General features: G+C 32.9%; 5 protein-coding genes and 1 pseudogene across 8 annotated transcripts; 3 read left to right on the top strand and 3 right to left on the bottom strand.

Moving 5' to 3' along the window:
* Positions 1 to 6,465: 6,465 nt before the first annotated feature.
* LOC113750738 (abscisic acid receptor PYL4-like) lies at positions 6,466 to 6,993 on the bottom strand. Its single transcript, XM_027294681.1, has one exon. It carries the CDS (start codon positions 6,991 to 6,993, stop codon positions 6,466 to 6,468), a length of 528 nt encoding a protein of 175 aa, XP_027150482.1.
* Positions 6,994 to 15,228: 8,235 nt separating this feature from the next.
* Positions 15,229 to 20,243, top strand: LOC113748645 (tRNA (guanine(37)-N1)-methyltransferase 2). Of its 4 annotated transcripts, XM_027292153.1 has the most exons (13): positions 15,229 to 15,317; positions 15,430 to 15,564; positions 15,647 to 15,744; positions 15,993 to 16,097; positions 16,355 to 16,417; positions 16,605 to 16,678; positions 17,221 to 17,368; positions 17,468 to 17,740; positions 17,813 to 17,920; positions 18,155 to 18,313; positions 18,803 to 18,909; positions 19,273 to 19,347; positions 19,452 to 20,243. In XM_027292153.1, the coding sequence occupies exons 2-13, from the start codon at positions 15,461 to 15,463 to the stop codon at positions 19,515 to 19,517; spliced, it is 1,380 nt and encodes a 459-aa protein (XP_027147954.1). In that variant the 5' UTR covers positions 15,229 to 15,317; positions 15,430 to 15,460; the 3' UTR covers positions 19,518 to 20,243. The 4 variants fall into 4 exon arrangements, with proteins under 4 accessions (XP_027147954.1, XP_027147951.1, XP_027147953.1 ...); XM_027292150.1 differs by having other exon boundaries at positions 17,221 to 17,740; XM_027292152.1 differs by having other exon boundaries at positions 15,249 to 15,317; positions 15,458 to 15,564; positions 17,221 to 17,740.
* Positions 20,244 to 25,652: 5,409 nt separating this feature from the next.
* LOC113750859 (TLC domain-containing protein 2) lies at positions 25,653 to 30,367 on the top strand. The gene is made up of 3 exons (XM_027294794.1): positions 25,653 to 26,056; positions 28,489 to 28,766; positions 29,799 to 30,367. Exons 1-3 carry the CDS (start codon positions 25,762 to 25,764, stop codon positions 30,108 to 30,110), a joined length of 885 nt encoding a protein of 294 aa, XP_027150595.1. The 5' UTR covers positions 25,653 to 25,761; the 3' UTR covers positions 30,111 to 30,367.
* A 3,421-nt stretch (positions 30,368 to 33,788) lies between these two features.
* LOC113749856 (filament-like plant protein) lies at positions 33,789 to 40,199 on the bottom strand. The gene is given in 6 exon segments (XM_027293723.1): positions 33,789 to 34,089; positions 34,091 to 34,464; positions 34,788 to 36,073; positions 36,421 to 36,622; positions 38,962 to 39,117; positions 39,854 to 40,199. Coding segments are annotated over 5 exon segments (2,061 nt in total). The 5' UTR covers positions 39,070 to 39,117; positions 39,854 to 40,199; the 3' UTR covers positions 33,789 to 33,998.
* A 5,362-nt stretch (positions 40,200 to 45,561) lies between these two features.
* LOC113749436 (2-methylene-furan-3-one reductase-like) lies at positions 45,562 to 52,403 on the bottom strand. The gene is made up of 4 exons (XM_027293179.1): positions 52,132 to 52,403; positions 51,728 to 52,051; positions 46,531 to 46,690; positions 45,562 to 46,070 (listed from the first exon to the last, which is right to left on the bottom strand). Exons 1-4 carry the CDS (start codon positions 52,348 to 52,350, stop codon positions 45,799 to 45,801), a joined length of 975 nt encoding a protein of 324 aa, XP_027148980.1. The 5' UTR covers positions 52,351 to 52,403; the 3' UTR covers positions 45,562 to 45,798.
* A 12,756-nt stretch (positions 52,404 to 65,159) lies between these two features.
* The window catches only part of LOC113750737, an 18,991-nt pseudogene continuing 12,061 nt past the window's right edge, over positions 65,160 to 72,089 (top strand).

Below are 72,089 nucleotides of genomic sequence, written 5' to 3'. Positions count from 1 at the left end.
AAGAGTAAATTTTAATATTCTTGGGAACTTGGCTGAAGATCCAATTTACCCACTTTGCAGAATGGGTAATCTTTTTAGGATCTCGATTATTTATTAAAAATTTAAATTCTACATATTTCAGTAGACTTAAAATTTATGGTGCTTTAATAGCTTATGGGTATTGGGTAAACTGACAGTGGATGACACTTCAGCCATTATTTGAGACCATAGGCTTATTCGTTGACTTTGTTGGAAGGGCTTTTAATTGGAATGTTGGGATTCATCACCTCAATTTCCTGTCATAAGATATTCTGGTCCCCCAGGGCTGAGCTGAAGCCCAGTACATATTGCATGTACTATTGTACACATACCCCACAGACCCAGGTTTGTTAGGCCATCCATGAAGGAGTTATTTAAGTTATTCACTGGTGAATTTTTTATGCATCTTTGTCTTGGAAGTGATGTCCTAAACCTTTGTGTCATATGTGGCTTTCTTCTGACATTTTACTCTCATCTTCCATTGCATGTGGTAGTTTCTTTTCCCGTCCTTGAATATATACCAATGTGAAAGTAAGAGTTCAACCTGTCTTCCCCTCTGTTAAATAACATTCATTGTTAAAAGCTTGTGTTCAAATTTTGTGTGAATGAGTTTGCTGCTTTTAGGACTATTAGTTAAAAGAGTTCAGGACATTTTTACTGATCAGCAGCTTGTGTAAGTCAGAAGCTATTTTAGTGTACTTCTAATGGATTTCAAAAGCCGGGGAAGTGCTTTGTTATTTGGGCATGGGTCTTAAGTTTGAAGCATGCTCTATGTTGTTGGAATATTGAGTTGCTGAATTTGTGCACTAAATAGGGCTCTAGGATACAATTGGTGCAGAAAATTAGAACATAAGTAGGGAAGAAGAAATTTAGAAACCGTTGCGTCCATGGGGATACTATTTTGTACCAGTTCTCCTTTTCAAACTGCCAACATAGAGATCTGATACATCACTCCTACAGTGGACAACCTTGCATATTCTCCAAATCTCATGTTATTTTCATATGCATCAATAACTATCTGTATTCTTCTACTTCCATCAGTTGCAGCTATAGAAGACTTTTATATCCTGATTGCTGATTGAAACCTGAAGAATTCCATGAGAACAGAAATATCTGCTACCAAATTGAACTATTGACTTTTAAAGATGAGAATCCCTCTGAATCCTCCTATGGAGATAATAGAATTATGTGTCAAATATAGATAATCTTTTCTTACTGGCTATTCTATGTAAACTGTTTTCTCTCGGAAAATAGTGGAGAAATGAAGTGAGTCTGGCTAGCTGGTGGTGATCTATCGTCATTCTTTACTTTTTCTTTTCATTAATTTTTTTTCAAAATTTGATTGACTTTTAGCACTTCTGAGCTTAGAACAATGCTTCTTTCTACAACTTTTTGCTAACCCGGTTCTATCTTGATAGCTGTATTAATTTATGAAATCTTGGTTAAAAGAGTGACAATTAGCACAAGGATAATCAGAAATTTATTGTACAACAGATGGTCCAGGGGCAGAATACTCGAGTTTGGGAGCAATTCTGACATAATTGTTTGATATGATTATTAGTAGAGAAATTGCAGTTTAATGAAATGTAATTCTTGAAGATAATAGCCTATGGCTTTTATATACTTATGCTACTGAACTTGTGCAGAATCAGCATGCATGATATTTCTTCACCATCTTTTCTTTTTTCTTTTTCTTTTTTTTTATAGATGATCTGATTGATTCATCCAATTTCATATATCTAAACTATCTCAATGGGAAACCTGCTTGCATCTAAAAGGTGTAAAGTGTAGAAATCAGCTTGGTGTCTTGTTACCTGTAATTGCAGTACATTTTCTTACATGCCTTGTTGTGTATGTAAAACTAAATAAGTTAATTCAAGTTGCGTTTATGTTCTGTGAGATGTTGACCAGTTGTACGATTAAATATGCTTTGCAGTATGTCAGATCTTTGAGTATTCTAAATGCTGAAGGTTCTGAAAGTTTGGATGAGAATATGTCAGCTAAGAAGAGGAGAATATCTGTAAGTACAGAGGAGGAACTTGGCAACAGTTTGGAGAGGAAAGATGCAGCTAATGACTTTGGAGAACCTGGTAATAGTTTAAGTCTGGTATTTTAGTTTATACACATGCTCGTACAGATAAATTAACATGTATGACGACCTGCAAATCTACAAAAAAAAATGAAGAGGGTGGGGATTTGTCTGTAAGAACAGGTAATACGAGTTGTATGCATGAAAAAATAAGAACAAGTTTATTAAAACAACTAGAGCCAGAATCTAATGGAAGATTCTGGAGTGTTTTTGTCAGTGGCTGTTTGGCTTCTTTACCTTTTGGTTCTGAGCCAGAGACTCCACAACTAGAGCAAATTTTGCACCATGGCATGTCCTGCTTGGCATGGTTATATTTTTCATGGCAATATTGAGTGTTGTAACTGGCTTAATTGAGAAATTCATCTTCACGGGCTTAAGAAGAGGGCAAGAAGCACTGATGGTCAACTCTCAGTGCAGGTTTGAAAATAAGCTACTAGGTAGTAGATCAAGTAGATGATTTGAACAACAAAATCTTGCCCCCTTCAATCTGCAATTTGGCTATGTCAAATCAGTAAACTGTCAAGTTAATTCTGAAAATTTCTTAAAGCTCTATAAAAATGCTGGTATACAATAATCAGTTTATGTACTGGTCAAGGAATGGCCCATAAGCTTGAGCCTATATATATATACATATATATATATATATATCTGTGAACATTTTTCAGTACTTGAGACCAATGAGCATTAAGACCTGATTCACAATATTTTCTTTTCCTGAATCACATTCTTCTCTTTGAATTCGGCCTAGTATACAATAGTTCACATACCCTGTTTGCATTATCATTCTTTAATCACATAAAACCATCATAATTGAGGAAAATTTGAAGTGTTGATTGAAAAGCAAAGAACTATATGGAGATTTTCACCAAAGATGCCGTTGTAACCACTTCTGCAGGCTATCATCAATAGCCAGGAGACCCCGCCACAAATTCCAATATCAATAACATTGCCAGAAAGACATACTTTCCACTCACAGAGTTTCTAATCTACACACAGGACTTCAAATCCATATGTGAGCCCACGAGTTCTATAAAAGCTTGTTCATTTAATTAAACTGTAACAATACAAAATTGCATTAGACTGATCCCATAGAATTATCCCTGCCAAGAATTGCAAAATTAGAAAGTAATCAGCATCACTTCGCTCTAACATATGTTCTGACTAAAATGGTGCTGCAAATCTACCTATAGCACACGAATTTGGGAAAGAAATTCAAGATATGAAAGCCACTCTACGGTCAGACTTCAGCCACACCAAATAGTACATCTTGTGTCTGAAATATCAGTAGCGTAACCTTTTTTCCGTATCATATTTTGCCGACATAAACTACACATGTATGAAAGATCAGCATGAGATAAAACAAAGTTCATTACCTTTGCAATAGCAAGTGAGCTTAAGAACATATTACAACACAATTCAGGTGACTGAATGAACAGAAGAGAACCAGCTTAAAAGTTCCTGTCAATTTCCAATGCCAAACGTACTAGTGCATGTTGATTACTCACAGTAAACCAGTTCATTGGCAGCTCTAACACACAACAGATTTATGTGAACAAGTATACAAACTCTAAAAAAGTAAAGTGCGGTTGTAAAACAAAGCAAAGTAAAAGAATGAAAGATATGTGATTGGATCATAACCCGGGATAGATGCTAAAATCCAGATCAACTATGAAATGAGGACCAGAAATTCAGCACTACCAAGAAGAATGAAACAAAAAAACTCGCATTCACCAACCTTTCATATATAATCTGCACAGAAGGATTTTGAGAACATACGCTAAGAGCTGCCTTCTAAAACATAAAAAAAATCCCTCCTCCTTCATCCGGACTTGGGACCGGCTGTGTGATGTATTGTGTCAACACAGGTGGAGTTAAAAAACTTCATGTCTCTAGTGCCAAGCATGATAAGCCATCTCTTCACGATCATAGACAAGTCACCTTGGACAATGAATACCCCCTATGCCATTGAATGCGAGGAAAAATTGACGAATACTCCCACTCAAAAACATGTAGAGCAGGCTGTATCAAATAGCAATATTTGGTTAATTCCTAGTCTTCAGCATGTGTGAGGGATGAAATGTCATCTAGCCTAGTAAAGGAAATTTGTTCGAGCATAGCAATTTGATATGAATTCAACACTAATTGGCCCATATGACAATTATATTAAAGAAAGATGGCGTGCTCACAGGAGTTGGGTTAAAAACGTCCACAAGACTCGTCTTAACTTTCCATCCACAACCAAGTTTTTTGGTTTAAAATCCCAATATACCTAAAAGTCGAAGGTTCAAGTGAGATCTAGGATTGCTCACCAGAACCAGGGCGTTAACAATGGTAACGACAGTGGTTGGTCTGCACTATAGTTGTGGTGGGGTTCCCCCCATTGTCCCTCGATGTGTGAGTGCAAGGACTTGGCTGCAGCTTGTTAATAGATTTTGTTTTTCGACTGCAAAGCTGTCCCTCTTATGGCAATTGCAATCCCAATTTTTTTCAAAAGCACCTTTTTTTTTGTGCTATTTTGTGCTATTTTTGCACTTATTCATTTTTAGGTCTCCTGAGAATCCAACTGGCTCACTCAGGAGATGTTTGGCATGGGAACCACAACTGCACCCTCACTTATTATTTGGTATAGCGAGACTCCCGACTTGGCTTACTCTGCAACAACCGAACAGGGAACCACAACAGATACATGGCACTAACCTGCCCCTGATTGCTTTATCGCCTCACCAACTTATTAAGTATATTAAGATGTCAACTCCAATCACTAGGCGCAGACTTCAAGTTTTAACTCATACTTCTTTCAGTTTCTAAACCAAGGCAGAAATGGAAAGAGGCCAATTAGTATTTCATTCACATCAAAAGCTACACCGTCACATTATCACACAATTACAGGGCTAGTTGCTATACGTGCAAAGGTGTGTGAAGTAGCTTTAGACAGATTCCCAAGTATAGCTAACTTTGATGCCTGAAAGTGGAAGTACCTATCATTTTCACCTCTGCTATTTAGGCACATTTATAGGGAACTCACTTAGACACACTAATAGGAACTCAATTGATCATCAGTAGCTATTAAAATGCACACAAACAGTTAAAAAGTTAAGAAGATAGCGTTTATAGGCAAGCTAAATGGGGCAAAAAAGAATCAAGTGCTGTTTAATTAACAAAAGGACAGAAATTTAATTATTGATCGTGTAGAGTATTTATGAGACATTAGAGTGGCAGATTTAAAATTATGCATTACCCTTTTTTTCTTTTGAAAACAATAACACCTCATGCATAGTTGATAGATACGTGTTAGGTAGAGCTAAGCGAATTTTCTATTTTTGGGGAAAAATAAGATATTCAATGCCTTTTTTTCATTTTTTAAATTTTTTCTTTTTTAAAAAAAAAAATTCTTTCCCTACTAATAAAAAAGTAAAGGAATAAAGAAACCAAAATCCTTTAGTTTTTTGGATTTTTTTTTCAATTTTTTGTTCTTTACTTGCAAATAAAAAAGTAAAAAGGAAACCATAATCATTTTTCAATTTTTTCTTTTTTTAAAAAAATGTTTTTTCTACTAAAAAAAGTAAACAAAAAAAAGAAACCAAAATATTTTTGTGCTTTTTTGGATTTTTTGATTTTTTTGGTCTTTTTTGTTTTTGTCAATGTTTTTTGTTCTTTGCTTGCAAATAAAAAAGGAAAAAAGAAACGAAAATCTTTTTTCACTTTTTTTGATTTTTCAAGTTTTTTTAAAATTCTTTTCCTACCAAAGAAAAGTAAACGAAAAAAAAAGAAGCCAAAATATTTTTGTGCTTTTTTGGATTTTTGGAATTTTTTTGTCTTTTTTGTTTTTTTAATGTTTTTTGTTCTTTGCATGCAAATAAAAAAAAAAAAAAACAGACGAAAATCTTTTTTCACTTTTTTGATTTTTCAATTTTTTTGAAAATTCTTTTCCTACCAAAGAAAAGTAAACAAAAAAAAAGAAGCCAAAATATTTTGTGCTTTTTTGGATTTTTTTTGTCTTTTTTTTCAATGTTTTTTGTTCTTTGCTTGCAAATAAAAAGAAAAAAAAAGAGACGAAAATCTTTTTTCACTTTTTGATTTTTCAATTTTTTTTGAAAATTCTTTTCCTACCAAAGAAAAGTAAACGAAAAAGAAGAAGCCAAATCTTTTTTGCTTTTTTGGATTTTTTCAATGTTTTTTTTGCAAATAAAAAAGAAAAAAAAAAGAGGAAACCAAAATCTTTTTTTCTTAATTTTTAAAATTTTTTTGTCTTTTTGGTTTTTTCATTGTTTTTTGAAATTTATGATTCTCTTCCTAGCTACTACTAGCCTAATTACTTAGCTAATAATTAGATAAACCAGTGAAAGAAATTGAGATTTTCAAACCTGTTGTTGCGCTTTGCCCGCCAAATCCTCAGCAACTTTGGACAGGGTCCGCAAATTCAGTTTCACGATCGTATCCACAAAGGCACACGTCTCTTCTTTCGTGTTCGCCTCGGCCGCATCAATCACGTAAGTCTCCACAACCACCGTCTCATCGCCGCCATTGGGGTATAGGCTCATGATCGAGCGATAGTTCGACAACCGGTGGTCGCCGCTGACAATGCTGAACCCGAAGATGCGCTGATCATGATCAAGAATCTCGAGCCGCTCGATGCTATAGGAGGCTGGAAGTCCTGACGCGACAACCACACGGCGTAAGCATCCGACTTGGTTCGCCATGCCATCTATGATTTTGCAGGATCTCACGAATGGCTTGTAGCGTTGAGGATTTTCAAAGTCGGAAACCAGAGCCCAAACGACGGAGGCAGGAGCTGTGATAGTTTGGAACAAAGTAGATGAACATTCATTCGGCTGCAAAACAGGGTTGTGGTGGCTGGAAACGGTTGTGGGAAGCTGAAAAACCATGGTTGTGGGAAGGGGCGTTGGAGGGTTGTTTATCAGTGAAAACGATGAGGGTTGTTTATCAGTGAAAAAGATGGAAGGAGTTTCTGTGAGGAAGTTGGAAGAATCGTAACGTGTATTTATATATAGGCGTAGGAGAAATTGCTCCAATTCCTAAGAGGAGAAAGGACTATTACCAAACTAAGGAAGGATTAGGATTATGATTTCCTATGTGGAAAAGGATTGGATATCAGGTTCAAAGACCCGTTAGAAGTTAGAACTGGCAGTGGCACAAGCTGGCTGGAGAACCATCCAAATTTGGGTTAATTGAATTACGCCATTAACTATTGGGTAAAATATAGAAAAGCCCCTTGAGATCAAGTAAACATATAGAAAATCCCCCTATAGTTTTTAAACATATACTCCAATACCTCACGGTTTGAAATTATTTTAAAAAGCGATGGAAATCGTTTGAATTAAGGGGTTTGAAATACACGCGTTTCTTTGCGAGTATTTGTACTAGAAACAAGCAAATTTTTAATTGATATACCTATTATACTCTTAGAGTTATAATACAAAAAAAAAATCTCCTGTGATTAATCAAACCTACAAAAAAAGCCTTTATGGTTTCAAATCATACAATACAATATCTCATGATTTTGAATTAATGTGAAAATCGGCAAAAGTCATTTAAATTAATGAGTTTGAGATCCCTTGACTTGAAAAATAATTTTTTTAATTCAAAATTTTAGTTGACATACCTATTAAATACCTTATAACTCATAAAATTTTCAAAAACAACCCAAAACTCCCAAAACAACTCACCTTTATTTCTATATATAAAATAAATAAATAAAAATTCTTAAATAAAACTCACCTTATTTCTATACATAAAATAAATAAATAAAACTTCCAAATACAGCTTATCTTATTCCTATGCACAAAATAAATAAATAAATAAAAACTACATGTAACCATAAGGGGCATTTTCCATAGATTGGCTTAATCACAGGGGATTTTTCCGTAAGTTTACTTAATAGGATGGTTATTAAAAGGTCTTTTATTGCTTATATGTATATTAGGGTAATTATGTCATTTTGTCTGCCTCAACTGGTTTTGACGATTTCCGTTGCTGTTTCAAATTATGTCAAACTATGAGAGGTCGAAATGTATGATTCGAAATCATAATGGACTTTTCCGTAGGTTAGCTTAACCACGAGGGACCTTTTTGTATTTTACCCTACTTTTAAAGATTGAACATTTTCATTTTTTTTTTCTTGTTTTGTTAGAAGCATATATGTTACAAGTTTGAACATAACAATTCAACATTTTGATTAGAGATCTTTTTTTGGGATAGTTTAAGTTATAAAAAATAATATATTTGTAGAAAAGAAGTCAATTTGCACTAGTATGCCAATATACTGGCTTTTTTGGATTGCCATTCTCTGGCCAAAAATCTCATGTTTTTTGGGAATATTTCTTTGATACATTTTTCAATGATCTTTTTACTTCATATAAATCACATCTAAAAAAGTGTTACAATATACGCTTCCAGAAAATGCAATCCAAACAATATACTTCCATGATCAATCGTAGTAGTATTGCAATTAGGAACCTTTTTTTGCAGTTAGAATAACAAAAACTAAAAAAGAAAAATAGAACCTAGACAACAAAATCGATTATATGACTTGACTCTCATGATTACTTGACATAATTCTAATCAAGGTGAAGATAACTTGTAGTATTTTGGGTAATTTTTTTCAATGGTCAAAAGGTTGTTTGGGTACAAAAGAATATGAGTACTAAACTATAGGTTTAAATTTAATTTCATTTAAATCAAAAAAGGGAAGGATTTAGGCTTGTCATTGGGCCATCTGAAGTGAAATGAGGTTTAACAAACTCAGATTTGGCTCATATAGTTAGTACCATTTTTGGGTTTCGAATTATGAGATTTGAAGTGATAAATATGAAACTCATACTTAACTTACAAAATATTCAGATTATAAGTTTAATTTTGACTTAACTCAACCTCACTTATAACTCCTTAACTTCCTTAATATAATTACTATAATTATTAAGTTTTAAACTAATTTGATATCTGCAGAACCACAACATTAAAACTATATAGGAACCAGTAACAGTTCATTAAAAAAGTATATAAAACCAAGAATTTTTCAACAATAATATATCCAATTAATTCAATGTACATAGAAAATAATAATAAAACACGATCAACAGTCAATACATCTTCAAAGGTTCTCAATTTGCTCATACTGAGATTTGTCCTTCTAAATCTTTGACATAATTTTGTATATTTAATATTCCTTATATATATATCAAAATATAATTATATTATATATAATTATATATAGATATATGCATATTAAAGGGTCAAGCCTATATCGGGTTTGACCCTAATAAGATCCAAACTCTACTCACATTTAATTCGGGACTAATATTTAGACCCAATTTTAACCCAACTCAATGAAAGGTCAGCATCATTAGACTTTTTCTTGGAGCCGAGTTCAAACTGACTCGGCCCCAGTAATAATCCTAGAAGGATTGCCACAAATTTTGATGCTAATTCATTTCCCTCTCAAAATGGGTAAGAAAAGGAATTTGGGGATCAGATGATTAGAGTGGGGGCTTGCTTGGTTGGATAGGTTAATTTGGTAATTTCGGTTATGACATGTGTTTTATTAGATATTAGGAATATGTGAATTTGCCAAAACTTATATGTCTTTAAGAATTTAAATCTTTCTATTACTACTTCTCAAAATTTTCCAAAGGGAGAAACACAAATTTGATTCTCAATGTTTGACTTGTAGATCAAACTGGTCTCTAATGTATAGCAAAACAAATATGGTCTCTAAATTTTCTGATTTTAACTTTACATTTTTAGTCCCTAATTTTTGAAGTTTCAATCAATATGGTCTCTTAAGTTTCTAGTTATTGTTAGGAGTTTTAAAAAGAAAAAAAAAAGGTGTGAATTGATTTAAAGATTTGACAAATGTCATCGAAAATCCCTATAAATTTCATAAAAACACTTTATATCGAGATAATAACATCGTTGAACTTAAAGAGTTTTATTATTATTTTTTTGAATAAGTTACAATCAAATGACAATATATACATAATATATAAAATAAAAAAGGAAAATTCTAGTATTAATATAAAATTTATTATCTTTCATGCCAGTTCTTGCATGGTTTGTGCATATAGGCCTTAAATTGTTATAGTTAGGAATTGTTATAAAAACTAGCAATCATAGATACTAATATGAAGTGCTTTTACTCATTATGGGATAATTATCAGTTAATTACTAATAGTATAAAACTATAATTACATATATAATACCAAATTTGAGACCAATTATACCAAAGGGAAGAAGTATATGAGACATTAGTGGCATGAATAAATGAGGTAAAAAAATAAAAAAAAAGTTTAATTAGAATTGCTAGTACCCATTTAAGACAATTGTGGTGTAATTCTTATCTTATTTTATCATAATATCCTCAATATCACTATTGAAAACTTAAGCGACTAAAATGATTAAAATTTCAAACATTAGGGTTCAAAAGTACAAAGTCAAAAATTGTTAAATAACAGTAATTAAATTTTGACCACTAGTCATTATTGAGTTTTCATCATTGTTGAATGTACCTACTACCAAAACTTTGAGAACCAAATTTATTTTGGTGGAAACATTAGAGATTTAGGTTCCATTTGATAAAGCTGAATCTGAATTCTGAGATCTGAATACTGAAACAATTAATTTACTGAATTTTAAGCACTGAAAGAAATATATGAATGTCTGAATTTTAATGTTGAAACTATTTATACTGTTTGATAAATATTTATAACTGAATGCTTAATAAGTTAAATTTAACAATTTTGCCCTTACATCTTTTCATCCAAAAAAGAAATAGAACCTATGATTTAATTAGTTTAAAATTTTTAGGTATGAAAATGACAATATTTATTTTTAAATCAAATTAATATAAAAGATGAAATATATTATATGATGAGTATGGAGAATATGTGAAAGTTATTAAAAAGCCAGAAAAGAGAAATAGAAAATCATTAGATAGAGAATATTAAATTGTTTAATTAGATAAGAATTTTGAATATAATTAATAAACAAGGGTAAATTTGGTAAATAAGATAAGGTAGTTGAAGTAATTCTATTGATTCTTATCAGAATTAAGCATTCAGTTAGGATTCTTGTGCTGAAAAAAATACACACAAGTTCAGCACTACAAATTCAGCAAATGGATTTTCATTTATCAAACACTCAAAACATCTAAATGTTTGAAAAAGTTCAGATTCAGCACTTTTTTATGTTATCAAACAGACCTTAAGGTTCCGTTTGATAAAACCGAATCTGAATTCTGAAGTCTGAATTCTGAATTCTGAAATCTGAATACTGAAACAATTAATTTGCTGAATTTTAAGCACTGAAAAAAATATATGAATGTCTGAATTTTAATGCTAAACCTATTTATACCGTTTGATAAATATTTATAGCTGAATGCTTAATAAGTTTAATTTGACAATTTTGCCCTTATATCCTTTCATTCAAAAAAGAAATAGAATCTATGATTTAATTAGTTTAAAATTGTTAGGTATGAAAATGACAATATTTATTTTTAAATCAAATTAATATAAAATATGAAGTATATTATATGAGGAGTATGGAGAATATGTGAAAGTGATTAAAAAGGGAGAAAAGAGAAACTAAAAATCGTTAGATAGAGAATATTATATTGTTTAATTAGATAAGAATTTTGAACATAATTAACAAATAAGGGTAGATTTGGTAGATAAGATAAGGTAGCTAAAGTAATTCTATTGATTGTCATCAGAATTAAGCATTCAGTTAGGATTCTTGTGCTGAAAAAAATACAAACAGGTTTAGCACTGCTTAACAAGTTCAACAAATAGATTTTCATTTATCAAACACATCAGTTTCAAGCACATTAACTACCTTTTTTTGACTTGAATTCACCCCTCACTTAATTTCCATTTTCTAACGGTTGAATCTATTGTGCTCTCCTTATTTTGAATTTAATAAGAAAAAAGAAAATACATAGAACACTTGGTATTTAGTCGTGTGATATCAATATGATATTCAGTCGCGTGATATCTATAAGTAATTCGGTGTACAGAGAATACATCGGTGCACATCTTTCTCATTCCCAATTGTTAGGTACAGGATCTGAACCTGATAATAATATAAAAGAAATTTTAAAAGTCCTCTCCTAACTAATAGACTAACCCTAGTGGTTTCCAACTATATACTCGTGCAAAACCATGAATCAATCCCTAGCTTAGTTTATTTTGGGAGTTCTAGAGAAAATAAATGTTTACTTGTCCGTGAACTTGCACGCTCGATTCTTGCGAACGCCGCAACCTCTTGCTTTGTGGTTTCTGATGGATTTGAACTCCTGGGAAACTCACAGATGTTTGGATAGATAATTTTTTCAAAAAAAATTTTCGCTTGCATTATAAACACATTTTTTAATTTATTTTTTTATATTCTCAACCATATTTTTATCTCACATACATCACATCATAAAAAGTGCTACAGTAATTATTCTAAATAATTATTTGGAATAATAATCTTTACATAAAATCTTTACTATGTTAATACAACAACGTTGTCAACTAAAACGAACTGTTGTCACCATATTGTTCGTTAAAAGAAAGTAATATCAAACTTGGAAATTGACGTGATATACATATCACCTCATAGAAAGAAGCCCTTGTGAAGTACAAACTAAGCTAATACGATAGTCAAGTAAAAATTGTAGGGTTAATTCCACTTTGACTTCAAAATGGGACACTTAAATCCCTAAACTTATAAATACCTCCCACTTAAGTCCCTAAACTTATGAAATGAGACACTTAAATCCCTAAACCCTTATAAAATGGGACACTTCAACCACCAACGGCATTCAGGATTTGTTAACAATTTTCCTTAAGTGGGAGGTATTTATAAGTTTAGGGACTTAAGTGTCCTATTTTGAAGTTTAGGGACTGAAGTGGATAATCGTCCAAAGTTTGGGGGGACAAAGTGGTATTAACCGAAAATTGTAGGACTCAAACTTTTAGTTCTAGCTATAATAACGTGCAAGATTATAAACTAAAGGCATTAAATCACCCACGAAATATGTGGGAGGGAAGAAAATGAATAACTCAACTTATAATACTATTACTATCTCAAAATAAAGAAGACAGTTTCGAAAAGATCAAAGATTAATCTCTAAACTCTCTTAAAGTCTCAATAACTCATAGGCTCTCTTAAATTTCTGAGGACTCTTTCAAGAAAAATTTCAATTAATGCTTGGACTCTCTTAAGAGAATACTTTACTTAATGCCCTATTTCTTAAGAACATACTTCAATTAATGCTCACCTATAATTAATGTCCTATTTATGATCTGCCATACTCTAACTAATTTTCTATTTATAATTTATCAGACTTGGTCAACACGAAACAATTCACACGAGATATTAGCTAATATAACACCAATTACTAAATTATAAAATTACTAAAACCCTAACTCCAATAAAATTACTAAATAAATAAATGCAATATTCTAGGCTTCGTTTATTTTGCCCACAAACCTTTTCATGCAGGAGCATGATAGTAAGAACTTGCGGAGACAGCCAATTGCAGTTCTTTATATCACATTTAGCAACTTCTAATTGATTAATTATTAGGGCCACATAGCAACTAATTCAATTCATGTATAAACCGAAACAGGTTCTGATTAACAAATATATGTAGAACAAAGAAAGAGCTTTCTTATTGGCAATTACGTACAAATATCTTACAACAAAAAAGATGGATCAAGTCCCAATTAAGAATTTATTATATGCTAAATGATTAATGACTATATCACTAGTTAAAGGTTGATCAATTCCAGACATGGCACATCTAGCTAGAGTCATACTGCAAGACTGACACCTTCCTAGGATAAATTAAGACTGCTAAGTCATTTACAGGCTTAAAAGGTTATTTTGACTATCCAACTTCTATCATCTACAGGCTTAAAAGGTTATTTACAGGCTTAAAAGGTTGCTTTGTGGGTTCCCCTTAGATTGTTCATCTGGGCCGTTCTTTGATGAACTTCCGGAGCGTTTAATCTAACTGTGTGCATGAGTTCTTGACTCGATGTGAGAAAAAAAGACTGTCCGACTTCTATCATCTTCACTTTGCTTCTGCTACTGATATTTAAACAATTTTAGCTGGGATCCCTCAACTCAATGTATTTGTTTTTTTTTTTTTTTGTTTGGGTAAAATTTATAACCTTCCATTGAAGTAGAAAATAAAAGTACAAAACTTGAGGAGCCCCTTAGTAATACAATGTAGACTTTCCAAAAGGAAACAAAAGTATCTAACTAGTGCAAAGTATAAGAAAGTACAAACAATTCTATGATTCAAACTCCATTCTATAGCTATCCTTCAATTGGCAAAAATTTACAACTCAATGTCTTTAGAACTACAATACCTAATTTATCTACTTGATTAACAAAAATCTTCTCCTTGATTGATTTACATTAGCAAGAAAGTACAATCTTGGTGAAGTGCCCTCCACAATTACAATTAAGTCATGCCATGATCAACCTACAAAACCAACACTACAAAATTGTAATAATGAGACCATTGTGTTGCTCGAGCAAACCTTGTGATCCTATACTACAAAGTTTAGAATTTCCAAGAAAATTTCTCCAGGCTTTCCCTATGTAAGAGTTGTATACAATTGGTCATATCATAATCCCCTTTGTCTTTTATAACAACTCTTTGACCTATTATTTCCCCTGAAAAAATAGCAAAATATCTACTCAACATCCAAATCAGGCAGCTAAGCAATAACTTATAAAAGGAATTCAAAATGTTTGATTTGATTATGGTATCCATATTATGTGTCAATTTCAATTTGGCACTTAAGAATTTCCGTCGAAAAATCCAGTAAATATTAGCCCCAAAAAAAAAACAAACAAAGGTGCCCTTTCGGAGCAAGACTTGGAATGGAGAGGTTTAAACTTGACAGGCCTCTGGATCCACCTAAAAAAAAAAGGAACAAAAGCTTCAGCCCACTTTTTCGGGGCCGCAGCACCCAAATTGAAGAAAACTCATATGGGTCAACTTTGGGCTCAAGAGCAGAATCCAGTCACTTTCTGGCTTTAAACCCTAGAATTTTAAAACCTATGGAAACGACACCGTTACGGAGTCAAGTATTCTTCTCCTTTCCCCAGAATTCAATCCCGTTAATCAAATTTTGTTTTCCGACTGTGAAACCCTAGCTTTTCAGAGCTCTAAACGACAGCGTTTGGGATTCAGGTATTCTTCTTCTTTTCCCCCAATTCAATCCCGCTATCAAATTTTCTTCAATAATTTTTCCCCTTATAGTCATCGGATACTTTTCTGTTTTCTCCTGCCCTTCTTGTTTCAGTAATTTGATCAAAAGCAGTTAAAATTAGGGCATGAAAATGGCGTTGGACGAGAGTAAATTTGACTTGCATTTGAAATTGTGGGCAATTCGAGTTCCTCGGGAGCATTGCAAGCTCGCCACTCGGGTTCTCAACGGGTAGAACAATTTTTATCATTTTAGTTTTGGGAAAAGAAATTGAAGGACAATAAATTTCTGGGTTTTTTTTTTTTTGGTCTAGATACATGCTTGATAGGCCCCGGGTTAAGCCAATAACTGAAGATCCAACCAGTGATAAAACCCGGTATTTGATACTCTCCGAAAATATCCAAAATCCTGGTAATTTTTTTTTGCTTTAATGATTCATTTTTTAGCACTTTAATATGTTATTCATGTTTTAATTCTTGTTGTGCTCATTATTATTATTTTTTTCGTTTTGGAAAATGTTGGTTTACTACAAATGTTGATGTTCTTCAATCCTGCTTTCTAGTTTTTTTAGATTGTTGTTACTTGTGTGTTTTTTCAAGCATGTTTTTTACTTATGTTGTTAAATCGTGCTAACTTTTTTTTTTTTTTAAATGGAACAGATTTGTCTGATATTCCTGATGAAAAACTTGCTGAATTGAAATCCCTGTTCGAAGTTGAAGTAGTTCCATATTCAGTTACACTTGGATATTCTTACTGGACAGCAGGTTACCATATTTTCCTTATATTTTTTTTCCCCGAGGAGTTCATCAAAGTTTTGGATGTTAGACACATGCAATATTCTGTGATACACTTTTTATATGTTGCAGACACATGCAATATTCCGTGATACACTTTTTATATTTTGCAGTGCGACAAATGTGCTATAGTTGCATTTAATTTTCTTAGTCCTTTTTTTCTTGGGAGAATGGTCTAATTTTTTTTTTACTAGTTTTCGTTTTCTTACAGAATGATTTTGTTTCAGATCATATACTGAAGCAGATTCTGCCTTCTGGAGTGGAAGCACCCTCATCATTTGAGACAATAGTTAAGTATCTTTTTGGTGGTGTAACTCCCTCCCTGGTGATCCTACATTATTTTTCTCTTCTTTTGTTGTATGGCACAAAAATGCCCTATATACGGTTCTTTCATTTCCTACTTTTTCTGATGTCTTAAGTTATTCGAATTATCAATCTCGCCTTGATGATTGACATTCATTATTTATCTGCTTGCAGGTCATGTTGCCCATCTGAATATAAGTGATGAGCTTCTTCCTTACAAGGATGTTATTGCAAAAGTCATCTATGATGTATGTTTGACTTCATTTATAACATCAATAGTGTTTCTTGGACAATCATGAATTTGAAAGACATTTACAAGCAATGGTGTGACTGAATGGCGGTAAACAAAGTACATCTGTTTTATGCCCTGGAGAAAAAGTGAAAGTTAACCAAAAGTCTTACTACTTCATGAAGCCAGAGCACCTTACAACTTAAAGTCAGAGCATGCTGGTTTTCTAGTTGTCACTTATTGGCACTTTCTTAACTTCCACTTTGCCCTCTACAATAAAGGATGTTATAATAAAACATCTCCTACAACCGCCATACAGAAAAAGGAATGATCAGAATTGTTAGAAATACAAGGCAAAGTTTTTGTAGGAGATTTAACAATTAACTCTTTTAAGTTGGTTTCTTTCATTTCGGATGTTATGAGCATCCAATTCCGACTCATATTAGCTGACACAGATTTCATGCAATAACTCATATACGTTGTTCAAGATCATCCTTTTAAACTGCATGCTTTTCTTTCTGACTTTTGTGTATTTATCTTAAAATTATTTTTTTATTTCAGAAAAATTATCCCAGAATCCAGACCGTTGTAAACAAGGTTGGAACCATCACCAATGAGTTTCGTGTGCCAAAATTTGAAGTACTTGCTGGCAAAGATGATATGGAAACTGAAGTCAAGCAATATGGAGCAATTTTCAAGCTTGATTATAGTTTAGTCTATTGGAACTCAAGACTAGAACATGAACATTTAAGGTTGATTTCACTGTTCCAGCCAGGGGAAATTATCTGTGATATGTTTGCTGGTATAGGTCCATTTGCTATTCCTGCAGCTCAGAAAGGTTGCCTAGTATATGCAAATGATTTGAACCCAGACAGTATACGATTTCTGAAGATAAATGCAAGAATCAACAAAGTTGATGATTTGGTTCACGCCTACAACATGGATGCTAGAAAGTTTATTGCTCAATTGATGACAGTGCCTTTGAGTAGTCTTGAATCTGATAATCATAAATTCGAATCATCTGGCAAAGATATGACATCCGGAGAAGGGCAAATTAAGCTTGAAGATAGAAATGTGACAGGTATTCTGTTTCATTTGCTTTTTACCTTCAGTTAAAGCCTGGTAATTTAATCTAATATGAAATTTGTTGCAGATGAGGTGAAAGACAAATTTGATGATAATTCATACAAGCTTGAGACTGTTGAGAACTTGTGTTCGCAGGCTAATGCTAATGTAATTACAGCAAAAAGGCGTTCTGAAGGTATGGTTGGATCAGTCAAAGGATACTTGTCAATTGAATGAAGATGAACTCTTTTTTTGAGAAAATAGATAAATAGCTATATTTTGAGACAATTTAGTGCTGTATGAACAATTCATTTGTACAATAATGTTTCAAGAGTGTCAAACCAAATGCTTAAACGCATTAGGGCTATCTTGTTGCTTGTGATGCTTCTTAAATGTTTACCTAAGTTTTGCTTTGCACTTTCTCTTGCAGATAATGGAACTGGTGATGGCGCTGATGTTGCTGTAATTGCTAGGACAAAACACGGTTCAAATAAACGCATAAAAAGCTCCGAATCGTTTACAATCAAGCCCTGGGAGCATGTTGATCATGTCATCATGAACTTGCCAGCCTCTGCTCTCCAATTTCTTGGTAATAAAATCTACTCCATGATGAAATTTAGAAGATATGAGAACACCAGCCCCATCATAGCCTACCTCTCAAAAGAAAAATAAAGGACAGAGAGAGAGAGTTGATATTTGGAACTATAAACTTTGGCAAGTTAATTAAGTGGAATCAGAGAGTCTCTGCTTTAATTAAATGCACCATAGAATTCAAATTGGCTGTACTGAAATCAATGCAGAAGTTTTCTGTGGCAAGGTGCTGTATATGCAGTGTGTCTGTCACCTGCAGCAACCAACTTTTAAGTACTTCAGATTAGCAAGATGGCTTTATTCTGGTTTTTTCTTTTCTTCACTAAACTAGTTGCTAAAATAACAGCCAATTATGTTTACCTGCTTGATTACAATGTGTCATCACTTTGTCAGAAATTGATGGACAAATGATTTTTCCTTTTGCTATTGTTGTTGTCTTGAGAGGAAAGAGATGGGATATCACTGGATGTTGTAATTTCATTTTCAGATGCATTTAGAGGGCTTATACAGAGGAGATATTGGAAGGCATCTTTACCTTTGATTCACTGTTATTGCTTCATGCGATCAAGTGAGACAATGGAGTACATTGTTTCAGTAAGTCTGTTTTTGCAATTAACATTCTCCCTCTATTCTTCTGCTGCTTATTTTCTGTTGGGGAAGACAGCTTATACAAGTGACAGCTTTCATGGTCTTTTATGTTTTTGACACCTCTTACGTTCTGTTTGAGATTCCATTTCCCTTGATGGAGTTTATATCTGGAAAATTGTAAAAAGAATTTCATAGGAACGCTTGCAAATTTGTTGGAGCATGCATTCTTTTCTGGAAAACATTTCTCAACTTGAGCATTACAAAGCTGAGTGGATCTAATTTTGCCTACCATTTTCATCTTGAAGTGCCTAATTGCATAAATTCGGCCAATTGGTATGTGATTGGATATGCTTTTTCCATCGTCTGTAGGAGGCAGAGTCTGCACTGAATGCTAGTATACAGAATCCAATATTTCACAAGGTTCGCGATGTCGCTCCAAATAAGGTACACATGGTTCTTGGGATTGGTCCTTGAATGTGGATATTACTCTTGTTCTCATGATGCGTGTGCACAAACTTCACATTTCAACTTTTCTTTTTATTTTGTAGGCTATGTACTGCTTAAGCTTTAGATTACCAGAGGAAGCTTATGTCGACATTCATGTTACTGGCTGATGTGACTGATTGACAATCAGGATCATGAACTTGAAGATGGATTTTGAGTTCCCTCTGCACCTTTTAATTGTCACTACTTTGACAGGCATGATTGTTAGCTGGCTTTGAAAATATTCTTTGAAGAGAGAGGGCTGCAGGAAAATCTAGGACCATTGCTCGCAGCACTCTTGCATCAAGCCTATTGACGGCTTTCAGTGGCAGACAATGGAAAAAGGTGATCAAGATATAGGTACTGGAGTTGCATGGGCATAAAATTTGTTGTGATTTTCCCGGTATCTTCTCTGTTAGTGATTGACTCAACGGGGACTCCCCCTTATTTCAAGATCTTTGAGGTGTCATGACATGGACATTGCTGGACGTAACTGCAGCTTGCTCCCAAGCATGAAATGCTTGTTTCATTGTTCTAGGTTTCTCAGTGACTGGAATGTTACATATTCTTCTGCAGATCTTTAGATGGGATAGATGAATGGGCTAGTATTACTTGTGAGGGGATAAACGAATGGGCTACTTCTTCTGGGTGTATTTACTTGTGAAATACGGAGAAGCGTACAAGGTGAAACTGCATTTGATGGGCAACTATCCCCCCTTTTCAAGCCTTTAAATTGATTGTCAACAGGATATTGATAGCACTTTCTGGTTCCACTCAAGGTTTCTGAGAGCCTTAAGGGCAAAACAAGGTGGTTCTGGATATGGATAAATTAAAGGTTTAGCTTAATTTTCTAGTTAGATCAAATTCTTGATTTATTCTATTTTCTCAATGCCCCAATTTTACTTTTAGGCTTCCGCCCCCCCCCCAACACACACACACACACACAAGAAAAAAAAGCTTTTAGGCTGCTTCAATCCCTTGTTTCTCCTTTACAATTCTTCTCGTCTGTAGCTCCTTGTTGAATAAAAGAACGAATCCAGTAGCAAGAAGAAAGGCTAAGAAAACTTGTGGCCACCTAGGAAATCAAATACCCAATTAGCATCTTGCCTGGATTGCCGCATCGTTATGAACCACGCTTTTGCTTGGAAAGAAAATAAAGTTGAATTTTTGACTAAAAGAACTTATTTGAAAGAGAGTTTGCATGTCAATAAACACGCAGATTTAGTTAGGGTTGAAAAACAAATCAAATTACTTGATATTCAAATCAAGTTCAGCTCACTTAAGAGCACGTTTGAGTTTTGATTCTCCAACTAATCGAATCAATGTTTGAACAACATTTTATGTTCCGTAAGCTTCCAAATTCCATTCAAACTTAATCTGATTAATAAAACTGAGTTTTGCAAAAGGTACAAGGTACTCGAACTTGACTCGATAAAAGCTCATTTGCTCTTGACTTGTTAATAATCAAACTAAATTTGAACAGAATTTCAAACTCGTCAAAATAATCAAATAAATTTGAACCCTAGAGTGCTCGGTTTGATTAGATTCGCTTACACCCCTATATTCAAGCTTATTACTTGGCTTCACTTCGAGTATCCCAAGTTTAAAGGTTAAATCTTTTCCTTCTCTAAAACATTGTGTTCCAATTGTTATCATAATGTATAATTAATTATATGAGAACATTATCTCTGTTGGGACAATATTTATCACTTATAAAGCGGTAGCTAAAAATTTATAGGCTAGAAGGACTGATCAATCATCGGTAAGTAAGAATTTATTTGTATGTTAGTTGAAAATTGATGACGAGTTAGTGTGATATTAATATCTAGACACGGTGATATTGATAATGTAATCGGCAAATAAAACTTATTGGCAGCATCCATTTAAGGCCAATCAATAATCGACATGACGGTTTATATTCACACATTTGTTGGCATGCACAAACATCTGCCAATATATGTAGATATGAAAGGGGAAAGGAAGCCGATTATGTTGTTAGCTAATTTATTACTCCCTCTGTCCCAATTTGATAGTACTGTTTCTTTTTTCGCACAGTTTAAGAAAAAGTAGTTAACTTTGTTGGAAAAGTAAATTTAGATTACTATTTTCCTAAAATACCCTCATATTAAATATGGTACAACTTTATGGGAACTTGAATTGATGGTAAAAAAAGAATCAACTCTCATTAAATGGGGTAGGTTTATAGTAACAACTACTTGCATTGAATAAGGGTATTTTAGGAAAATTAAAATACAACTACATTCTTCAATTGGAAAGTGGACTACAATTTGGGACAGATGAAAAAGGAATACAGGACTATCAAAATGGGACGGAGGGAGTAGAAGGCAGCATCCAGGCATCAATAGACATGACGGTTTATATTCACACATTTGTTGGCATGCACAAACATCTGCCAATATATGTAGATATGAAAGGGGAAAGGAAGCCGAAAGTTAGCTAATGACAAGCATTAGATCATGGTCCTAAAAGTCAAAGACGTGGGAGTTATAAATTCCTAAAGGTAAGGAAGTGGGTAATTCCCACTACTCGTATTTCAACTGATATGATGGCTAGTGTGACAGGAGTTTATCTTAGAGGTGGACTACTAAATGAGCAATGAACCCACGAAGTGAGGAAGTGGATCACCAAATCAGTCATGAAGTCATAAGATGGGGAAATGGGTTTATCAGTAAATACCATCACAAATAAAAGAGCATACTACTATATATACTTGGAGATTGCATCAGAACATTCGCCAAGTGTCCGGTCCGAGTTACTCTAAAAAATCGGGTGTATAAAAACTCGGTCAAAAATCGAGTTTGACCGGCAAACTGGATGAACCGGTTTGATGTCAAGCTTTTTTTTTTTTGAAAAGGTCAAAGCATTTTCAATATTATGTTTTGGCTCCTAGGTTTAATATATCTCAAATATTTCTTATTTTATAAATATTGTCCTAAAGTTTGGTGTTATTTTTCAATCAAATGCATAATTTTAATTCTAGACTTATTAATGTTCATTTAATAATATAAATTGTTACTTGATCAATCTAATTTCTTTGTATTTTCTTATTAAATTTATTTGAAACATCAAATATATATAAATATACATTTATTAATATTAACATGCTTTTAAGTATTTTACATACAATATTTTAATTCTTAAATAATTTTTATTTATGACGTCATCCGGTTCAACTCCGATCGAATTCGGTCGAACCCATTGACCCCTGAGCCCTGAGCCCAACTGAGTCGATGCTCGGTCCGAGTCTGAAAACATAGCTTGGCATTATGGTAAGTTGATGTCAAATCTTCATGTGGTATTATTACTATAATAGTTTTCATCCTTCAACCCTTCATGAGATCTATATTAGTCAAAAAAATCTTCAGAAATATGTTCTTAATCAATTTCTTCCACCTGCGAAGAACTCGCCCTCATGTTGTTTTGCAGAGTTGTATAGAGAGGTTTCTCAGATGGATGGTAAAGGACAAGATCCGCAACATTGAACGCACATGAGATGCCTCATGATTCCAACAAATCAATAACATAAACATTTGGATTAATCCTTTATAAAATCTTGTAAAGACCATATTTGCATGGTTGCAACTTATGATATTGACGAACTGGAAACCACTCTTTACGCAGGAAAATCATCACCTCATTGCCAACTTTGAATTCTGCAGCTCGACTATGTTTATCTGTAGCAGCTTTAATTTTTGCATTGGTGGATTCCAACTTTTGCTTGATTTCCTCCCATATAGCTTGCATATCATTCACCATATTTTCTGCCGCAGCACTATATCTTGGAATGTTAGAAAGTTTCGCCAAATCAATTGTATGTCTAGGAGCTTCACGTACACAATAGAGAACGACGATCTTTCAATTGAGATATGAACTACATTATTAAATGCAAACTTAGCTTGAGGAAGTGCATGTTCCCACTGTCATAACATTCTCCACAAATGCATCTCACCAAGTTGCTAAGAGTATGGTTGTCTATCTTTGTCTAACCATCTATTTAAGGGTGAGCCATACTACTGAAATCCAACGAAGTGTCAAACATTCTTCATAAGGTTAGCCAAAAGTGGCTCAAGAACTTGGCGTCTTTCTCAGGAGTGATAGATTTTAACACTAAATGCAAATGAACTATCTCTCGAAAGAATAGTCGAGCAATGTGAGAGGCATCTGAAATCTTTCGACATGAAATAAAGTGCACCATCTTGAAAATTTTGTCAACAATCACAGAATCTACGCCCTGTTGAGTTCTAGGCAGTCCAAGCACAAAATCCATTGATGCGTCTTCCCAAATAACTTCAGGGACAAGCAATGGAGTATACAACCCTGTGTTTTGAGGTTGTCTCTTTGCTGTTTGACAAGTGTAGCATTTGCGTATAGAGTTTCCTACATCATGCTTCAATTGAGGTTAGAAATATCTCTCTTAGAAAGTTGAAGTAGTCATATTAATGCCCAAGTGTCCACTTAGACCGCCTCTACGCAAATCACGAATCAATTGCTCACGCAAGAAAATACAAGGAATGTATACATGATTACCTTTGAAAAGATAACGTTATTATTTGAAAAATATTTTTTGTGATGCGATGTATGTGAGATAAAAAATAATTAAAAATATAAAAAGGTGAATTGAGAAATGTGTTTATGATGCAAGCAAAATATTATTAGGAATAATTTGGCAATCCAAACACACTCAACAACGATCGAATATATGAAAATCATCCTGTGTCGCCTTAGTCTTGCATGCAAACCACAATTCCTTGAAATCATCATTATCCGTATAGTCTTCTTTCAATGCATCAAATCCTATAATTTTGTGGTTCATAGTTACAAGCAAAGTAGCACGTCTGATCAAAGCATTAGCCACCTTATTCTACTGCCCGGCTTTGTACTTTAGAATGAATAGAAACTGCATGTTAAAGATAAACACTCCACAAGGCATGTATCTTACTCACATGCTTTTGACTGTTGATCAGTTGATGTGCTTTAAGGTTTGGAAGGAAAATAGGCCAAATTGTTACATGAACAATTTAAAGAAATAATCAAGAGTGTTTCATGAACAACCCTAAACAAGATTCAAAGAACCCTGAGAGATCGTGAGAAAACTCACAAAGAACTTGATAAAAAACCAAAGATTTTTTTTTTTTTTTGATAATTGAAGTGTGTTTCAATGCCTAATACAATGGCTTATCTATAGGCTTGACTACTAGAGAACTAAAAGGAATGTCTTGTTAATCAAGACCATCAATTAAACTTGGTCTTGCTAATCAAGACAATCAATTATTCTAATTATATCAATAATTTATTCTAATAAAATCATATCAAAATAAAATAAAATTCTATCAAATCTCATCATATCTTGGCATTATGGTAAGATGTCAAATTTTCATGTGGCATTATTGCCATAATAGCCTTCTTCCTTCCATCCTTCATGCGATCCATTTTGGTTAAAAAAAAAAAAAATCGTCTGAATTATGTTCTGCATCACAGCAACATATACATCTGCCATCACAGCATCTCTGCTGTCAATGACACCATCAGCCAACTTTATTACATCCAAAATTACCAAATTGTGCACGTAGCAAAAGAGAGAGAATCGTATTGTTGCTCAATGAATTGTCAACCGCGCTTTTCTTTTTAGTAAACTGGGCATGTGTATCAACGATTGTTAGATTGGAAATTTGTTCCCTAGAGTACTTTCATTTTGACACGTAAAAAAGAAATTATTTTCAAAACTTTAATTTAATAGTCCAAATTGATTAAAATCAAATCGAATTGTTCTTTCTCATATGTGTCCTAGGTACTATAAGTTTGATGGATCAGAGACAGATACAGTTGAAAATTTCGTATAATTGTACGATTATTATACTTTTTACACTATATATAACTTTATTTTAATAATAAATTTTATTCGAGTACATTATATCAATGCATAAAATACACCATCTTTATAAGCGTACACCCACATTAGACATGCAGTACACTAATCGCCCTTAATCGGACCTAAATTAGTGGCATCTACACCATTCCCAATTTTGACATGTATAAAAGAAAATCTATTTATATTTTTTCAAACTGCGTGTATTCATCTAATCCAACGATATCAGCTCAGACCTCATGGATCGCGACCCAGTTCTGCCTACCCATCCATACACGCATTGGACACATTGTGACACGTGGCCGGCCACATGCCCCGTTCGTGAATATGAAGGGTCCGAGGCTAATATTCCCTAAACGGAACATCATATATTCTTGGAGGATGATGACAGAGAAATCGCTCCATCTCCTCTTCTGCTTAGCTTTCTCTAGAAAAGAAGCAGACATAATCTCCCAATCCCGCAACCCAATTCTTTGAATATATTGTGCATGATTGTTCCTTTTGCCTTTATTTCTTGGTGGTTTATTTTTGTTTTGTTGAGGGAGATGGGAAGGAATCAAGAAAGCAAAGCAGGGGTGTTCTTCATGGCGACTTTAGTGATGTGGGCTGTCTCAGTTCTCTTTGAAATCGGGTTCAATAAGCGCTCTGAGCTGCTTCCAATCATTGGGGGCTTCTTGTTTTACCAATCTGCCAACTGGGTCATCCGCAATTACCTCTCTCGTGATCCTCTTTTTGTTAATACCTGTGTTTCTCTGCTCCATTCCTCCATTACCTCTGCTACAGGTCCCTTCTATATTCTCTGCCTATTTAGTGTCTTGCTCATTTTAGACTTGTTAGTTTGTTGTATTGGTGCATGCAGGTTTGGTTCTGCTCTTAAACTTGGATTGTTGTTGGTCTCTATTAATGATTTTCTGTTCGTCTTAATTTACTAGGTCATGGTCAAAAGTCAAACTTACTGGATGTTTGATAACTAGACATTCAGCTGTACAAAGCTTCGTCATATGTCTGTAACCTCAATAGAAGTTGCGAAACAAAAAATCTACTCCCCAAAAACTACAAAAATGTTATGGACAAAAATTTTTATTCTTTTTATTCTTTCTCCATTGGGTGACTTTTTATGAGTTGTATTCTCAGATCCTGCTGTTTTTCTCTCCTCCACAACCAACCCTCGCTGCTCTCTCTGCATGCCAGTCTTATGCTTACCTTGTATTTGTCATCTCGGCATTGCAAAACTTGCTGCTGTAATATTCTATGACAAGTGGGAAGCCACAGAAAATGAGGAATCAAGATGTTAACGTTTTACACTTTCACGAAGGTTATAATATAACGGTCCCATTCTGCAAATTTGGTCCTTGCTTTACAATTTTCCACTTTGTGCAACCTAGTTCACTTGCTCAATTACCGAGATACTCTACAAATGTGCGATGGGGCATATGTTAGTCTGAGTACAAAGTAGGTATGGTTTTTGAATTCTTGATTGTTTGCAATAATATAAATTAGATTGCAAACAGTTGTCAAAGTTTAGATCATCAAACAGATTTTACCTTCTTTTAGATTAATGAATAATTTCTCAAACAGAACACAAGGTATAGAAATCTCTAGATTGTCTTCTTAGTGCAATTTTACACTTAACAGTCTTCTGCTCTATTGTAGCTTTGTTAAAAATGGAAATGCAATATGTTTCTCCTTCTTCCTGGTTCTCCACCTTGCCAATCACTGCATAATACCATATATATACGTACACAATTAAACAATGGAAAACCTCGTTGATCCACTTCCAACTTGGAAATGTATATGGCTGATATTCAAGACTAAGGAATGTTCTTCCTGGACTGGCTTACACGTCTGAAAGTTTGAAATAAATGAGCATACGTTCAATTTTCTTCCAAGATTCAAAAGGGATAGGTCATGGACCGTTTCTTGATGATACAAGAATGGTTACTGTTAATTATTTTCCATATTTTACTAATTAAGTTGAAGCTTCTTGGAGCTTTGCTACAACTTTTATCATGACTTACTACAATTGAAAAGCCAGAGCATATGTGTTTTCAGTAGATGGTTTGATTTTGCTGTAGTGTATGTCACGAAACTAGGTTGTTGACATGCTTTGCTGCCACACTGCATTTTGTGTCTTTGGAAATTAACAAGAAGGCTCTTTGTATGCTGTACAATAGACATTATAAGCGAGCCACCTAAGTAATTTACATTAGTAGTTTAAGATTATACAAATGTATAAAATTTTAGGATATTATTAAGTTGACCATTCTTGATGTGACACTAGCAGGTAGAATACATGGAAACCCCAAGGTATGCCTAAAATTGTTAATCACTATGGCCTTTTACATAGGGTTTCTTGAGTTGGTCAACTTTATTTTCAGACTCATTTATGTTGGTCATCTTTCAAGGTCATTTATTAGCAGTTGGTGGAGAGAATGAGGAGGAGGAAGAAGGGAGAGTTTAGAAATGGAATTATAGAAGCAAAACTTAGAATCAGTAATAAAACTGATTTTTTGCCTTAGTTTGAGGGTCTTCCAGATATAATAGTTGGAGCAAACTTTTCAAATATTATTGAAAGGCTTATGCTTTAGGATTAATACTTTCTAAATTTTGGCGTTATCATTGCCAGTATCAAAGGTCAAAAAGTATGATATGCTTGACTGATGATAGCATTCAACTCTATCACTGGAAGTTTTTAAGTGTCTTTTCTTACCAGAAACAATTCATGGAAAGGGTTTGTGTAGTGTCATTGTTTAACGGTTTACTGTAATCATCAATTAAACAAGTATATATGCTCAATATGTCAAGGACAAAACAGACAGTTCCAATGGTATATTTCCAAGGTAACTACCCACTTACTTCTGAATATTTAGCACACTCGTGGACTGTAAAAGATGTCTCTTCCAAGAACTGGAGCAGTTGCTACAGAAGTCTTTCACTTTGTGCTGAAGTCTGAACTGGCTATATGTTGTTTCACATTTTTCTTCTTAATTGGCTAATGTGCCCTATAGCGTCTCAATCATGTTGCCAATTCCACCTTTTCCCCTTTAGACTCATCTCCCATCCCATTCCTGCAGCCCTACCGGCATTCTCCTCTATTCAAATTGAATGATGTATCTAAGTTCAGCTATGTTGATATATGTTTTTTTACATGATTGAGTGGGCTTACTTTATCTTTGATCCTTTCTGATATAGAATGGTGTCTCATCCATCTGCAGTGGTCATTATCATAATCAATCGGTGGATGACAAGTAGTACAAAAGACATGTTTGAGCATTCGCAGTTGGTTGAGACTACTTGGCCTGGAGCATATGCAGCTTTGTGCATCTCAAGTGGTTACTTTGCTTATGATCAGGGGGATATGTTACTTTATCATCTATACAGTGGTCCAATCCCTTCTATCTTATCTCATCATCTTATACTCCTGATTTGCTTTATTCTTGCCCTATATCGGAATGTTACAATCAACTATCTCATTCTCACCTTGATTTGTGAGGTAAAATTCTATATTGTCATGGGTTCATCCATGCTGAGCATTTTTTTTTAATCCTTCCATTAAATTTCAGCATCCTTTTTTACCTTTCTGAAGTATTCTTCAATAAAATTTAGTTAAGCCAGGGCTTGTGGTTAAGCCATTTTACTCCATGTGGAGCTTCAAGTAGTCATTTTGTTTATGGAGTAAAATGGGACAACAAATTGCAGGACTATCACAAAAGAATGGTGTTTCAAAGTATAGTTTGGCTAAATTGGTGGTTTGTCTTCTTGGATTTGTCATCACTGATTATTAAGATTAAAAGAATAATAATAAAAATAAAAACAAGAGAATTTGAGCTAAACATGGGCAAGTTTGGTAGGGATTTTTATTGAAGATATCGGAGGCCAATATGAAATTTTGTTGCTGGATCCCCTATCCCCATTGCTTTTATGTTCCCCCCCTCCAAATATTTTGATAGTTTAGATGAACAGTTTTTTATTTTTCTTGAACAGTGTCATTCAAGTTCTTATTTTTCATATTTTAGTTTTTGAGGGTGAGTATCACTCAAGTTTACAGTAATTTCCATATACTTGTCCTTGCACAATCATTAAGTGTTGTGGCAGAATTATCTAATTGTCATTGCCTGGCTTCTGCAGTTAATAGTGAAGTGTCAAGAGTTGTAAGATTGCGAGACATAAAATTAATTTCTCATTCAGATTAGAAGTCATACAACTAAATAACTTTTTTAATGGAAGGAGTGCCATAGATTTAACTGGACCTTCTTGGGATGTAAAGGGGGGAAAACGTCAAATTCAGCCCTGTAGCATCGAGGATTAGTTTTAGCATTAATATATGTTTTCTCTGCTCATTTTTCTTCTTCCTTTTCTTATATTCCTCTCTTTTTATTTCTCTTTCTACATGAGAGGGGTGAGGGGAAGAGTTGAAGCTTCTTTCTTTCATTTTTTTAGTTCCTGATCATTCATTTATTCCTGTATCATATGTTTATCTTGCCTTTACTCAACTCTTTCATAAATGATTGCTCGTATGATGCAGCTGCATTCAGTAATTTTGCACATGCGAAAGGTGCGGCGGATGACTGGTGTTCGTGATGCCCGCATCAAAGTTGTGAAAATAGAATGGGTTGTCAACCTGATTACCTTTGTTTTAGCAAGATTTTCGTCTCATGTTCTAATCACTGTGAAGCTAATCAGAGACGCTTCCAAGTTTGGCAAAGGTGTGGAACTTCCGCTTGCACTCTTCGGAATGGCTGGAATGAACTTGCTTAATGTATTTTTGGGCATTGATCTGTTTAAAGCATATCAAAGAGAGAGGAGAACTCGAAATGTATCTTCAAAATCATCATGAATGACTGACTTGAAGGCCAAAAGTTGCTGTTCTTGTTAACCAAATTACAGGTTAATTATTCTTTCTTTCTTTTTGTCTTGGCAAATGGGGTTTTGGGGTGGGATGGTTATATCTTATTGTAGGATTCATTAGTACGTACAATTGTACATGGCATGTTTTGTATACATACACATGAGAGGAAAAAAGCAGGGGAATTTTCGTTAAGAAACAGGTGAAGTGATGGTATCCAGTTGCTTTCAGTGGGATGCACTTTCATACATATTGCCCTTTGTTCTGCTTAACTACGAGTATTTGCCAAGAGCTGCTAAAAATAAGAACATAAAAATCTGATATAAAGCAAAAAATCTGTTTAAGGTGGACCTGTTTAATGATTACTGGCTTGGGTTGATCCCATCTTTAGTATGCCATCTACATTCTGATTTGCCAGCAGTGGACAAGTATGAAGGGTGGATGACCAAAATCAAAGTAAAAATGGTGAAGTGGTCAAAATTTTTATAGGTTGGCTAAAGCCTAAAACCAGGTTGCCATGCATAATTTAATTTTCTTGTCTTCCTAACATCAAAATTATCTCTAATTAAGGTTGCTTATGAGGCTTGATGATTATTTCACCCCTGCAGCTGCAAAATCGCAGAAAATTTGCAATTTAGACAACTTATGATTGTTAAAGTTAAAGGAGTATAACCATTGCGCAAACACCAAATGTCAAATGTCTACAATTGAAGATAATCTTGAACTGAAATGCGAAAATGGACATTAGAAAAGTTGAGCTAATAAGATGGTTAAGCTTGCTGGTCTTTGTGCATTATTCTGCAGTTACAAGTAGAGTTTTTAACGAGCCGAATACTTAGTGTTCAGGTTTTATTTGTATATTATACGAACAGGGTTTGAATTCGGTTTGAATATTAACGAATTATAAATATTGTTTGAATTCGATTCGTTTATTTGTATGAATATTCGAGTTCTAATTCAAGTTCGCCTTGTTAAACTATATGAGCCGAATTCTAATTTGATTTTGAAGATGATCTAATTATAGTTTTAATAAATAATTCATTATTAAGAATAAGTTTAATAGTATTTATTGATTTTTTTAAAAATAAATAATGCTAATTTATTTCTAATTACTTTTTTAGTAAAATAATATATATATTAAATACTATTAAATGTATTTATTTTTATAATTATATATGTGTTCACGAACTATTCGAATAATTCGCGAACAAGTTTGTGTTCAGTTTGATTATTAAACGATCTTAATATTGTGTTCAAACTCGATTTGTTTAAACGATTGAGCATTTTTTAAATGATTAGATATTTTTCGAACTTGAACAAGTCGAACATGAATATGTTCACAAACAGTTCGGTTTGTTAAAAGTTTTGGTTGCAAGCATGAATTTGTTTGAATTTGTTTATTGCTGAAACCCTTTTCTCTATATTACTAAAGCACACAAACCAGCTCGGGGTGGTGGCGCAGTTGGCTAGCGCGTAGGTCTCATAGCATCTGAGTAATCCTGAGGTCGAGAGTTCGAGCCTCTCTCACCCCATTTCTTTTCTTTTGCCCTAACATTCAATATATTATTAAAATCCGCACACCATGACAAGTTGGGGTGGTGGCGCAGTTGGCTAGCGCGTAGGTCTCATAGCTTCTGAGTAATCCTGAGGTCGAGAGTTCGAGCCTCTCTCACCCCATTTCTTTTCTTTTGCCCTAACATTCAGTATCAACCACATTGTTACAAATCCTTATTATGGTATTTAGGGTTAAATGCAAAAAACCCCCACAAACTATATACCCAGTTGCAATTTACCCCATAAATTATAATAATAGACATTTTGCCCCCTTAAATGGTAATCCTGAGGTCGAGAGTTCGAGCCTCTCTCACCCCATTTCTTTTCTTTTGCCCTAACATTCAGTATCAACCACATTGTTACAAATCCTTATTATGGTATTTAGGGTTAAATGCAAAAAACCCCCACAAACTATATACCCAGTTGCAATTTACCCCATAAATTATAATAATAGACATTTTGCCCCCTTAAATGATATGTTTGAACAATACTACTCCTACTATCTTAAATCCTTTCTCTTTTTTTTTTTTTTCTCTATTAGCTTTTTTCCTTTTATTTTCTTTTTGTTCTCCTTCTCTCTTGGAACTAGCCAACATCTCTCTTCGATGTGAAAAGACTTACATCAAAAATTTTAATATTTTTTAAACTGCTTTTTTAATTTGTTTATTTGTTAAATTTATTCTTAATAATTTGTCATAAACTCTTTGTTATTACAAAATATATGTAGCTTATATTGTAAAGTGTATTAATCTAGTAATTTAACAATTTAAGTACCTATAAACTAATTAAGAGTTCATAGTTACTCAATTACTTATAATAAAAGTAACATATTATATATCACATAAAAAAGAAAAGTTAGCAATTGTTATTTGTAGTGAAATAAAAAATAAGAATAAACAACAATAGTAGTTCATCTTTTTTGTTATTGGTACTACTAATAATTGATTAATCAATTTCTCTATTTTGTTATTATATATTTGAAAAGTTCAATTTCTTAAATGACATTGACTTCAACATTTGGAAAAAAAATCTTGTATTCCATATTTTTTTTAATGAAATATTGACATACGAAATTCAGAAATAAACAAATTTTGACTAATCTAGTCTACTTATTTAAACAATGTTTAAAGAAAAAAAAGGAAGAATTTAAAAAGAAAATGATAGGGAAAAAAGAAAAATAACAATGCTTAAAATAAAAGGGGTAGATTTGTCCAAACATATCATTCAAGGGGGCAAAATGCCTATTATTATAATTTAGGAGGTAAACTGCAACTCGGTATATAGTTTGTGAGGGTTTTTTGCATTTAACCCTGGTATTTATGATAAGAAATGCTATACGGAAAATAGTACTGATTTTCTTAAATTGCATAATCTGTAGTCAAGGAAACACCAATTAGAAAGTATTTCTTATTTGGGAGAAGTAGTATTAGTATACCATAAAGAGAAATAGAGAAAGAATTTATTCTAGAATTTAGAAGATTTTGTGGGCTTTTTTTTCCTTTGTCAAAAAATCATACAGCTAAGAACTCAAAAAAAAAAAAAATCATGCAGCTAATATCAAGTTAATGTGGTTGACATTTCAAGAATTCAATTGATTAGTCCAGCAAACAACAAAAACAGAAGGCCAATTATACAACTGTAAGGAAATATTCATGCTACAAATACTTGGTTTGTAAAGCATTCCTTGATATATACCTTTTTGATAAATAATACTATAACACATTTTTCACATTCGGAATATGAAACAAATAAGAACCTAATTATGTGCTTTTTTAATGCTTAAGTAGATCGAATTATAGAATAGAAAAAGATATTGATCAACCTTCCTCTTTTTTTTTTTTTAACAAGAGAGTGGTAGGATTTAAACGATGAAGAAAAAGTAAAGTTTGAATTCAAAATCTCTAGTTTATAAAACGTTAATTTTAACTACTAGATCAAGATATTTTCAACGAATTTTTTATAAAGTTACAATCAAGAAGGATATAATGTGAATATATTATTTTAAAAATAGTTCTTACGAGTTCCTCATTATGACACAATTGAGCCTCCAAGTTCAATGACCCCTAAATTAACCAAAAGCAAATTAAAAAAAAAACTACATAAAATTAAGTGGTATCCATTGAAGAATTTTGTTTATTCAGCTTAGGCAAATAATGCTGAACAGCAAATTTTTGCTCAACTTGAAGATCAATATAAAGACAAAACAAAGATCAAGCAGAACAGATCAAGAAACAAATGTGAATGATCATAAACCAAGAGCAAGTTGAATGCTTCATCACCAAGCCAGTCAGATGCCAATTAAACAGCATTTAATCGGCTATCCTTCTAAACAAAGAAACCTACATACGCCTCTAAATGGCAAAATTCTTCCCTCCCTAAGTTCTTCTTGTATCTATCCTTGATGATTTTCAAGTTGTATTCCGCTCTTACTTCGAGAGAAAAGCCGGACAAAACCATTACGGTTTCTGGCAGAGGTACTATTAGCAGATGAAGTTGATGATGATGAAGATGCTGGTGATTCCCCTTCAATCCCATTCGTTGAGAGGCTAGAAGTATATGCTGGTGTTCTGGAAGGATCTGATTCATATTTAGGCACAAATGCATCATTTGCACGCGCCTTCCACTCTGCAGCGGACCCAGGAACCATTGCTTTGTTCCCAGAAAAACCTGGCAGGTTTGAAGTGTCTGTTAAGAAATCTTCCAACGTAGCTAGCGACTGAAGCTGCTTTCCAAGGGATGCAATTGTTTGCTGGCATTCTGCAAGTTTATCAGCTGCTACTGCTAGGTCCTCCTGCCATAGACAAGTTGTGCTCAAATGCTTACTATCACACATTTTAATCTAAATGCACTCAAGAGAGTGCAACAGCTAATGATATACCAGTAACATTTAACGAAATTGGTTTACAAAATTGACATGACAGATTAGTTGAATTTCTTAGTTTCAAATGTGCCAAACTACCATAATGCAAACAAGTTGCTGAATAAAGCCTACCACATCATTCCTTTAAAAAGGCCTTGCCAATCTTTTCATCTTTGTGATAGTTTTCTTTGCAAGATATGGTTTTCACATGAATATTGATGAAAACAGAATGCTATATGCAATATCTGGCCAACCTGCTTTATTTTTAACTCGCTGTTTGAATTTGCTGCTTGCTGAAGCTCAATTTCTTGCGATTTTTTGATAAGCTCATTCTCTAACTCCTGATATTTCATTGCCATTTTGGCTGAAGAACTACGTTCCTTCTGGACTTCAGCCTTTAAAGAATCAACATTTGCTGACAGGGTCCGTGCTTCTACTTCCATACCTATAAGCTGAAACTCAAGCAACTCCTTGGCCTCGTTCACAACACAAAGCTCTTTCTGCAAATCTTCAAGCCTGCTTTCAGCCTCATGAAGTTCTGCTCGTGATGCCCTAAGGGAATCCTCACTTTCAGTCAAAGCATGCTGTAGTTCAGTTTTCTCTTCTTCAATCTTCTTCAGTCTCTCCTCAAGTTCAGCTACCCTATTTACCATGGTTTCAAGCTCAGGTTTTACCGAGTTCTCTATAGCACTAGACTTGCTTGCCATGGGTTCCGATTCAAGTGAAGGAAATTTGCTCTGAGCGTCAGGCAATGCAACAAGTCGTTCCATTTCAAGAAAATCATCCATCATATCAATCTCCACTGAGGAGGCTAGAGAATCTTTAGCCAATTCCTTTTCATTTTTAAATTGATCTAGCTCAGCAATGAGAGCTGACGCCCATGAATCTGAGCGGTTTCGCTCCCACTCATTTGGCTCTAATTTCTTGTGAGTATTGTCTATTGTATTGACACGGTCGCCACTGTCAGGTTGACTGTCGGTAACAGACTCCGCACAAACAGAGGAAGCAGTAGACCTGTGATCATAACTTGATGATGATTTGCGAGCAACAGTTTGCAGCCTTCTACACTCAGCCTCAAGCTTGACAACCTTCTTTATGCTTTCTAGTTGCTGCTTGCTAGCTGTTTCTGCAGCTTGGGTGCTCAAGTCCCTCTCAATAGTCCTAATTTCTAATTCTTCAGAACGAGAAAGAAGCTCAAACTTGAGAATTGAGTTTTCTTTCTCCAAAGATTCAAGCTTAAGTTGAATGTTTGGATCTGCAGATGCAGGATAACGAGCTAGTGTATATTCTACATTAGTCTTTAGCTGGTGTAGCTGGTTCTCAAGTTCAATTTTAACAGATTCCAATTCACTAGTTTTTTGTGCCACAGCATCATTAATTCTTGCCTCCTGCTCATCTCTTGCTTGCCTCAATTCCCTGACACATTCCTTGAGAGCAGAATCAAGATGACTCGCCCGAACTTCCAAAGCCAAGTTCTGCTGGACGGCTGCCTCAAGTTGTTGCTTTAAAACTGTCACTTCATTTTCCGCCTTTTCCCAGCCTGGCAGTTAGGTACATGGTAATCAGAGAGCACAACAAACACAAGTTCAGATATGGAAAGTTAAGATGAAAATGCACCAACTGATTCAATCAGATTGCAGTTATGGAGAATCTAATATAGGCGTAATTGTTAAACAAATGGTAATTGGTACACAAGCATGATCTGCACTGATTGATTCAATCAGACTGCAGTCACGAAGAATTATGAAAAGAGAACTCACTGTTCACTTTGTTTTACAGATAGTAACCCATTTCCATGAAAAGATAGTAGGACAACTTCACAAACTCCTAAAAAGTGAATAACAAGCAAAGAGGGAGAAAGACGAAGTATAAACTTTTAATTGGTACCTGCAACAGCTTCTTCAGCAACTTTGGCGTGCTGCTTGACTAAGTCTTCTTTGACACTGACATTGACAAGGGCAGCTGATAATTTTGCTGTCAGATTCTTAACAGTATCTGTAACTTCTTCATCAGCAAGTACAACTTTTGAAGTGACTTCTGGTGATTGAGTCCTATCATTTGGAGAATCCTTCACTTCCTCCTGCTCAATCTAAGCAGAATCAAAAGCAAAACAATGCCTCTTAAGAATCCCTATTTGGGCATCCCATAAATGCAAGCCAAAGCAATGCTCTAAGTATCCTTATATGGCCATCCCATAAATGCAAGCTTTTTGTTTATCAAGAAGTGCTGAAAATCAACAACAATCAGATAGAGGCCATGCAAGATTGTTCGGTTGAATTATGTAATTGTTAACACCATCTAGCATATCCATCTTTTTGTTTGAATATGTCCATTTTTTCTTTGGTCTACCAGATGTTTTTCAGGTTGAGGGTTGTCACTTTTTTGTATTTAGTAATTGGTTATTCTTTCAAAAGAAGGTTAATAATGTAGGCAACATTAGAGGTCAATGAATTTCAAGACAGAACTTAACAAATAAACCTACACATCAAACATATTGCACGATAAATGTCTAGCTCATTATGCACAAAAGCTTTTTCTTTAAGAACCTGGATATCCCCAAATTAGAAAAATAGCCAGTACACCATCTTAATAAATTAACCTAACGGGACAGCTGTGGATATCCAAAAATAAAAGCAGGGAAAACTGGTTTGCGCTGATCTTATACCTCATACACATGATAATTCAGGGACATTTTATAAAATCAATGAGAAACCTGAGGTAAAGACTTTCAAAAGACCAATATATGTCTTGCTTCTTATACCTACAGCTGCCACTGCCACCATATATCAAACAGATGAAATGGCAAGTTTCCAAATGAAGTTTAAAGCCAGGAAAAAAGACAAAAATCTGATCGTTGCACCATGAGATGAGGTAACAGTTATAACTGCAAGTACGAAAATGTGTAACTCATGGTAAGCTTATCCCAAGCCTAACCTCATCCGAGTCGAATCCTTCTCAAGCTGTAGTGTAAAAATGATGTGCAATATAAAGCAGGATTCAACATGTTGTTCTAAAAAACACAATAAACCCTCACTAAGTGTAGGGAGGCATAACCTATGGTTCATTTTTCTTTTTTAAAATTTAAGTAGAACTTGTTTCAGTTACAAAAGTGTAATTTTGATAGCTGGCAGGATTCAAGATGCCGATCAAAATAGACAAGGATTTCTGAGATTGCCATTTCTCCATAAATTTATAGGTTCACAACCTAGATATTTTTTAAAGCCAGAATGTTCATTCCAAACAGAACAAGATTATATTTCTACTGATAAGTGACATAGACAACCACGAGTTTTATGAATCCCATAGTTGGTAACCCAGTTAATTAAGGAAAGTACAAGAAGGCAACAATTTGGAAGTTGAGGAATAGCATAGATATATGAGAATCATGAACATAACTGTTCTTGTTCAGAACCATTGAATCCATAATTAATTGGCCATTCAAATTTGATTCTACCTTATGCCTCCACTAGCTCGTTGTCTATGTAGTTATTTAGAACTTTGGCCAGTAGTACCAATTAGTAAATTTGTTTATCATCTAATCCTAAATTTTCAGCTTGGTGAAACCAAAGGAGAAAAGAGTGCCTTGTGGAAAAGTAATGCAGAGCATCAGGACATACTTTCCCCAAAAAAAGAAGTTTTCTATCACACAAATGTCATAGAAAACTTATTTGGAGTATTTAGAGAAACGGTTAAGACTCCCAGCAATGTTAACCGAAAGTTAAAGCAAAGCAAAAAAAAACCTCCTCAAAAATACCACAAACATGTGAAGATTCGAAGTCGGTGAACTACAGATGGATTATTCAGGGCAAAGTATATATGCATGCAAGATGCTACAGGGGAATTAAAAAGAAAAAACAGTTCTTTAAATACTTGCTGCACAAGAACAAATCCACCGAGTTGCTAACCCATGCTTGAGTTGCAGTTAGTCTTGAAGAACAAAAGGAATTTCAATAGACATTTGTAGTTTCACTTGATTATCAAGAAAAAGAAACTAAGAGTTCATCTTTAGGTTCCAATCATTGAAATGCCTAAATGACTTCCTGAACTACTACTGTGTTGAAGTACTTTAGCAGGAATGGTAAAAGTTGACAACTTGAATATCTCCAGGAGTCAATTCAATTAGTATTTCATAAGACATCACTAGGGCAAGTTTGGCACCAGTCATTGATCCGTCATGCATCGTAAGTACTAAAAATTTTTCCCTTCTCTGCAGTGAATAGATTGATTCGTCCGATACCCTTCAACATACATCACACTGCATTTACGAGTGCAACACAACCAACTAATCCAAACGACTCGAAATGCAAACAAGAAACAGAACAACCTTAAAACAAGCAATGATTTTCACCTATTCTGCACGTTACATCCACTAAACTTGTTCAAAACAATAAGCAAGAATTTTTGTTCATGATGGCTTAGTTAACATACCTGCTGCTCATCTGAGTATCTCTCTGAAAGTGATGATCCCGAGCTATCAGTTTCACCAGGGCTCCTCTCTGAAGGTTTTTTCTTCCACAACCATTTTCTTTTTTCCATTTTGAAGAGCAACTAAATCTCGCATCAAGCTCAAAGGAGTTTCTGCATCTGCACATCAACCCAATAAATAATTCAAACACCAACCTAGACAAAATTAGAAATGCACATCCATAAACATGTTCAAGTTAATTAGGAAAGCTAGCAAACTAATCGTCTAACCATAATCTGAGATTTAAAATAACCTCCCACAGAGCTAATAAATCTACAAATTCTTCCTAACACACTCTTAACGTTAAAGCTGACTTGGCTTCAAATTTTCCCACCTTGGCTTGAAATCCACTCCACTCAGTTTTCCAAGTCCAACAACAAAATACAACTTTTTCACACTCAATTTCTAACCAAAAGCAAATTTTCTTAAAAAACTTACTCTAATACTGAAAAGACTCCTCTTTTCTTCCAACTTGACAAAAAGGGAATAAAGACTCCTCTTTCCCTTGAATAACCAAAGACCCATTACTCCAATAAGAAAGTTCCAACTACCTATCTCATTAAAAAGGTTAAAATCTCATTTTTTTAAAAAAAACTCCATTCAAGAACTTAAAATTCAAGATGTCAATAAAACAGTGGCTGGAAACAGAGATTAAAAGTCAGCTGAAATCCCATTTCAAGAAATTCAAAAATAAAGAATCCCTTCAACTAAAAGTACGAATAACTGGGCTTAATCCACACAAAACTACAATGCACAGCATTACTAAATTTTAAGGGGTCAAACAAAAGAAAAAAGGGTACATTTTCTAGCATAGAGAAATTAAGCCAAAAAAAAACAAACAAAAACCCATTTTACCTTTTGAATTGAAGAGACTCCCACAAGAGCAAAACAAGATTGGATAAACTTGTAAAAGCAAAGACAGGTTTTTTTGGGCTACTTCAGACTTCAGATTGGAAGGCCATTTTCATATTTTAGTACTCAAGAAACAGTTCAGCCAAAGATCTGAGGAATGTCAGTGAAAATTCAGACAAGAACCCATAAATAATCTAGGCAAGGTCTAGTCAGATAGGAAGTTTCTTTATCTATTGATTTATTTTAGTACTAATTTTTTTTTAACATTATTTGAAGCCTGAGAAATTTCAAATAGAATATGGACCAGAAGCATGTGATGAGTGACTGGTGAACGTGATGTTTTTGGAAAGCGAAGAATGAGAGAGATTTCAACAAAAGTCTTGTACTGGAGTTGAAAGAAGAATGAGAGAGATTTGATAGGGTGGAGCGTAGTACTACCACTTTTCAGCTTTATTTTAGTGGGCTTTTTTGGTTTTATTAGGCAAATTTTTAATTCCAGATATTTTGAAATTAAGCTTTTGCTTTATTCCCGCCCATTGATGAGGTGGGCTCACTTGAATTTAATTTTGTTAAAAACAGAATCAAGGTAGAAATAAACGATCATTTGACCTACAGAGTTTAGCTAGCTCAACCATTTTTTTCGCACATTTTAAGACATTTATTTCTACGATTAAGAGTATATGCATTGATAATATAATGATTTTTTTTACACTAATAATTTTGAATATACATTATATGTGCATGATTTGAATTTTAAATTTGAATTTATATTATGTGGCATGAATTAGACCTATTAGTGCAAAAAAAAAATTTATACATTGACAGTGTATAAAAAAGTTATCCTTATTTCTATTGAGCTTTTTTTTTATAAAAAACTTTTATTTAGGTGTATAACGTTGAGAGAACTTACTGTCATAAGTTCAGAATAAATTATGTTGACTCCCCGAAATATGCGTTATTTTCTATTTACCTTTGCCAAATTACTTTTGCGATTAACAGTCCTTTTGGGAGATTGATGATTATATTAAATACTGCCTCCGATTCTCTTTTAATTAATTAAAATGTCTTCTTTTTCTTTTTTCCCTTATTGCATTCAGAATTCTTTTGATAACATATAAATTCTGACAATGACAATATTAAGATGAGGGAGAGAAATTTTCCGCTCAATTTGAGTGCTTCATGAATTTGTTTACAAAGGGGGAGCGAGAGAAATCTGAAATTGGTTGTGTTTGGATTGCATTTTCCGTGATTTTTCATGAAAAAATTACTGTAGCGATTTGATGTATGTGAGAGAAAAAGGTAATAGGAAAATGTGATCACGGAAAACGACGTAATTTTTCGACGAAAACCGACAATCCAAACAATTGCAACTTAGATATATAATGTTAGTAATTACTCATAAAAAGGGTTTCCAAGTAAAAAGGTGTTAATTGACCAACTGAATCGATATGGACACTTACGAATTACACTTGAAAACATGATAATCAAGATATATATATATATATTATTAATTGCATTTTGATCAAGAAAAAAGTCTAATGATTTTGGCGCTTCTTAATTAGTTTCAGCCACTTTTCTCGTTAATTTCATTGACCAAAATGACACAATTAGCCAAGTTTTAGATTTTAAACAACTTACTGCAATAAATAATTGGGTATAGCCGTATAGGAATAGAATAGCTTTAAAGTAACCGTTATCTTTATTATAGTTGTAAAAGAACATGTCCTCTTATATATAACTTACAAAAGTAATTTTTAATTAATTTTTTCTATAAAAACAAATTACTTTACTAGGAAACAATTTATATATTCTTTGGAATGTATTAACAGCCAAATAGAAAAAAGTATTCATTTTATTGCTTTTGATACCTTAAGAAAAGCTTAACAATCATATTGTACATATCAAAAAAATTTTTGGATGATGTTTTTATAAAAAAAAATGAAACATCAATTTGATTGTTTTATCATTAATCATGAATTGAATAAAAAGATTAATACATTTCAAAAATTCAAAATAAGACATTATACAATACAATAAGCACTTATCCAAGTGTGCATCCAGGCAACATACTTAGGGTCTATTTGGGGTTGTGGTGCTTTATTAAAAAAGTGCATTGTGAGGACAAAAGTACTTTTAATGTGTTTGGTGAGCTTAATTTTTTGAATTTAGAAGTAGAGCCTTTGCCATTAAAATACTATTAGCACAAGCTCAAAATTGGCAATTTTAAGCCAACTTTTGCATTTCAAAAAAATAAAAAATTAATTTTAACAAATTTATTATAATTTTTGAATTAAATGAAGAGATAAATATGTTTTAAAAAATTCAAAATTGCATAATATTAAATAGAATAAGTACTTATACAAGTATGCACCTAAACAATATGATTAAACACTTCATATGTACTTTGACCAAAAATTCTACTAATTGAAATGTTTTTTTGATAAGCCACCTCAATCTCAAATGGATCCTTAAGCACCTTATAAGAGCTTTAACTAAAAAATCTACTACATAAAAGTACTTTTTGTTAAGTCGCTGCAACCCCAAATGGGTACTTAAGTAATGAGTTTCTTAGTGCTTTTTGCATAGGAAAAAAAAAAGTCCCTTTATTCGTGTTTATTTATTTTTCAAATGAAAAGCTACCAAAAGCTCTCGAACTCGCCATTATGCTTCTAGCTAATGTTTTCCTTCCCACAGTCCAGCCAGCAGAAGTGTCTCAGCCAAAATATGGCAATGCATTTAACGGTATTAATAAACAACGGGAAAGTATATTGAGGGATAATTTTACAGTAAATTAGATTTTAATCCGTACATGTAATGCACTGGGAAACAATTTATTAATCCCCCAACTCCGAGGAGAACGGGCCCCACCGATCCTCAGGAAATTACGCCGGATTGCTGAGCTCAGGATCAAACTCAGGCCATCTCACCCTAATGAGGGCTACACGACCACCCGAGCAACCCGTCGGGGGCAAACAAAGAGTAGGATTCATATTTTATCTTATCAATTTACACTGTAGTCGCATACAATAACCATGTCCAATATGCACTTCAAAGAAGACAATGCTTTGGATTGCTATTTTTAGGATTTTTTTTTTTTTAGAAAAATGTAATGTAATGATTTGATATATGTGAAATAAAAAGGTGATTGAAAAATATGTTCACGGAAAACGTAAATTTTTTTTGAGAGAAAATCACAATCCAAACAATAGTCGTTCTGAGGATTGATATTTCCCTTTCTTTTGGAGCATGTGGTTCTTGCCTTAGAAGGCTTAGATGCCAGAACCTGTGTGCTGTGCATTGTAACCCAAGAAAATGTCTTGTCCATTCTCTGCACATTCCATGTAACGTGTTTATACAATACAAAAAACGATTTTTGACCGATTGATATATGCCACGCAGAGAAAACCTCTCTTTTGGGTTTTTATTTGTTTTTGTTCTGGTGCCACGACAAAATTCTATGTGAAGTTTCAAGAGTTTTTCCAGATTCCACATTTTTTTTTGGAGCAGTAATATTCCAAATGTTGCCAGCTATAGAAACACTAGGTAAGGCCGACTTGTTTATGGGTATAGTTAGAAAATACAAATAAGACTATCAAGCTGCAGTGGTCCATCAAGAGACAGAGAAAAAGACTAACCAGTTTCTTTTACTTTCTGAAGTTATTAGTTTCTTTTATAAGGCTAGAGTTGCAAGCAAAATGTGATCCCAACTCGTTAATTGACCCAAAAACCTGTTTAATCAATGAGACAAACTATAAATGTCCACTTCATGCGATCTATTATTTGTTAAGAAAAATAAACAAGACAATAGAAGAGTACAAAAACTTCACTAACAAATTCCTCAAAAGAAAGGGGATTTGTTGATGATTTTTGAGGCGTGTACAAATACTATCCTTAAGGTGCTTATTGCACCCATTATAGTTGGTAGTTTGCTTCTGGGTTAGGGTAATATACCTCTAAGATACAACAAGAATGAAGAACTTTTGACAGCAAAACCACGAGATCTTTTATTAAGAAAGGATCAAAATGACTAAATTAGTTTGTTTTATTAAAAACTTGTCATTTATATAGGAAAGACAATCCAAAAGATATCAAAACCAAATGGTCACAATTTTCTCATTTCAATGATCATCAAGAGGCTGCTTTAGTCTCCTTTAATGGGCAAAAACATGCCAAAACCATTTCCTCACTATAATAATCATCAAGAGACTGCAATTAGTCTTCTTCAATTGAAAAAAACATGCTAAAACCGTTTCCTCACTATAATGGTCATCAAGAGGCTACATTAGGCATTTTTCTTTTATCCAATATTTTGAATTTAACAAACTTTATTTCTATTTCAATTCACAAACTATTCCAACATTATTGTCATGCAATCCCTCCAAGACCAAGCTACATCTATACTATACTAAAAAGACAAGAAAGAAAGCCTTTTTTTTTTTGTAGCAAGGATAATATTTGTATGAGCTACTCGAACCTAGTTTAAGGGGAGGGGGTGCCGACGGAAACCCGTCGGAGGAAGCCACTTGAAGTGACAACCACAATTAAGTGACAATTATATGGTGAGAGGCATGAATTGAACCCTTGACCTCCCAAAAGGTCAAGTCTTGGTAGCCACAATTAAAGTCTTGGTGGTACTTGGGATGTTGGCCATAGGAGAGAAAGCCAAGGCAGTCTAGAATTCTTAGGTGGTGTTTGGTAAGAGGGTTTTAGGATGGAGAATTGGAATAAACCCCTTAATTATTGTTTGGATTACTACTATCGGAATTGGTATTTTGGAATCATATTTAAAAATTTGGAATTCCCCAATTCCCTAGTAACATGAAGGGTTTTGGACAAAATCCAAATCTGATTCCCATTTAGAAAAGGGGCTTGTCCCGCCACCCATTAAAAAAGTTAATATTTAATTATATACATATATATAATTATATATTTATATTATAATATTTTTATAATTGTATTTAATTATATATAATATTTAATTTAATTAGTTACAAACTTATTATAATGATATTATTATTTATATGTATTATATAATGTATATTAGTATCTGTAATATAATTGATATTTTGAATTATACTAATAATTATACATATTTATCAATAGAAATTATTAATTAGTTATACTAAATTTACTAATATATTTATATTAATACATTTAATTAGTGAAAATTTCTTATATCCCATTTCGAAAGAGCCAACGAACCAAACATCAACTAAAGTAATGATATACATTTCTGGTACTGAACCAAACAGATGTATTGCAATAACAGATTCAATTCCAAACCTAGGATGAATGATCCCAAATCCAAATCCGATTCCAAGGTGAGAACGAAATGTTGGGAATATTTTATAACGAACTAGCAAATATTGTGACAAGAATTGGCTTCAAATCGTGATAGAATATCACTTTCCTTTAAGCTTTATTTGTCTTGTATAATGTGCAATAATCTTGGACAAATATCCTTTAAGATAAGATGAAGTTTGTTTGTCTTAGACTTTTGCACAAAGTAAGACAAACCCTCTTGAACTAAGGAGTCCTTTTTGAGAGAATTCAAAATCGTAGGAATCACTTTCTACTTGACCTCTTTACATAGGAGAGATTGTTTAAGAAACAAATGAATTTTAATAAATACTTGTATAAATACATTCAAGGTATTGTGTACAAATTCATGTATATCATATGATTCTATGATCAAAGACATGAATCTATCATTACATTCAACGAACCCCACATACATTAATATAAATTATGAATGAATATACATTTATCACAATGTATGTACATCTTAGAATTATTTGATTCATAATACAATACATGTATGTACATCTTAGAATCATTTGATTCGTGATACAATACATGTATGTACATCATAAAATTTCCAAAACCAAACGCCACCTTAGTAGTAAAAGTTTATGATGCGTCCAGGGATTCGGGGCAATGATTAGTGATCAGGGAATTGGATATATGACCACCTTGCCGGTACCTCTGCCAGTTTGAAGATGGGAAAATGCTTCAATGGTGTGAGAGAATGGGAATGGGCTTTTAGGGTCAATCACCGGCTTCAGTTTCTCCTCCTCTATGAAAGGTTTGAGTGTGTTTAAGACAGTGCCAGTTGAAGTGACATCAAATACGAAGGCAGGGGGAACCACTGGCCTGCCCCCCACGATTGTCACCACGCTTCCGCCTTCTTTTACTGCCTTGTTACCCCTGCCACTCTCGCCTGCTCATTTTCACACATTTGCGAAGCTAATTAGGTAAATTTTTCGTGCGCGGTCATGTATACATTAGCGGATTTAGATACATAGTACATATGAAAAATTTGATGTTTAAATCTAAATTAAAATAACGTGACATGCATCTAGGTCCATAAATGCATACACTGACAATGTAAGAAATTTTATCCAAATTAATTACTAGCAATTATCAAGAAAGCTAGTTCAGCAAAACTTTTTGGATTAACTTTTTATGTATTAACAGTGTAATGATTTTATTTTTTTACACTAACAATTTTTCATGTATGCTACATGTGTATAATTTGAATTCATGATATGCAGTATGATTTAAACATGTTAGCGTGAAAAACAAAATTATACATTGACAATGTATAAAAAAGTTATACAAACTTTTTGCCTAGCAGGAAACAGAGAGCAAGAGATTGATGGCTTAGGATTCATTCTTACCAACGGTATCATATACCACATCAAATTTCTCTGGCAAATCTTCATACTTGTCCCTTTTGTAGTCTATTGCCAAATCAGCACCTAAGGTTTTAAGCAACTCCAGTTTCCCAGCGCAAGAAGTAGCTGCCACTTTGGATGCACCAAAGACATGCTTTGCCAGCTGCCTCAGATCAAAAATCGTTTCAGCCATGCATGAATTTAGGTAGTATGATTTATCTTCATGTTCTAATCAAAGGTCAATTTTCAGAATTACTTTTAATTTATCTAATCCAGAAGCCAAACCTAAAATTGCTATGATGGTTCAGCCAAATCCGAAATTTTGACTGATACATATAGCAATTAAATATTGCTGGCTTTTCGTCTCTGCCAAGGATGATTTACTACAGTACTGCTAAATGTTTTAAAAGTAAAAAATGTTGGACAGGTTGGAGGTGTTTTGTCTCCACCCAAGTAGGCCAAAAGCTCCCCGGCTTGAGGCATAAGTCCTACGTATTTTTAATTTTTACCATTTAAAAATACATAAAATACTAAAAAAATATTGCAAAAAATAAGAGAAATATTATTTACCATAAAAAATGCACAATTATGAAAACTACAAAAAATTTTCTTGTTGCAATATATGGTAGTAATAATAGTATGGCACATATAGTAAAAATTCAATAAAATAGTAGTCTTGGGCATCTTAAAACGGTTGTATCTGACAAATTTTAGACTGTAGTCTTGTATCTGACAAGAGACAATAATGATATTACTTTGAAACTTGGATTTTTTTTTTTCTTATGATATGTATTACAATCTAAAAGTGGTAAAATTCATAAGAAATCTAGTTTTGGGGTTAAATAAGAAATGCAGATAACATGTGAGCCAAATTTTATAACTGAGCCAAAATAGGAGGACTTGAATACTAAATGTTCTTTAAGAGTAGCTCCCCATCTCTACACTTGGTGCAGCTACAAATCGTCCTCCTTTTTCCCCCAAATCTTAAACACATCTTAAATCGTCAAAAAGTCTTTACTCTCGCTCCCTTATTATTTTCCACTTTATGGTTTTTTATCATCTCCCATCTATCACTAATGCTAAATACTAATTCGGACTCAAATAACTCGTTTATACTTCATTTTCCTCACTTTCTTCTATAAACTAATGGCTCCGTTTGGATTAGCTGTTTTTGGAGGTGTTTTTTAAAAACTTTTACTGTAGTTTTGTATATGAAAAACTTTTACTGTAAATGTTTTTGGATTGTTTTTAGAGGTATTTTTAAAATATATTTTTAATATTTTTATAATTTAGAATTTTATTGAGATTCTTTTTAAACATATACTGGCTTTGTTTCTATATATTAATGTTTATTTATTTATATATATAATATTTTATTTCAATTTTGTTTTTTAATATGTATATTATTATATATTTAATATACATATACAAATATATATATTAATATACATATTATAAAACAAAATTGATATGTATATATTATATATTTATATATATATTTATATAAATATATTTTAAACAAATATTAATATTTATATATAAATACATATATTTATTTCAATTGATATAATATATATAACATACATATTAATATGCATAATTTAAATTACATATTAATATTAATATAATTTATATATATAATATAATATACATAATTGAAATATACATATTAATATATATTAATATACATATTATAAAACAAAGTTGAAATACATATATTTACATATTTATATAAATATATTTATTATATATTTATATAAATAGATATAGATATATATTTATTTATTTATATTTAAATATATAAATATAAATATATTTTAAACAAAATATTTATATTTATATATAAAAATATAATATTTATTTCAATTGATATAATATATATATTATACATATTAATATACATAATTGAAATATATTAATTTTACTTTAATTTATATATATCTTATATTCATAATTGAAATATAAATATCAAAATATACATATTAATATATATATTAATTTACATATTATAAAAATATTTGAAATAAATATATTTATAAATTTATATAAGTATATATAATTAAATATATTTATATATTAAAATAAATAAATATAAATATATTTATAAATATATGTAAATATATTTAATTATATATATATATTGTATTAATATTTATATATAAGTATATATTTATTAAACAAAACTCGGACCGTTAATTGAACCAGTGAGGTGTTCGGGTCGAGATTCAATCGGTGGGACCGGTTCAACCTTGGTTCAATGAATTTTCTAATAAATAATTTATTTAGATATATATGCACAAAATAAGACATGCATTGGACTAATTTAAGACTTTACATAATGAAAAATTTAATATTTTCAAAGAAGTTGGATTTTCACAAATAATTTTTTTAAATTATAAGTTGAAACAAATAAATTTCATCTCAATCTTAATTGAATTTACCAAAAAAAATAATGTTAAATCCAGCTCAAAAATACCACAATATTTTGAAATTATACAAAATTCATTGTGAGTTTAAATTTTAATTCAAGTTTTTGATATTTAGATATTGCAACTTGAAAAAAAAGAAGTTTTGAGTTTGGAGGAAGTCAAGAAAATAGAAAATAAAAATACAAACTTGAAAAGAGCCAAAAAATGAGAAGAAAGTGAGTGAATGTGGCATTTAATAATTAGTTTTTAAGATTAAAGAAAACATATATATTTTTTAATGTTTTCAATTTAATAGACAAAAACAAAAAAACCGCCAATTCAACGATTCAATTCAGTTCGCACGGTTTGAACGGTTCAATCCGGTTTTTAAGTATAATCAACCCAAAGCATGAACCGGACTGGAGTCAAGGCCGGTTCGCTGTCCGACCGGTCAACACAGCTGGTCCGATCCGATTTTTAAAACACTGCTATAAACTCGTTTAAATTGCTATTTTTTGAAATTTTTATAGAAAAATACATTATAACAATTTAAAGTATGTAAGATAAAAAAAAGGGTAAAATATAGAAAAATCTCTTGAGGTTAAGTGAATATACAGAAAAATCCCATGTAGTTTCAAAACATACACTATAATGTCTCATGATTTGAACTAATTTAAAAAAGCAATAGAAATCTTCTGAATTAATGGGTTTGAAATACATGCGCTTTTTTTGCGAGTATTTGTACTAGAAACAAATAAATTTTTAGTTGATATACCTATTATACCCTTAGAATTGTAATGCAGAAAAGCCTTTTATGGTTAAGCAAACCTATAGAAAATGTCCTTTATGATTTCAAATCATATAATCCAATATCTCATGGTTTGAACTAATGTGAAATTGACAAAAATCATTTAAATTAATGAGTTTGAGGCTGCTTGACATGGAAAATACTAATTTTTCAATTCCATTTTTTAGCTGATATACCTATTAAACCCCTTAGAACTCATAAAATTTTCAAAAACAACCCAAAACTCTCAAATACAACTCATCTTATTTCTATATATAAAATAAATAAATAAAAATTCCAAATAAAACTCACCTTATTTCTATATATAAAATAAATAAATAAATACTTCCAAATACAACTTACCTTATTCCTATGCATAAAATAAATAAATAAATAAAAGCAACATGTAACCATAGGGGATGTTCAGTAGATTGGCTTAATCACAGAGGATTTTTTCGTAAGTTTGCTTAATAGGATAGTTATTAGAAGGTCTTTTATTACTTATATATATTAGGGTAATTGTGTCATTTCATCCGTTTTCATTAGTTTTGATGATTTCCATTACTGTTTCAAATTAGTTTAAATCATGAAGGACCGAAAATGTATGATTTGAAACTATAAGGGACTTTTTTGTAGGTTAGTTCAACCATAGGGGACACTTTTACACTTTACCCTAAAAAAAAAAAAAAAAGGATTATTATCACTTACCCCCTTAACGTTTGGTGTAACTATCAAATTCCCCCTTAACGTTATCTTTTAGTCACTTTACCCCAAAGACTAACGGTCAAACTTAACGGAGTTTGTTAATTAAAGTGAAAAGACATATTTAACCCTTAAAATTATTATCACTTTACCCCCATAAAATATAGTCTCATTATCAATTTACCCCCTAGAGTTATTTTTTAGACAATTTATCCTACCATTAAATCAACTTAGCAAGTTAAAAAACTTTAGAAGAAAATACCCTCCTCTTTGCATAATAAAAATAATAAAAAATTTAAAGTGACTCTTCTCCTTTTTAGTATTAAGAAAAAAAGTCAAAGTATTAATTTCTTTCTTCTTGGCAATCTTATTTTGAAAAAAAATTGAAAGATGGAGAGGGGGAGGGGGAGAGAGAGAGCTCAATTCTTTTTTTAAAAATTACAAATAAGAAAGAATTAAATACTTTTATTATTTTAAAATTATTTTACTTTTTTGTTTACCACCAAATTCCAATTCTAATCCTGACAACCTTAAAGTAATACAATAATGTTAGACTTTTCTTTATTTTCTTTTTTTTGCAAAATCTAATTTTTTGTCTCCTTCTTTCCTATCTCTTTTTCTTTTCTTAGTATTAATAAGTGTGAAAAAAAGAAATTTGAGAAAATCCTTTTATTTTTATGTTTTTCGATCTCTCAAAGTGAAAAAAAGGAAGAATAACCATTCCAACTTTTTTATTTTTAATTATATATAAAAAGGATAAATATATTTAAAATTTTTTGACCATACTAGTTAGATTAATGATGAGATAAAATGCCTAGAAAATAATGTTAGAAACTAAAGTGATTGTATCACTATAATCCAAACGAATAAAGTGATAATAACAATGTAGTAATGCTATAAAATAAAAGGGTATTTTTGTCCAAAACTTCTTAACATGTTGAGTTGAATTACTTATGAGAATAAAGTGACTAAAAGATAACGTTAGGGGGTAAACTGATAGTAGTAATATAGTTTAAGGGGGTAAAATGATAATAACCCTAAAAAATATGCTGAGCGTTTGCCTGGTCGCAGCATAAGCGAACTCCTTACTTACACCCCACCGTTGCCCCGCGGCTATACAACTAATACAAGTGCGCCCCGCTGCTTTACAAATGCGCCCCGCCATGAGGACGTCTCATCTTCATTGGTCAAAACAGAGACTCCTTCAACTTCGTGTTGATCACTAATTCTTTGGAACTAATCAACTAGAGCTGATTTTTAAAGTATTGGAATTTAAGGGGAAAAACCAAACACAAAAATGTACCTGAATGACCAAAGATCCGACTCCACCAGCACCGCCCAGAACGAGAATGGATTGACCAGCTGAAAACCCTGCGCGTTCAAGGCCCCCGTACGCTGTTTCAACGGCAAGAGGAAGACTAGCTGTCTCAGCAAAACTCAAATTCTTGGGCTTCAAAGCTACTACCTTCTCCTCCACTGCAGCGTACTCTGACAGTGACCCAGATCCCTTTGGGTTATTCAAAGCATGCTCGTGAATGCCTCCATATACTTCATCCCCGACATTGAATTCCTTTACTTTGCTTCCAACTTTAACCACCACGCCCGCGACATCATATCCCGCAACAGTCTGCCCGATGAACAAAACAGCAGTAAGGGCTATCTAGCAACTAAAACAAACAAAAATTTTACTGAAAAAAAGAGGCTTACGGGCACAGGAGAATCAGTGGCCTTAAATAAACCAGCCATCATTTTGATGTCGACTGGATTCAGGGATGCAGCAGCTACTTTGATCAAAACCTGTTCATCATTTACTTCAGGAACATCAACCTCGGATTCCAATCTAAGGACATCCTCGGGTTTCCCATACTGGCCATAGACCCATGCCTTCATTTTAGAGGGGATGCTAACTGGAGTACTGGTTGCCATGGGTGAATAATTTGGCTGGGATCTACTATTTCTTTCTTTCTTTGTGTATGGGATTGTAATTGCCGCAAAGTATATCCTTATCCTTAATATCCTTACAATATATAAGAGGCACTTCTTCTTTACTTTGCAAAGCTACTTTCATCTGTGCTTCCAAGGACATTGCCGTCATTTTCTACTCTATATGGTGCCACTCATATTTTTTGTTGTCTTATAAATGTGTGTAAGAACCAGAGAATTTTTTAGTTGATATTACATTTCTATCCTTTGTGCATTCATTGTTCCTTCGTGTGAGATTCTTTTTCTATGGTTCTTTGACAGTTATCAAGTGGCCTCTTTAGTCAATTACCTTGACAAGATTCTGTTAAATCAACAAACCGAAAGTTCAGCCTCCAATTTAACATTTCCTCCTCAAAGATGCCTTTCTTATGGATAATGAGATTTTAGGTTGAGGCTACCATTGGAAAGTAGATTTTGTTGTATATTTCAAAAGATTTGTTACTACACATGTTATTTTAAAACTCATGGTCATGCTTTGACAATTTCATACTCTATCAAGTTATTTCTATCGGATAAGAAAAAGTTGTTGGCATGCACATGGGTTTAAACCGAAACGTGGAGCATTATGTTATCCCACAACTTTCAATCAAACAAAGTTAAAGCTTGGAATTGGTTTGTTTGACTCTTTCCAAAGGCTCTGACGTTTAAAGCTTGTAACGTTCCTTGAAGTTTGTTTAACTATTTCCAAAGGCTTTGAAATTGCACGTGTCCTGATTTTTCTAAACAAACAAAGAGATAATATCTATCCTTTACTAACGATTAAAACCATTACAGAGGCTATAAATAGAGGCCTCGAGCAGATTCATTTTGCAGGCACTACACACACTCTAATTCTCACTTCTACTCTCTGCTCTCTCTTCTCCTCTCTCTCTCTCTCTCTTACTGCTGGACTAAAATTAGCTGGTTCTAATTCCCTCTTGATAGAAGAGGAAGGCTTGTGTAATCCTGGGGAAACATTTCATACCCCTGAAATAGTTTCTTAGGACAGTGTTCTTCAAACACGACTCAAGCTTGTTCAATTTATTTGTATTTTCGTGTTAACACGGTTCGCCATTTTTGCTACAGATTTTCTGTACCCACTTGCATGTATCTGCTGTTTCCAATGGCATATTCAGCAGAGTCATATGCGTGTATTGACCTCAGTATGAAGATACATACACACGTGCTATTCTTCATGAATTAGCTTTGTTCTGCTTTCTTTCACCTCAGATTCGTTTGCTTCATTTGCATTTTCACTACAGGTACTCATCTTTTTCCTTTTTCTCTTTGTTACAGACATGTTCAGATTTTACTCTTGCTTCGCTCTCTATTACATTATTTCGTTATTTGTTCAATGAATACCTACTGATCAGTTGTTTACCTCTTCGTTTCCATGCTTTGCTGCTGCATGCTTCTGTTCACTATGCGTTTATGGTTTGCATGCATGTGTTTTTGACGTTATTTTTCTTTTTTTGCAGCAACTGCTTAATACTTTTGGAGATCTTTTGTTCAGTAATATTTTCTCTGCCATATTTGGTTACTTTCACTGCAATTTGCTGCATTTGCATGGTTGCATCAAGTTTCATTTGTATTCCTATCCATGTTTTCCCAATGACCATCAACTAAAGTTCTGCTTGTCTCATTTTTAGCTCTATGATGTTTATGTGTTTATAGCTTTCTTTTTTATTTATCATCTGCCAGTTTTAGCCAGTAATATTAAAGTACTTGTGGTCTCTGGGAATTTTACTTATAAAGCAAGCATATTTAGCTATACCATAGGATGAGTAGTTATAGTGATAATCATAAGTTAGCTGCGCAAAAAGCTATCCGTAATCAGAAGTTAAGGGAGAAATATGCTATGTTATCGCCTAAGGAGAAAGAATTGCACCGTCTCAAGCAGAGAGAGGCCTATCGAAAGAGAAAAGCCAAAAAGAATGTCGCTAATTCATGTCATGAAAAGAAACCAATACCAAAGGTGTGATTCAGCTCTACCACGACATGCAAGTTACTCCTAATAGAGGTGCAGATGCTATTTGTTGTACTCACTTATTCGAATTTAGTATTAATCTCAATTTCATTTGTATGAATGATGATTATTCAATGTGATTGTTTTTCCCTTAGAAATAGTGGATAACGAACCTAGCAAATGCTCTGAAGAATCCATTAATGCTCAGAATATATCAGCTAGCACCAATGTTGATGACCAATTGCAGGGTGTGATGCCTTTATGTACTCGCAAGTGTATTATTAAGTGTAGTTAAAGTAGATTTTAATGCTATTGCATTGGTACTTCATTTTTGCTATTGTTTCAGAATTTTCTCTCTCTTTCGATACACAACAACTTGCTCATAACCAATCTTCCCAAGAAACTATGCAGCACAACTGCACTCCAATTTACAGCAAATGAAGGTTAATTTATTCAGTTATTTACTCATTTCATCCTGCATTTTATACCTTCTATGGTCACTTTACAGCTGTACTTAGCCATTCTATAATAATCTCATCATTGATTATAGACTTATGAATTTGTAGTTACTGCAACCACTGCTCAGCAGCCTAAACTGCAATGTGTCCACCAATCCTTGCAGTCCAATACACAGCAAAATCCAGGTTGATTTGCATAAGTACACAACACTTTTTCTATTTTATGATCGTTATTACTTACTAATTACTCTTCCTTAGTAAGTCAATCTCCAATTTGCACAAACTATTATAACTATATTTCTGATGTTGTACAAAATACACCAGGTTTGCCATGAACACTTTCATTTTTCGTATTGTTAGCTCGTGTTACTCCTTAATCATTTTAACAAAATGTCTCAGATGCATTCATTTGTATTTTTGTAGGCATTACTGTGGTGCCTTCTCTGAATGATGTGATCGAACCAAATATCAATGACACTAATGTTTCCATTAAAGGTTTATCATGGTGTTAATACAAGTTTCTATTACATTGGCTCTTCTATATTAATAAATTCCTTTTAACTAACCTCACTTTTCTTATAGGTAATTCTATTTCTGTATCAGTAACTTCTCTTTAACTGATACGATTCTTGTTACAGTTACATGTACTGATCAACAACGGTCTACAAGATTTCAAAAAAGAAAGATGATGACCAAAAAAGGTGCTTAACATATTACGAGTCTATCAATTCCACAACTTTTACACTGTATATAGCTTGTTGTTCAACTAAACATATACCATTATTTGCCTCAACCATTTTGATTCATTATTGTATACCAACTCAAACAACTAAGGGGACAGAGGCTCTCAGATTAATCACTAATGAACCAGATAAATTACCCCAAGTTCCTGACTACCAGTATTGTGGTGCTAAAAGATTACATTCTAAAACACCAAACTTCTGCTGTTCTGATGGCGAAGTAGTCCTGCATGAAAACAAATTACTAGATATTTTGATTGAGCTTTATATGGGAAACATAGAGGATGCAATATCTTTTCGCACATATATTCAGACATATAATAATATGTTCGATTTTACATCCTTTGGAGTTCACTATGACAAGGCTTTGTGTAAGAGAACTAATGGCATGTATACATACATTCAAAATCCAAGGACAGACGTATCACTTATCAATGATCTAATTCCGCATGGAGGATATCAATGAACTAATTCCGCATGGAGGATCTGGCATGTATCTGTTGTTAGAATATTTATGTGGCCTACATGACCACATATAATATTATTAAGATAACTCTTGTTAATTAGAAGGACAAATAATCATATGAATAACTAATTAGAGAATTCTAATGAGAATAGATGAATGACTGGAGGAAGTAGGGAGTCCCATATTCGTTGTATGTGGACGTATTATATAATATTTATTGTGGTACTTTATCTGATAATTACAGTAATTCTTAAACTGTTTCTTATCATTATGGTTAACAAATAAAGTACGATAAGAATATTAAAGTCCATCATTATCCCATGATGGGAGGGATTGTGACTTTATAAATGTTCTTGGGCTCCTGGTCCCTCTCACCACTCTGACATACATTATTTTTACCCATCACTAAAATAATATAATAGAGAGTTAGGTGAGGGAAGGTTAGATAGCATAAAATTATAGTTTACAACCTTGGTGATTGAAAGGCTTGGTGATAAAGAGCTGTGGAATTTTTCTCCAAATGTCTTCAATGTCACAAGGTATGCCAATTTATAATTTATTTTTTAATTTTAATTTACAAATCGTACTAAAGATCCTACTCATTATGTTTAACACGTGGTATCAGAGCTTTAGGTTGAAGTTTATGACTTGTAAATTAATTAGGTCACACTTAATTTTGATTTATTTTTGTCGATAAAGTTTAAGACAAAATTCTTAGAGTTCAAGAATCCGGTTCATTATTTCCATACCACATATGCATATGACGGCCTTGATTTTGCTTCCTTTAACGATAACTGTTAAAATTTCAAGCAGTGGAGGAACTCAATTTTCGATAAAATTTGCATGACGTACCTATGCTATTGACTATGTTTTTCACTAATTGTTATGGTTGGATGATAGTTAGATGTTTTTAATCATATGTATATGCTTGTTATGAATTCCATGATTGATTGTCTGGATGTCAACTATGCAATTGCTCATATGCATATGACTCCAAGTGGCCAGTTGCATGGACCAAAGGCTTGATTAATCATATTATCGGACTTTGGGAATGGACATCTGTAAGAACACAAAAACGGAATGAACAATCATTTTCGGACCAATTAATTGACTATTCTAGTCAGTTTGGAACATGTACCAACTTGTATTGTTAGTTGGCTTTGGATGGCGGAATTGACAATGACTGAATAGAAGTTTTTGCTTCCTTGGTTATGAGAATCAATTAACTTTGTTTAGTCTACCGTGTCTGATCCTTAGGAAAGTATTCAATATTATTATTAGAAGATTAATTGTTATCTTAATAACATCTAAGCAGTATGTAACCTCAAGAAATTAAGGAGAGCTAGATGTATGCTCGATTACAGTGTCCAAAACTTCTACTGATGATTCTTAATGTAACCATATTATGTGCGTCTTGATTACTTCTATGGCATAAAAGGTTTTGTGTGTTGAAATACAACTCGTAAATTGTACTTGAATTGAAACACCATTTATGAGTAATTATATATGGCTAATAAATATGCTCTTATTGCAATAACCTTAGAATTCATGCTTGAATTATGATGGTTGATTGCATAATTAATTGTATACTACTTTAATAGTTGCAGTAGTTTATGCCATGGTGAACCATTTTTGAAACCCAAATTATTTAGTGCATATATACTATTACTTCTTGTCTTCATTGTATCCGTCAACGACAATTGACATTTTGGGAAGAAAGTTTTGTACTGATATTAAGAATTGCAATTATGTCATGAAAAAGCTCAAATTTTAAGAGCACATATATAAATGCATATTTGGGCAATGTAAGATAAAAGTATTCTTAATAATGGTTCATGGATATTCAAGTTACCATATAATAAACTAATATAGTTATATTCTTGGGCAGCCTGAGGTTAAATAACCTAGATAAACATGATAGTGATGATTAATTAGTTGTCACCAAAGTGACCTAGTTATAATGAAGTTTATTAAATGGTTATTTATATGAAATCATGATCATAGAATTATAATTTTCCCAAAGGTATTATATTTCTATATTCATGAAATAGTTGTTATATTACCCAAAGGTATATAACCCTTTTGTTAAATGTATACAAGTGAACAATTGTTACTCATTTGTGAAATTGCCCAATTGAATATAATATTTCTATTATGATTTTATAAGTGAATAATTGTTCTCACTTATGGAGTGAATCGCTGGCATGTTGTTATTCAACCCAAAGGTAGGATACGATGATGCAATGGATTACGCACCTAATGTTCAATTATTTAGTAAATCTATTAAACAAGTTGGTTTGCTAGACACTAAATTAGGAAATTTTTGTATGCCCAAAGGTTAGGACTATTTCTTTAATTTATTGTTTTAGCATATGAGTTTAGATTTACTATTTTACAGTAAGACAAAATAGCATCCTTACACCTTATGCTAGTATTCTTGTTTTTAACTTGCATTATATTCCAATAATTTGCAATTATTCTCTTATGCTGGCCATATTATTCTGTTCTCTTGATTTTGGATGCAAAATTAAGTTAGCACATGTAAGTGTGAATCTCCCTTTAATGTGTATGTGCTAATATAATGGTTGGATACAAGTAGTTAGAGCAATTAATATTACTAATATGCTCATTAAATGTTGTATTCACATTGAGATGTATGGTTATTACCCTTAAAGTGATTAAAGTCAAATTTTTCATAAAGGTGGTTGTGGAATAATAGTATAATTTTGACTAAACACCCTTAAAACTCCTTTTGTTTTGACTCTGAAATAGTGTAAATTAATTCTTGAATTTAAGGTGCAAGCTCCTAATTTATTTATGGTAAAACCTGTGATTGAATATTTGATATTTTCTTGAGCATTTCATTTTAAATTCTCTTTTTGAAGTTTTGAACTACTCAAAAATCTTTTATAATACACATTAAAGAATATGTTATTACTTACACTTAACCATGTGTATGTGAAAGAATAAGAGTTGTTTATATTAAAGAATATATTCTTTTCAAAATATATTTTGTCGCAATCTAGAATTCACTTATTTTAAATTAATAACTATTGAATACAATTTTAATATTGATTATTCAATAGGATTTTTAAAATAATAAATTTATATTTCTAGATTTTCAAATGACGTATGAAATCGAACAAACTCCATTTGTCTTATGTAACAATGTTGGCATTAAGTGTGTTATTCATGTAAACTTATAAAGTTTGCCATAGGAGATTGAATTTTGTCTCCATAAATGTATTTAGATAAAATAAAAGACTAAATGATTTTAAATTTTATCATGGCATATGTTTAGACTACATTACAGAAAGTTGACTGGTTAGATTGTTGTGGATGGCGAAAAGAGTTTACTCTCTTAGTAGTCATAATACGATATTTATGAATTATTTTCTGCCTAGTTGAAGTGGTTAAAGATATTTATTTATCTTATTTTTGATAACCATTCAAACTTAATGTCTTTGTTCGTGTATTTTAAATGTTGTATAAGAGATGAAGATATAAACATATAAAAGGTAGAAAATAAAATTATAATGTCTTGTGTGCATAATTCTTGATAGATAGCATTGATAAAGAATGTACAATTCTTAATTGACAAATTTTGAGTTATGTGTTTGTATCAAGAAATGAACATTTTTGGACATAATAAATAGCAGTTTAAATTTTTCTTTACTCTTGTACAGTGAAATCTTGAAAATATCATTGTATATGTTCTTAGTGTGTCCATCCATTATTGTCAAAAATTTCATTTATATCATGGGTTGGATAGATATTTTAACTTACGTGGGGATATATTATCAACACTTAAGGAAGCAAAAATAATAACATATAGATGTTTTAGCTTATGTGGGAATGTGTAATCAATTCCTAAAGAAGCTAAATGCACTAAAAAAAAGATTATTTTCATGGACTATACTGTCTTATGTTGCAAAAGTGTTTTCTATTAGAAATACTTGATTTTGAGAAAATAGAATAAGTGATTTGACTCAATTAATGGAGTTGAAAGGTAAGATGAATTATGCACGTTACCATTATGTTATAGAGATTAATTGCCTTTCAAGAGAAATTTAAATTTTCAACAATTGTCTCAACATGACTCCAGTTGAGAGATCATATAATGAATATTCTATTATAAACCCACTAGTCAAATAATTAAGGAAATAGTGGGAGTCAAGAAATTCTCAATTCAAGTAAACTTGCTAATATCTATGTTTATAAATTCAAGAGTTCATGTGCATTTTTAGGTTTAATTGTTATAAAGTTATTTTCACAACTACATTTAAGTTTGGTGCTACAATAGAAGATGTTGTTTAACAGTGCCAGTAATGCATGGTCTATCAGGATCATTAAGATATATTGGTAATGTTAAATGATATAATGATATACTTGTTGGTGACTTATTCAACTTAAAAAGTACAAGTATAGTAAATCTCTTATAATGTTAATAAGAGTGTTTGCTGATATTGGTTGTGGCACTTCTAGTTCATTATGTTTGGTGCTACGTTAAAGTAGATGTGATTTATATATTTTGATAACAAATGTCTACCTTATGTTCGTGTAAAAGAGAGTATGGCCTATTGATTACAAGTGATAGAGAATCTTTATCCAAACGAAATTGATATCCCATTAATGATTTATTTTTACTAATATATTCTTCATATTGTTTTAAGAAGAATGATATTAGTAAATTGTTATACATTAAAATTAGTGGGAATAACATGTATTTGGTCTGTATATAGATAATAATCTCTTCCATATTTTGGATAATAAGCAATTCTTATCTAAAACTATTAAGTGAAAGATATATGTAATACCTTTCATGTATTTGGTACTAATAGAGATAGAAAATGAATTATTTGAACTATCTCATCTAGCCTTCACTAAAGAGTTTTTTAAGAATCTAAAATTGTAATATTGTTTATTAGATTTTGAAATAACTACAAGCGATATGGATGCTATAACACTGTAATTAGGTACTTGTTGTTCGGCCTATATTTTGTCATTTTTTTGTACTATTGGCCATTCAACTTTGACACTTTTATTAAAGTATATAAGGAAAAGTGGGAATTGAATCGAGTAAATTGACATAAAGTTAGAATATTAATGACGAAATAGCTGCAACTATTTGAGTTCGTTAGATTGAGTTATGATCATTAATGTTACAACTTAAGGATGCCGGCTAAGTTGTTGTTACGATCATATGACTCATAAAGAACTCATTAGCTTATTGTGTAGTTGATATTATATTTCTAACTATTTGTGGATAATTAAGTCCATTATGTTTTGTTGAGACTTTCCACTATTGTATCCTTATGGAACAATAAGTGTTTTAATGGATTTAAGCACATTAAAGTGAATTATGTATTACACTATTCTATAAAATATGTCAAATTTGAGGTGTCCATTTGAGCATACCCATTAATGAAATATTGGTACCAAAAGATTTTGAGAACATATAAATTCAATAGGGTTTTGCTATTATTGATGTTTGGACCGGTGACGGTCCCACCTCCTTCTAGGGCGTACCCTAGAAGTTAGCGGATCGCCTGCCTGACTCTCGTTAGGATTCCCTAATAACATATTAACTTCAGAGATAACAGATAAATACTTCTATTAACCTTATATTAACTTCATACATAATAGATACATAACCAAAACCAACCATACAACTCTTTTACAATACCTAGTACAATACAAAGTTCCAACCTTAATAAGACACTAAAAGATTCACAACTCAAAATTCTCCAAGCTAACTTCCTAAGATCCTTCGTTCAATCCCTGTCCACCAACTCCTGTAAAGAAAACAAAGTTAAAAGGTTGAACTAAACCTTAGTGAGGTTTGCTGAGTAAGTAATAGTTAATAACACTTAAATCATTGCAATTACACAAACGGTGCACATTTCATTGGACAATCACATTCAAAAGGATACGCACTCCACCTGGGCGTCATTTAAATGTCATTGAGCTGTCATTTCATAGTCACGAGACAATCATTTCAATATCATTGCATTCACTCCGTCAATTCACCCCCTTATGTCCTCCGAAACAATAAACAATCCCCTACATTCAACAACCAGTTCAGTAATCTCCCAACTTCCAGGTAGTACTCGAGTATACCAAAACATTTACCCAAAGTTACCGTCCTATCCGACCAAGCTCCTTGCTGGCTCAAATAGTCCGTTGAACAGAGGGTTTTGGGGTCCAGTTCAGTCAAAAGCTTACATTCATGCACATTTACAGTATCATTCAATTAATAATCAACTTTCGAACTCAACTAAGTCGAGTGCGATAAAGTACACTCCCGATTAGGGCTGCAAACGAGTCGAACTGAGTCGAATTTTGGCCTAATCGAGCCGAGCCTCAACGAACTCGAGTTCGAGCTCGACGAGCTGACAATTTCAAACTTGAGCTCGAGCTCAACTTGATTCGAGCTCGAAAAAATAAAAAATAATTATTTTATTTTTTAAAAAATAAATAAAATAATATTTTTTTTCTTAATAAATAATAAAATATTAAGGATATATATGTAATTTTACTATTAAAATTAAAAAATATAAAATATATATATACTTAAAATTAAAAAAAAAAAATATATATATATATATATACTAGAGCTCGCGAGCCGGCTCGCGAGCTAACGAGTTTAATATTTTGAGCTCGAGTTCGAGCTTGAGTTTGACTCAAGCCAGCTCGAACTCGACGCGAGCGGCTCGATTTGTATGTAGCCCTACTCCCGACTTAGAAGGCGAATGACCATTGATATGCACATCACAATAAATCACTAGCAATATTCAAAACAAGCACATTTCTCACATAAATTCAATTGAAGAAACATAACCAGTTAAACATATACATTCGACAACACTCACCAAGGATTCAAATGACTACTCTCGAGTCTCAAGTTGGTTTCCTGGTTCACGGCTACTTCTTGGTACAAGTTAATAATTTCAAAGTAAATATATAATTTGTAGATAATCATTTATTATTCTTTTATTTAAACTTATTAAAATCAAGTTTGACCTTAAAATACAAATATAGCATTCTCAATATTTATTCATCATTTTATTTTCGAAACTTATTGACTTTATTATTTTTAAACCATGAAACATACCTATCTTCAAGTTTATAAACTTGTATAACGTTCAAACCAATATACTTTCTCAATCCAGTATTAATTATGGCTTATAGATACTCCATTTTTCCTTTTAAAACTAACTAAACTCTAGGTTGATTGTGAATTAAATTTTGTTCCACAACCCTAACCTCTCAAGTTTTATAGTCTCTAAAATATTATGAAAACCAATTTAAGTGATTAGGAGCCATTTCATGTATATAGCCATAACAAATTACCTTAGAGTTTCTAAAACATTATATAAGTCTTAACCCATTACCATTTCAACCATTCAACATAATTTCAGCAATATTACTTCAAAATCCATTAAGTTTGGTAGCTCTAAAACACAGTTAATGCACACATATATCAAATTTTAAGATCTTATAAAACATTTGAGCTAAGATTAAATCATTTCATTATAATCTTAATAATTAAAACTGGTGGAACTTTTATTTCTTCCCTTTTAAGACTAAACTAGACTCTAGTTTGCATACTATTCCTATTTGTTCCATTTCACTAGCCCTTCATGTTTTAAGTTCTTTAAAGTATTCAAAACAAGGTCAAGATGTTATAAACTGTTATATATATATGTATGTATGTACTAGTAGGGGTGGGCTGTGCGTACCGTTGAGATTAATTGATTGGTGGCAAGGAATGTGGAAAATTTATAAAGCAATATGAAAAGGGAATTTTTTTTAATGGTATAAAATAGCTCATTTTAAAAAGTAGTAAATGGGAAGAAATGTATTTTATTGAAATATGGTTGAAAGCTAAGTAAAGATATCAAAAATTTATTTAAAAGTAAAAAATCTTAAATAAGTTTTTAGACTACATTTGCTAAAAGTTAAATATGTATAAATGAATAGATATACGTAAGTTATTCATTCTAAATTGGAATGATAATAGAATTTTTTAAATAGACAATCTTCTATTTGGATTGAAATTTATTAAGGTGTCTATTGATTTTGCATGTACAAACTAACGCACAAATCAAATAGTTAAATGAGTAACAAAAAATAATAGAATTTAATAAAAAAATAATTTAAATGGCTACTAATACCTGAAGTAACCAATAATTTAAATGGCTAACAGAAACAAATAATACCTGAAGTAACCAAAAGCAAGAATACCTGAAGTAACCAATAATTTAAATGGCTACTAATACTATGAATTTAAATAAGTAATAAAGGTCAAAGCTAACCTGGACGTTTTCTTTTATTTTGACCATGATTTCTTTGATTAGCTAATTCTTCAACAGGTTCACTATTGACTACTAAAAGTCAAATGTAGAAGTTCAGATATTAGTACCATGAGAATCTATGGAAACTGAAGGACAATCTTCATGAGAATAGAAGACACTACCTAGATGTCTATCTAGAAGGATAGAAGTATTGCTACTCGAAGGAGCCGCTTGCAATATAAGCATATATCTACTCAAATTTGTAGTAGAGCTTGAATGAGAAGATTGATTATGTACAAGACTGTACTCTCTGCTAATTGTACCAGACAATAGAGTAGATTGTGTATATTTCTGTGATGAAGAACAGCTTAGCTGTTTTTTTGGTTTTGTAATATGCCTACATATTCAGTAGGCAATGTACTCAGTTGTTCTGGCGTGCAAGCAAAACTATTGTTCCTCATGCCTATACCAGCACACTGATGGTTGCTAAGATAGCTAACATCAACTGTTTTTGTTGCATAATCACATGAATGTGGTTCAACAACTTTACCCGTTTGGTTCATCAACTGTGGAACCGAATAATGAAAAGCAAAAGATATTGCCTGATAATAAATTAACTTATTGAATATAACAGCTTTATATTGAAAGTTGAAACAGCAAAAGTTTTCGTAAAAACGAGCAATGAAAGCATATAACAGACAAAAGATACAAAATATGCTTCACTAATAACTCAGCAATTTTAACCATCTACACTGTCAGAATATGCTTCACTAATAACATATGTTGGTGAAATAAGCAGTGACAGAGACAATGAGTAAAATAGTAAAGAGACAAACCGAGAGCTACATGGCAAATATAGTAGATAGCTCATGTAGTTGATGTTGCAGAGGCACGATCACGTGCTTTTGTTTTGAATTTCTATCTCGCGTTGCTTCTGTTCTTCACTAAATCTTGTAGTTCTACATGAGGACTGGAAATTGCAAATTTGGTGCTTCCTGCAAGTATCACCATCCAAGGCAAGGAAGTGGCTCTCAAACACTTGGGACTCTTAATTTTTTTGGGTACACTTTGCGACCGGTCTGTACTTTGTGCCTTTTCCTTCTTGACGTCTTATTCATTTTTAGCCTTTTGATTATCAATATTTTTCATGTATCCTTCTAAGCTAGCTCACAAAGTTCTCGTCACAGGGTGAAAAGGAATGCTCATATTATGTGAAAACAGGGCAGTGCAAGTATGGTGTCACCTGTAAATATCATCATCCACAGCCAGCCGGTGTTCAAATGCCAGCACCAGCGCCTGGACCTGGACCTGGACCTCTGCCTGCACCAGCAACTGTACCCGCGCTTGCTATTTATCCTCCTATGCAATCTCCCTCTGTGCAATCATCTCAACAATATGGTGTAGTGGCTGGAAACTGGCCAGTTCCAAGGCCTACTATACTTCCAGGTTCATACATCCCTAGTACATATGGTCCTATGCTGCTTCCCCTTGGAATGGTTCCTCTTCCGGCTTGGACTTCTTACCCAGTATGTGCATTTGAGCCTGTTTGTTTTGTCAAAATCTTTTCATATTTGTCCCTATTAAAGTGTATTGACTAATGTAAACTTTCGTAGACACCTGTAAGTCTTGCAGCCACTGCAAGTACTCAACCTGCTGTGGGAGCTGGCCATATTTATAGAATATCTCAGTTGTCTCCTTCTGCTCCAGCATATACAGGATAGTATCTATCCATTCCACCTGCTGCTGGTCCTTCAGGAAATAGCCAGAGAGAACATGCTTTTCCAGAAAGACCTGGCCAACCTGAATGCCAGTATTAAATGAAATATAGGGACTGTAAGTTTGGGGCTTCTTGTAGATATCATCACCCACCTGAATTGAGTGCACAGAAGGCAAATCCTGTCCTTAACCCCATGGGTCTACCTCTACGCCTGGTATGCCTTCTCAGATTGACACTTAGCTGGGGTTATGTTTCTATCATTTGAAATTGTGTGGAAGTTGCAACTCCTTGCCCAAAAATTTTTAGTTAGTTCATATTACTTTTCTAATTAACATTAGCAATATATCTACATGTGCATATGTTGAAAGTCTCTTTTTTTTAGGCATTAAATGTTTCATTGATGTTTTCATAATAATGCAAGATGTATTCACTTAGATCGATGGAACATAGAAGTTCCCTCTTCCTGTCATTCCTGCTCTTTTTTCTTGTATATCCACTATTTTTCCATGCAAACATTCTTACTTTAAACCTTGTTAAGCTAAAATTACTTCTTATTCTCAGACAAAAGATACAAAATATGCTCCACTAATAACTCAGCAATTTTAACCATCTACACTGTCAGAATATGCTTCACTAATAACATATGTTGGTGAAATAAGCAGTGACAGAGACAATGAGTAAAATAGTAAAGAGACAAACCGAAAGCTGCATGGCAAATATAGTAGACAGCAGGAAGAAGAAAGTAAGGTACACAATACTATGGTAAAAGTCACAAAAGGCAAGCATTAAACATTCATGTAAAAAGAAACATATTACATGTGATGAAATTTAATGCAGATAAGAACTGACCAAGCAATAAGGAAAGAAGCAACTGAAAGCTTACTGCATTTTTTTCCACCGGAATGAGCAACAATCATAGCACAATGAGACGAAAGGAAGACAAACAAGTCTTGTAAACTTCAACCTTCTGTGTCAAACACAACCATGCTGTTTAGCATTAAAAAGCAGACATACAGGGTAAGTAAACTACTTCAAAGATGATCATTCAAAACTAATGGTCAATACATGATAAAAGTACAAAAGGCAGACAATCAAATGGCTGACATGAACAAATAGCTTAGACTAACTGACTAACCATGTTACTTGAAAATTCATTAACGGAGCTCACAATCATAAGCACACAGAATATATAATTCAATAAGAAGTAACTACCAATACTTATGAAATTTGTAAATATGAAGCATTAAGAAAGCTTAACAAGCATTTTATCAAACATTAGGCAGGCTAGTTATGAGTAATATGACTAACCTGAAGTAAAGTGAAGGTGCAAGTCAAATCTTCAAAGCTAAAAGCAATGCTGCAACGTGAAAACAGAAACCATGTAAAAGAAGCTATATGTTACAAAATGCATATATATGATGAAGGCAAAGCTAAGAAAAATGGTATTACTAAAGGATCAGAAAGCAAGAAAGTGAAGGAAGATTTGTTTCTGGTATGTGCGAATGGAAGAGAAATGAAGCGGGACAGCAACTATTAGTGTATGTAATAGCGTGGACTGCACTATTCAAAGCTAGACCATTCAATGTCAACTAATCTAGTACTTTATATTTGAATCTAATGGCTATGAAAAGATAAAGTACAGCTGATAACTTATCAAAAATTGACATTTCTATGAACTACAACCTAACTCTTACAAAGAAAGCACTTGTCTAATCTGATTAGGTGAAGAATGCAGAGTGGTTGATGATTAGGTGAAGAATGCAGAGTGGTTGAAGAATGCTTTTTTTTTTTTTGACTTTGTTATAAACAAACCAGAGTGAAAACCGGCTGCTAGAAAAACTTTGAGTCATTTTTCGGCAGCATATTCAAGCTACAAGCGAGTGCAATCCTTCCCAATGAAAGAAGCAATGTCAGCTAAACTTCAGCTCTGGAGCTGCCACGTGGCAGCATGGGAAGAAGCTACAGTAACACCAACAGGAACTTATATTGTAGTTAGATATATATAATTACAACAAACTATCCTAGAATTTTCGAAAACTTCATAGAAAACCCAACTCTTCACTGTTTAGGCCATCAAGCAAGATTTCCAGCAATATCAATTCAAGATGTTTAACAAAGTTTCATGGTCTACTTGTTTAAATACTAAACACTCAACATATTATCTGACCAGCCTAAACTATAGCAGATAACCTACCATTTCAGCAAGTAATTCCACCATGAACCTTAAAACAATTCTATCATCTACTAACTAAACTTTCAGCCATAAGACAGTTTAAAGATTCGGTTCTTTCTTCACATTTTCTTCAGTTTTAACTCCAACACAACATGCAAGGAATGATTAACTTATCACAGAGTATTTTAAGCTACAAGATAATATTTTCAACCAAAGACTCGAAGTTAATACGAAACAAAGTTTTGTTTCTCGGCCATATTAGAAAGGCTTTAGCAGCCAACAGCTTTTAAACAATAATATTTTCCAATAATCTCTTCATTTTATACCCAATCTCACATGCATGTTCAGACCAAGCTATTATGCAATATAGATTACAGCTTAACATAGAGATTCAAGGCCAAAATTCATGAGGACAGCTAGAAACCTCTTCATTTCCCTCTCTCGGATGAAGCTGAAAAATTCCAACAGGTTTTCTTCCTACGGTCTCAACCCAAAATTCCAACTTTTCCCCAAGTTTCTTCAACTAAACCTCTTATAATACCTGAGATAACCATATTGCATGCATTTCTTACATTAGTTTCCATTTTACAATGATAACAGGCTGCAACTCAAGTAATTTACTCTCAGTTCCTGCAACTTCAGTCCAGTTCCAATTTTTTTCTTCTTTCTCAAATTTTCCTTCGGTTAAAACTTATTATTCCTTGTTGAAAACTAACATGCAGCCCATATATTCTCATTTGTACTAACCAAGCAGAAAGTTATGGTAGATTCTTACCTCTTTTCCTTAAAATTTGATAATAGCAGACGGCTCTATCTCTCTTTGCTTCAGCTCCTTCAACTCTTGCACCAGCTCTACCCTTTTCCCTCACTGATTTAGTTGATACGTGAAGTGCAGACTGGTTCCTCCTCCTATCACTCACTTAGCTCTTAGTTTAGGATGGTTAAAGGTTGAAAAAAGGGTGAAACTAGCTGTCGGTTCTCATTTCTTTCTCTCGGTGATCACTCATAGCTTCCTCACTCGGTGGATGACAATTCCAAAGCCTCTCCACTCAGTCCTTGTTTCTAATGTTCTTATGCTAGTTGGTTGCATGGTAGTTTACCTAGGTTGAAGGGTTAGTTAGGTCATTTGATACCAACTTATTTGTTTACTAAGGAGCTCTGGTTTTATTAATTCACACATTAACTCCTAACTTTTGTTATATATATTTTTACACCATTCCAAAGTATTTATAATTCTCGATTTTGTTGTAAAATTTAAATTTAGACATTTAATCGTCCAATTATTATTTCTAATAGCAAAATGAAAATAATACATGCAAAATTTACGCAAAAAATTTCTAGGGTTTTCACAGGACATTTATGTGTAAAATATTAAATTCTGTTGTTTGTGCACATTATCATGAGAATTATACACCGGATTAATAGTTGGACCATTAAATGGATATCAAAGTTGTTTTCCATTTCTTTCTCATTAGGTTTATCTACATTAAATTGTTAGAATTGTGATACATGGAAGGAAATATATTCAAATTGATATATGACCGCCATGATTCATTCTAATGACGGTGTTGGATTAACATAATTAAATGTTGTGGCCACTGTATCTTATTTCTTTGATTCTGTATGATTATTATTTATGTGGTCATTTGTCCAAGTAGGAAAATGTTAGAATATTTATGTGGCCTACATGACCACATATAATATTATTAAGATAACTCTTGTTAATTAGAAGGATAAATAACTATACGAATAAATATGAATAACTAATTAGAGAATTCTAATGAGGATAGATGAATGACTGGAGGAAGTAGGGAGTCCCAAATTCGTTGTATGTGGACGTATTATATGATATTTATTGTGGTACTTTATCTGATAATTATAGTAATTATTAAACTGTATCTTATCATTATGGTTAACAAATAAAGTACGATAAGAATATTAGAGTCCATTATTATCCCATGATGGGAGGGATTGTGACTTTATAAATGTTCTTGGGCTCCTAGTCCCTCTCACCACTCTGACATACGTTATTTTTATCCATTACTAAAATATCATATTAGAGAGTTAAGTGAAGGAAGGCTAGATAACATAAAGTTATAGTTTACAACCTTGGTGATTGAAAGGCTTGGTGACAAAGAGCTGTGGAATTTTTCTCCAAAATGTCTTCAATGTCACAAGGTATGCCAATTTAGACTTTGTTTCTTAATTTTAATTTACAAATCATACTAAAGATCCTGCTCTTTATGTCTAACATTTGTAACTTTATTTTCATGATACAGACCATGAATTATAGAACAGGCTTGCATTTTTAGAGAAAATCACATCAAATATAGTTTCCAAGCTCATGGATGTGATGAAGCAAAATCCTTATGCCTGTTTTTTTCGAAGTTTATGCAATGTTCTAGATTTGGAGTCATATCAGATTATCCTCAAATCACATTCTACTGCCGATCAAAAAACTTATAACAAGCCTATAATCTCTCAAGTTGCAGCTCTATGGATTGAAGAGAAAAACTGATAGAAGGTTACACCAGACATATACAAGTATATACAAAACAAGGGCCGAGCCATCGCGTACAGTATTATTATAGCTGTTACGATCCTCTACAATATCCTCTTCTGTATCCTCTTGGAGAAACAGGCTGGCATCCAGGAATTCAAAAATTAGGAAATGTGAATCCAAAGACACATAAAAGAGCAGAAAGAAAGAAAAATTGCACAGTCACATTAACCAGCTTTAGATCGCCTGAAGACCTTTTCAACTCAGAGCAACAAGGTGCATTTTACTGAACTTTTTTGTACAAACTCATTATTGCCATAAAAAATCTATTCAAATGCTTTATATAGATGTGACAGCCCCACCTCCCCCTAAGGCGAACCAGAGGGTTCGGCGGACCGCCTGCCCAGCTCTCGTCGGAACTCAGTCGTTCACTAAAGTCCTCAATTAAATTACAAGATATATCTCAAATTTACATCGAATTCTCCAATAATTACATGTCATAAGCGAAGCGAAAACAATTCCCCAAACTATATACATAAAATGATTCCAAATCCAAACTGTATAAGATATATGTCATCCAGCCACGTGAATAAGTACTACAAGCCTTTCTTCGCCACGAGCCCTGTGGAGGGGAATAAAATATTTTTGGCTCAGTGAGTAATCAGTAAAAGCAGTCATCAAATATAATTCACAATAATGCATTTCGATGATGTCATGATTCAGAGATCAAATGAGCGTATTTTGCTTTCGTGAGCCAGTGAAATCATTGCACTTACACACCCAAAGCTCAAAAGATTCAGTAACAGTAAACAGTAAGAGGGAGCCCTTTTTTGAACTCCGGAGCCATTTGCTCCAAGGAAACAAGTGGTGGAGACGTTGGTGTTCAGCACAAGACTCCCCAAGAACTCAGTGAAACCAAATCATATCATGAATTCACATGCAAGCACGCATGATATGCAGTCCAGTACATAATGCAAGAAAACATTCGAAAGTAACTTTGGAAACAGTTTAGGATCACTCATCTCCATGGCTCAGAAACCATCCATCATATATCATTGCCTTACTCAAATCCAAGTCTTAGATCACAAACTCAATGCAATCAAGCCCTTTCAAAGCTCGGACAGCACTTCCACTAAATTTCCTTATTTGTCCAACCTACAATCACATACCCAATCGTATAGCAATTAACCACAATTGCACATACGGTTCGTAAACGATAAACATAACTAATTAGGGCCACAATACCCCTCAATCAAAGTTAATTAGAAACTTAAGAGCCACCATTAAAAAAACCCCCAATTAAACCTTAGAAACAGGAATTCATTCCCTCAAGCGTAAATTTTTCGCAACGACACAATATCTATAACTGAAGCTAACCTTATCGGA

This window comes from Coffea eugenioides, chromosome 10, assembly GCF_003713205.1.
Source record: "Coffea eugenioides isolate CCC68of chromosome 10, Ceug_1.0, whole genome shotgun sequence".
NCBI lineage: Eukaryota > Viridiplantae > Streptophyta > Magnoliopsida > Gentianales > Rubiaceae > Coffea > Coffea eugenioides.
The sequence above is the reverse complement of the archived record's forward strand: the minus strand, read 5'-3'. Positions and strand labels throughout refer to the sequence as shown.

Coding starts and splice junctions, on each gene's coding strand:
- LOC113750738 (XM_027294681.1), bottom strand. CDS start 6,993: ATGGTTTTTCAGCTTCCCACAACCGTTTCCAGCCACCACAACCCTGTT.
- LOC113748645 (XM_027292150.1), top strand. CDS start 15,461: ATGAAAATGGCGTTGGACGAGAGTAAATTTGACTTGCATTTGAAATTG. Junction 18,314..18,802: donor CTCTGCTCTCCAATTTCTTG/GTAATAAAATCT, acceptor TTTCATTTTCAG/ATGCATTTAGAGGGCTTATA. Junction 18,910..19,272: donor CAATGGAGTACATTGTTTCA/GTAAGTCTGTTT, acceptor CATCGTCTGTAG/GAGGCAGAGTCTGCACTGAA.
- LOC113750859 (XM_027294794.1), top strand. CDS start 25,762: ATGATTGTTCCTTTTGCCTTTATTTCTTGGTGGTTTATTTTTGTTTTG. Junction 26,057..28,488: donor CTCCATTACCTCTGCTACAG/GTCCCTTCTATA, acceptor ATCCATCTGCAG/TGGTCATTATCATAATCAAT. Junction 28,767..29,798: donor TTCTCACCTTGATTTGTGAG/GTAAAATTCTAT, acceptor CGTATGATGCAG/CTGCATTCAGTAATTTTGCA.
- LOC113749436 (XM_027293179.1), bottom strand. CDS start 52,350: ATGGCAACCAGTACTCCAGTTAGCATCCCCTCTAAAATGAAGGCATGG. Junction 46,691..51,727: donor TCGGATCTTTGGTCATTCAG/GTACATTTTTGT, acceptor GATCTGAGGCAG/CTGGCAAAGCATGTCTTTGG. Junction 46,071..46,530: donor TGTGGTATATGATACCGTTG/GTAAGAATGAAT, acceptor GAAAATGAGCAG/GCGAGAGTGGCAGGGGTAAC.